We start from the raw sequence: 72,089 nt of genomic DNA, 5'->3' as shown, positions 1-72,089 counted from the left end.
GTATGGAGGCAGATGGTAGAAAACAAAGGAGAGGTGATGTACTGGTTCTACTCTAAGGTCCAATTAATTTTATATGGAACTCTTATTCAGAGAGGAGACTATAGCTGTCACACAATTACGTTTCTTCATTTCCCCGCCTCCTTCTCATGACCCCCCAATCAAAGATATGTCCTTTCCAAAGTGACGTTCTGATAACTTGAGTAACAAACGAAACTCACTACCACTGAGCCCATTTTGACCCACGGTGAGTCCATAGTGACTCAGAGTGACACAAGGCAGAACTGTCCCTCGAGTGTCCAAGGCTATAGATCTTCACAAGAGAAGAAAGCCTCGCCTTCCTCCTGCTGGACAGCTGGTAGGGTGCCTTTGAACCGCTGGCATCTCTTTCACTAAGAAGCAAATACCCATTTTCAACAAAATAAAGGACCTAGGTTTTCTACCAGACCTCCCTACAATGCTTCCTCATCTTTGAACAACCACGTGATGCCCTATTTGCCGTCACGAAAGCATTATTGGCTCTCCACGCTCCTCAGTCATGTGGTCTGTATTCACATATGGAAACTGGAGTGAAATAAGTTTGCTGTCTTTTCCTTGCTTACTTCTAGAACTTGCTTCCACCTAATGATGCATGATCGGATGTGCCATTAGAACACTTCAGGAGTGTGATCTAAGCAGCAGAGGAGAATCTCCGAAACTCACCAGAGAGCTGCTTGGGATGAAACTCTAGGAACTGATCCATGGAAGGCTACCAATGGTCCATGTGAACATAAACATAGAGCCCGGAGCTTCATCGGCAAGATATGCACTACCAGATGCCCGTGTTGGAAGGTATTTCTAGAGACCACAAAACCAGCTTTCCCATTTGCCAACTGAAGATGCTCCCCTGAAAAACATCGAGGACGCGTGAGATGCTGTAAACCCAATAGCAGAGAAGATGAGCCATGCCAGGCCTCGAGGCTCCTAGCACGCGCTCACTCTCTCCACTGCACCGCACTCCTCCTCACCGCGCATGCTCACGACTGGGTTCTTCAGCCTCCTATGCAAGCTGACTTGGCATTAATTGCCTGAATTAACCTATCCCTTTTTACTTTCCTGTTGGTAAATCCATGGCAGGCTACCTCAGGAGACTCAGAAAGTGACTTATCCTTGGCCCTAATTAGGACAGAGTAGAGACTAGATTCCAGCTCTCCTGACTCCTTGTAAAGTGTATTTTGTACTCCTGCAATGTCTCCCATTGTCCCCCAATGTCCCTACAGAGAGCTATCAAAGAGGAAATGAGGCATTTCGTTCTTTAAGTCTCAAACCGATAACTTGGATGCCAACATGTCAGATAATACACCACCCTGCATGTCTAGCATTAGCAAGGCAAGCTTCTTCAGCTGGAAGCTTCCCGATACCAACTTTTCATGCTAAAGACACTAGTCATTATTTCTAAAAGACATGATGAATCCAAAAGTGGGGGGGACATGGCACTTGGCACAATCAGTCAAAGTTTGGGTCTTCATAGGTGGAAGATGTCAGAGCAAAAAGTTAAAGCGACTTCCGTGCTACTATAAAACCTATCTCATCATTTCTAGGCCTCCACAGAAGGAGGAGCCATCTCTCTTTATATGCTGTGATGGCAAGGATATTTAAATGTCATTTTTATTTTGGTAGTATTTCAAAGAACTGCATTAATGCCACATTCTCTTTAGATGTAGTTTTATTATGCCGAAGACCAGCGGCTTTCCATCCTTCCATATTGTATCTCTTGACAGAAGTCACACTCCAAGATGGACACACGCCCAAAGTGTGTGTCTGCGTGCATGCTTGTGTGTGTGTAAATCCACGATGGTTCTCACAGAGAAAAAATTAAATTCTTACAGAAAAAATACAGGGTAGGCCTCTTAGCCAAATTACATCAACTGCACTAGTGATTTAAACTTGTTTCTGTAACTTTCAGCTCTGACACCTTCTGCCTCTGAAGATGCAATTTTTGACTAATTGTCCCAAACTCTATGTTTTTCTCACTTTTTGATCATCGTGTATTTTAGACAGAATCGCCAGTGAATGTAGACACAGGACAATGCATAGAGAGATCCTTTCATTCAAAAAGAAGAGCAAATGAAGACGTGTTCCGGGTTATCTTGCGCTCATTGAAAGGATCAATTAGCACAGCTCATTTAGAAAGCAAGATGGTGAAGCCACGTCGGTGCCATAAGGATTTTCCATCTATTTGACAGTAGCTGCTGGAAATGGTTTCTAAAAAAAGAACATAAGCAAAATGTCCACTGCCTGTTAACCAAATGGGGGGGAGGGAAGAGATTATATGCATGATAAAATGAAGGCATCCATTGCATGAGAACAACAATAGGAGACAGGCTGTGGAACAAGAACTGGGAAATAATAACCTCAATGACAGAGACATAATACAGTGAAATGTCCGGTCTTGGTGTGATTACGTATGCAACCATTAGAAACAATCATTTCAAAACCTGCATAAAACATAGAAAGCTGCCTACATGAAAGACTAGAGGATGTGAAATAGCATGTAAGTTTCCACTACAATTCAATGTTAAAAACATGCCATTCTACAGCTTAAAAGCTTCCCTGTTGCCATCTGATTTGAGCCCAGGCTCTTTGTTACGGTTCACTGGGCCCTTCTTGGCTGGGTCTTTACCTGTTCACCCCGTTTCCTGACCACTCTCCCTTACAGTGTTTAGGGACCTTAAACAGTGTCCAAAGATGTCACCCTCCAGCTATCAGTTGAAGCATCACTTCTTTGAGAGACCTTTCAAAACCTTCCCCACAAACATGACTGTCTATGTCAGCTTTGTCATAGTGCATTGCAATTTCCTGTATTCTTGTTGGTTGTCTCCAGGTGACTGTGAGCTCCTTGGAGACAGATCTTATCTACCATCCACCCGGCTGTAGAGCAGTTCTTAGCCTATAGAGGGACCCCACAGATGTACATTAGATGAATAAATATGTAACAGAATAATCAGTGATTGCTACTAGCCTTCCTGCTCTCTTGTTTGAATGAATAACTGGATGCATGTACATATGTGTGCACATGCAATAAGCAGAAATAAGAAGGGACGACAAACAGGAGAGAGAGGCATTAGGGGTACCATGGCCTTTAGGGATGTGGTGTTTCTGTAGAGTATAATAGATTTGTTGAGTTTATTGAAATATAATTCACACACAGCTATAATGTAGATGTATACATTATAGATAGATTTATACTATATATTATAGTATATATTTATACCTTTAAAATGTGAAAGTTAGTCATCCTTCATCTAGTCAAAGAATGGTGAAGCCATCATCAATATTTCCAGAAGATTTCCATCATCCTCAAAGGAATTCTCTCTACTTTCACGTCCCCTCCACCCCCTGCCACCTTTCATCACTCCTCCCCAAGAAAGCCACTCATCTGCTCTCTGTTTCTTTAGATGTATCCATTCCGGAGCTGCCATCTAAGTGCAATCATATAATCTGTGATATTTTGGGTCTGCCTTCTTTCACTTAGTTTAATAGTAGTATATATTGTAGTACACACTATGCATCTTATTTCTTTTGTGGCTGAATTATATTCCTTTTGATGGAGTCCTCTATTCTGTTTACTCATTCAGCAGTTGACAGAGAACTTGGTGATTTCAACCCATGGATAATGGTGCTGGGAACATTCGTGTGCAGGTTTCTGAGAACATACTTTTTTGTGTGCATGTCTCATGAGTATATATATATATATTCCGGTAATATATGGTGATTTTATGCTGAACCTTTGAGGAACAGCCAAGCTGTTTCGTAAGGTGGTTGTACCATTATCCATTCCCACCAGCAGCTGAGTGAGGCCTCCATTTCCTCCACAGCCTTGCCAATACTTGTGATTTTCTTGCTTCTGACATTAGTTATCCTGGTGGGTGTGAAGTAGGAGCTCATTGTGGTTTAAATTTGCATTTCCCTGGTGACTAACAATGGTGAACATCTCTTTGCGTACTTATTGGGCACTTGTAAGGTAATATGGTTTTTAAATGTTTTTCTTCAGTTTAGGAAAACTGTTTAGAACAAGAAAGTCAAAATGACCTCTTCCTAATAAATATGAAACACACAGACAGCGACTCTGAGCTGGTGGTGATAAGCACAGCAGGAGAAGAGTGGGACAAATCAGATGCCTCGAGGACCCATCAGAAAAGAAGCGACCAGCCAAACTGGGTGAGCACTTCAGTCTCAGGGTCAACATTTGGGCCAATGTCTTTGACTGCTGCGTCCCTATCAGTAACAGGAAATACTGTCGCTGTTTGGTGCAACTGAGTCAGTTCTGACTCAGCTACCAGATGTGACCAAGTAAAACTGCTCCAAATGAAATACTGGCAATGCTTATATTGCAAGAGTGATGTGTTAAATGAAACACCTTGCTAAAGCCTCGGCCCGATCACACAGTAGACACTTAAGCATTGTCTGCTGCTGCTCGGGAAAGGAGACCAGGGAGGTCAAGGTAGTCCATTTGGTTTTCTTTTTCACTCTAGAACTATGTTCTGCAAATGTGTATTATGACGCTCAAGAAAAAGAGAATTTCTTTCCTAAATCTAATTGATCATGGACTCATAGTTCATTGGGCGGGGCAAAGAAGCAAAGAACATGCTTTCAGAAATAAGAACCTAGCCCTTTTCTGTGTTACCGACAGGAAAACTGGGCCTTGAAAGGAATTGTTGCAGGACATTCAGCTGCCTGATGACAAATCCAAAGAGAGAACCCAAGTTTCCACGGAGTCCCTCCCATTATTTAATGGGGTTCTTTCCATGAACCTACCACCTTCAGACAGAGGAAGGAGAGAGAAGCCCTGTGATGTGCCCACGGTCTCAGATGTGGTTACATCCCCCTTGGCACACTGGCTACATGGATGGGCTCCAGCGTAAGAACAATTGTGAGGATGGCACAGGACCAGGCAGTGTTTTGTTCTGTTGTCCACAAGGTTGCTATGAGTCAGAACTGAGTCAATGGCACTGAACAAGCAGAACAGTCAGTCAAGCAAACTCAGTCCCTACCATTCAGGCCCATCCTGATATTTTCATGCTGAAGCAAGAATATAAATGAGGGTCCACATACCATATGTCCAAGTCCATTTCTAATTCCTAAACTCACAGCCACTAGAGGAAGCTCTGAATTTGTTGCCCTGAGATCAGCTTTAAATCTTGAACCAACTGCCCCATAAAGTCATTTTTAAACCAAGCAACAGCTTAGCTCCATTAGTGAAAGATGTGTACCATGAACAGTGTGCTCTTTTCGAGAATCATCTACGTGAGATCGAACTGGCAGCAGTAGCGCTGAAGCACAGCTAGGTTATGGGGCAGTGAGTCTAACTTGATGGGGTTGATTGAGCTAGGGAGCCAGAGGGATGGCACTCAGGAAGAATGTAACCAATGTCACTGAATTGTCCATGTAGAACTGGTGAAATACATGTGTGTTTGGCTGTGTATAGATTTCAACGGGAGAAAAATTTATACATTTTCTATTTACTTATTTATATCTTCTATTTTCCTGTCTTGACAAGAAAGCCTTCACAAGGACCTGGAAGATAGGCTTGAATTTCAGAACCCTTAGGATTTCTTAGGGGGTACATGATGGTCTGAGGAAGCAGGTCCCTAGCTTTCAGTCCGCATTCCATCTCTTCCTACCCCTGGTTCTATCCCTCACCTGTAGGGATTGTGCTCATGTCTATGTGGACCCCTGACCAACATACAAGCTTCTTCCAAAATCCCCAGCAACAATTGCTTCTGCGCCCCCTCCCTCAGGACTCGGAAGTATGAGGACTGAAAACAGGGTCAACTCTCAAGGGAATCGGGCCCAGGAAGGTAGGCTCAAGGTGGTGTGGGCATGGAATTGGGGGTCCAGGCACCCAGGGCAGGAACTCTGAATGGGTACAGTGCCTCTGCTCTGGAAACTCTTGCCCCTGTAAGGAGGCCAAAGCAAGGCTTGCTTTCTAAAGAGTAAGACTCGGGTTTACAGTCCCTGAGCGGTCCCAGTGGCTATAAAGGTTAAGCTCTCTACTGCTTGCCATAGGTTGACATACAAATGACATACAAGGTGACATAATGGCACCTTGGGAAACAGGCCTGGCAAGCTGCTTTCCCAAAATTCTTTGGAACAATTCCACTCCTCCATACATGAGCTTACTTACCATGAGTCAGAAGCAACTCAAGAACCCTAACCATAGCAACTCCCTCGCAGTGATTGGGGATTCAAACTCACCCAGCAGGGTCAACAGAAAGCACTGCTGGCACCTGTCTCTGTAGGAGCTACAGTCAAGAAGTTGAGCCCTGGTGGTACAGTGGTTGTGCGTTGGGCTGTGATCCGCATGGTCTGCAGTTCGAAGCCACCAGCAGCTCCATGGGAGAAAGGCTGGGCTTTCTACTCCCTTGAACCACGACAGTCTCGGAAACCCACAGCATGGTCCCTGTGAGTGCGCATGGACTCTGGGGCACGGAGGTTGGTTTATATTATAGACAGTCAAGAACGCCCGGCGCAGTCACGTAGGTTTGACGAGATGGCCATGGGATTCGGTGGTCAGTTTGTTTGGCACGCTCTGCCCCTTCTGAATGCCACAAGGATGGTTTCAGGGGAGTTTCTGGAGAAGAATCATCATCACCAGGTGAGAAAAGTAGATTCCATCCCCCACCCCACCGCTCCCATCCGCTCCGGGGAAGGTTATCCTGAGATTCACCACTCGCAGCAGCAGGGAAGACCCCGCGGGGCTCGTGGAAGCGTCCGATGGACACAGCAAGGTGATCGGTGAAGCCGTTTCTCTGCCGTCCCTCCATTCCGTAAATTAAGAAAGATCGCTGAGAATGGAAGGAGACTCAAGGCTCACATTATTGCTGGTTGGCTTGTTATATGTAAATAATACGAACTTTATGGTCGCAAACAGATTGTACATTATCATTAGGATGATTCCAGCCTGCTTTATGGTTCCTCGGCTAGTTGAAACCATATTTTTAGTTCTCATCTCAAACCCCGTCAGAATTTGTTTTACTAAAGCTAACAGAATGATACAGGTCAGATCAATTATTATGAAAAATTCAATTAAGAATGCACCATATGTGGCACTATAAAAAAGACGGCAGCAGCACATATGGCGGGGAAGAAATGGCAGTACTGTGTCCCCTGCACGTGCCCGACACCATCCCGCCCTTCTGTCCTTCAGTCCTTGTCATGGGAGCCACGTTGGAATAATAAATCCCTTCCCCTGTCGCCAGCCCAGCCTTAGACACCCTTCTGGGCCCCTAATCCTCCATTCTCTGTTCCCTCCCCTCTGGGAAATCTGACAGCCTTTGTCATTGTGTTCAACAGCAGGGGACTTGATGAAAAGCACATTGGTTTTCTTCCAAAGTTGATATTTTTAAATAGGGGACCAGAAAGAAAAAAAAAACCACCCAATTTCGTTGGACAGTTGAAAACAGTGTGGCCAGGTTTGGCTTGGAGCCCTTTTTTCAGGCCTGCAGGGATGTCGTCAGTGCTTCAAGAACCCCAGCTCGAGGGTCAGGTCAGGTGGGATAAGTGCCTCCCCCGCCAAGTCTGGGTTTTCTCATCTGTAAAATGGGGATGATAGCTTTCACTCCCTCATGTGCCTGCCTGGGGTGTAGTGGTTACACGTTGGCCTTCCATCTTCAAGGTCAGCAGTTCTAAACTTCTGTCTGTTCCCAGAGATAGAATGGGGCTTCCTACGCTCAGGAAGAGCTACAGGCTCAGAAACTCGCAAGGGCAGCTGTACCTTGTCCTGCCTGTCGGGGCGCTATGAATCTGCCTCAACTCGATGACAAGGAGTCTGGTTTTTTGGTTTGGTGCCTGCAAGGAGAACTTAATGACGTAATCCTCACTAAAGTATTTCGAGTAATGTCTGTGGAAGAATCCAAGGTTGGTCCATTTTGGGGGTGATTTTATGTTGACACCCTTTACAGGCTATAAAGTTTGGTGGGAAAGCAGAGCGTGTAAATCAAGAGCTTACCGTTTACCTCTGCACCCCGGTTTCCTCACCAAAAAATGACGGATGCTCAGGCGCGTCTGGCAGAGTGGCTTCGAGGCTCCTGTGTGCTGCATCAGAAAGTGCTCACAGAGGATTGTGTGAGGTGCAAGTATGATTTAATGTAATAATCCTCTCCAAGCAAAGGCTGGGCAGATGCCATCACAGTGGGTGCGTTCACAGGATGGATCGTCCAGGCAGCTGCGTATTGCCTAAAAGCATGCTAAGCGTCTAATGCTGCAAAGCAAAACGGAGTCATCCAGAAGTAGAAACCTGAACTCCAAAGGGTCTCAGATGTACAGAAGAGCACTTCAGAGAGGAATTGTCTTGCTAATTGTACTTAATAGCTCAGCATCTTGCAAATGGGTTGATTGTGTTTTTAAAAATAAGAATAATAAGCCCCAGAATCGATCAGCAAGAGCATCGCTTCCTTTCTGGCCTGAAGTTTCTAATGGTTTTTGTGTCTTGGAATCATAAGCAAGAGATGAGCCAGTGTGCGTGCCTGAGACCCACTACAATGGCAGCTAGGTTGGGCTGAGCCCACCTGGCCCTGACCACCACTGGGGTAAGATAAGAGAATTCTTCAGCCTTCTGGTCCCCAGCTCTGGGCTCACAAATGAACTCTCCAAGGACCTTTCCAGCCGGGTCATTCTCCTAGTTAAAATGAATGAGTTCTTTTTATACAACTCTTCTTCCTTGGCCTCCAAGAATTGGAAGAACTAGGAGACGGGAAGCATATTCCTCTTCCACATCTTCCAAGCCTTTGGGGGCGTATTAAAATGGTAAAGTGGATAGGGAGAGAGCGTCTCGAAGGAAAAAGTGAAAATGAAAACATGGAGGGGAAACGAATGTTCTCGGTTGACCCTGCTTTGCCTCTTCAGGTGAAGGAAGAGGAAGGGAGGCGGCACCGTTGCACCAGAGCAGTTCTGAGGAGGAAGCAGTTTGGGGAAGTGGCTGTTTGCAAAGCTCAGGGGAGCAGCCAACTGCTGGAGGAGGTGGCCCCGTTGTCACACGAGGCTCCTCTCCCCTGGCCACAGGGAGCGCCCCCCGCAGGGCTCTGGGCTGTGGTGCCAGTGCAGGAGGAGCTCCCAGATCCCGGAAACAGAAACCCAGTGGAGGCTGGGCTGGGATTAGAGACCTGGTCTTTGTCTCCATGCTCCTGTTTTACCCGGTGCCTCTTACCTGCTGGTTGAAGAGAAGAAAATCAGGATTCCAATAAAGCCTTTTGAACGTGGCCTTGGAACGTTTTTATTCTTTTAGGGGTTGCTATGGGTCAGGGGGCCTCTTCCTGCCCCCCAATTGCCCCCTCCCTCCTGTGCTCCTTCACGCTCCTCTCCTGCATGGGTGCCTTCCTTTCTCCTTTCCTTCCTCTTCCCACGCCCCCCACCATCCCCACACATACACTCACAGTCCTTTGTTCCAAACCTTCCTGATGGCCACTCCATCCTCCCCTTCTCTGCTGTCTCTTCTCCTCTGACCAGCTCCCCATGCTGTAGCCCTCCTCCCTCTTCTCTCCCTCGCCCTGCGCCTCTCTGGGTCTCTCACCCTTTCTCTTTCCGGCTTTTCTAATCACTGTCCCTGACACCGCCTTCTGATTTCCCTCTTTGATCTCCCAGGACTTTCATGTTTGCCGTCTGCCCTCTGGTCATTTCCAGTGCAGAAGCACCCCATATAGCACAGTAGAACTTCACGATGGGCTTTTATAACCTCTTATCTTTAAGGGACTCAATCACCAGGTCTTTCTCCCACAGAGAAAGAACCATTAGGTGGGTTCCCACCACAGAGCTTCTGGTGAGTAAACTCAAAGCAAACCCACTGCCATCGAGTCAAGGCCAACACATGGCAGGGCCCAAATAGGGCAAGGCAGGACTGTCCCTGTGAGTTTCCAAGACTGTGACTCTTCAGGGAGGAGAGAGCCTCAGAGCGGCTGGTGGGGTAGGATCACTGATTGGCTCCTGTCTAGGATTTTAAAGGTAGTATAAAGTCTGACAAGAAGCTATCAAAAGGCCCTGACTTTGGTAGAGAGAGAGAGGATTGAGGAATAGTGGTTCAAGTCTGAAAAAGGAAAATAAGTATAGTGATAAAACAGTCTTTTGAGAATACTTTGTTCTATTCAACTGGCATTCCATGATGCTCACCTTCCCAACACAATCGCTGAAGACAAAGCGGGTGCATAAGCAAATGTGGTGAAGAAAGCTGATGGTGCCTGGCTACCAAAAGCTATAGCATCTGGGGTCTTAAGGGCTTGAAGGTAAACAAGTGGCCATCTAGCTCAGAAGCAACAAAGCCTACATGGAAGAAGCACACCAGCCTGTGTGATCCCAAGGTGTCGAAGGGATTAGGTATCAGGCATCAAAGGAAAAATAAAATTGTATCATTGAGAATGAGGGGCAGTGTGGAGTATGGACCCAAAGCCCATCTGTAGACTACTAGACATCCACTTACAGAAAGGTCACAGGGAGGAGACAAGCCAGTCAGTGTACAGTACAGCACTGATGAAACATACAACTTTCCTCTAGTTCTTAAATGCCTCCTCCCCTGATTATCATGATCCCAATTCTACCTTAAAAATCTGGCTAGACCAGAGGCTGTACACTGTTAAAGATAGGAACTGGGAATACAGGGAATCCAGGACAGATAAACGCTTCAGGACACTGGTGAGAGTGGAGATACCCGGAGGGTGGAGCGAAGGTAGGGTAGAAAGGCGGAACTGATTACAGGAATCTACATATAACTCCCTCCCTGGGGAGTGGACAACAGAAAAGTGGGTGAAGGGAGATGTCGGACAGTGTAAGACATGACAAAATAATAATAATTTATAAATTATCAAAAGTTCATGAGGCAGGGGGCGGGGAGGGTGGGGGAAACATGAGGAGCTGATATTAAGGGCTCAAGTAGAAAGCAAATGTTTTGAGAATGATGATAGCAACAAACGTACAAATATGTGTGACACATGGATGGATGTATGCAAAAAAAGTCTTATTGTAAATGCCACCAAACAGTAGACTTCTCACACTTCCCTGTATTCTCCAGAGAGCCTACCTTGTCCCTAAGACACTGAAAAGGCTCAGTAAGTGTGTGTTGACGATATCAGTGGGTATTGCAACGTGATGTGGTTTCATACCTTTTGAGCACAGGTAACCACAGGGCAGAGTGAGCTAGGGAACAGAGCTCTACACGTCTTGGAAGACTCTTGGAAATCTTCTATCAAAGGTGCCTTATCACCTGTCAGTAGCCCAAACATCAGTCAATGTTTGCTGTCTTCAATAGCCTAACATTCACCTTGTTTTTGTTGTGAATTTTCCTTGCAAGCCCTCTTTTATAGATAGAGGTAAAACTCCAGTCCATGCACCTGTACACAAAGCCGCTGTCTCTGCAGATGCTCTATGGTGACCCTGGAAATTCCGCTGCCCATTCTTCTGCCCTCGAATGATTCATCTGCTAGACTGATCTAATTTGCCCTTTCAGCTAATATTTGTGTTATGGTCTTGGTGCCAGTTTTTGTGCTGAGGGTGCACACTATCGCGTTTCATCCCCACAACACCCTGGGAAGGCCACTATTACTTGCCCCACTTTCAGATGAGAAAACTGGGGCAAAGTTGGTCAAGTTGGGTCACCAAACATCCAGTTTGCCAGCCACAGAGGGAGTCCCTAGAAGTGGGACCAAACCAGCTTCCTGGTTGATCTGGGCCAGGTTATGTCCCGAGACACAAGACTTGCGATTCAAAGCCTGGGGAAGCTGTAGACGAAGTGAAAGAGTGGGTCGTTCTAGCTGCGTCACTAGTCCAAGGCCACACAGCTAGTGCACAGCCTGGCTGACCCCAACACCACAGTTTTAACTGCTCTTCCCTCCCACCCAATGCCTTAGCTTGCCTTTCTGGTCGTTTCTAAGACACACCCTAATCAACTCACACTCCAAAATACCACCTCCTACAGCACAACCGCCAAAAAAACACCCCAACCCAACTTGCTAACTCCACTGAGTAGTACTGGAAGCATCCTAATAGCCCCTTCCAAATCTCTCCCAGTTTTCCATTTCTGGATCTGCCTTAATCCACACCATGAGCCCCTGAACTTCCCCACCTCAAATGTTCCTTTGCTCCTAAGTCCCATACAGCACCCTCAGATCCGTTCTCCTAGTTGGCTGGAACTGAACTCGGATTCACAGCACAGCCTCCTACTTGGCAGGTAAAACCAAGAGGATCATATGACACGTACCAGGTTGTACCCATGTCTTCCTAATCTATAGACAACATTTTTTTCCAAAGCACTTTCCCTTAACTCTCCTACCATTCCCTTGGCCAACGAGCCAGTCCAAACCACATCAAGCCCTCCTAGCTGCCCTGCAACTAACTATCTTAACAACCCTCACTGCACTGCTAGACTGGGCTAGCTCTTCAAAACTGCTGTGCCATGGGCCTCCAACACCGGGGGACAGCCGCTCACCCCCAGACACCAGAATGCTGTGTGGGCCAGTGCCACCTCCATGAGCAGTTGCAGATCTAACGATTGGGATCCACAGGGTTTTCCTTCTCTGACTTGGGGAAGTAGATCACCAGCCCTTTCTTCCTTATTCACTGGAGTCCAGAAACCTGTTCAGCTTCGAGTACTGAGCAAACCTCTACTAAGGGACCCAGAGTCACTTGCTACCCATGAGGTGCAGTTGCCAGGAATTAAGCCTGCATCTCCCACTTGGAAGGCAAAAAGCCTGCTCTTGCACCATCACTGGCCCTGACAGCACACCAATTACCATTCCTCTCCACACCTGCCCCTCTGTTCATACGAGCCCTCCCCTCCTTCAGCCACTGGAGAGATTTGTACTGAGCACTTGCTACAGGGAAAGCGCAGCCCCAGGGAACAGAGGAGGAAGATCCAGTCCTCCCAACACGGGAGTTTCACTGTAGCTCAGTTTCAACTCCTCAGGACTCGTTTTCCTCACGACCCTCCAGAAGGCATATTGTCTATCCCACAACCGTTGGCCGTAAAGCCATTCAACCCCATTCACATATAGGGGGACCTCGATCTCTTAATCAAACCCTCGGGTCTTGAATGTATTTCTGCTGGAACACCCCACAAGACATCTGACCCCATGTGAGGCAGACAGTAGACGCTGCAGAATTACTTGTTGAACTGAATTAAATTGGTCACAACAGACTCTGTCACAATCAATTCTGTGCGACAATGTCTTTCTCTCATTCCAGTTTACATAGCAGTCCTTCTGCCAGAGAAGAAAGGCTAGACTGCGTGCTATTTGCATTGTAGTCAGAGAGGAAAAGACTTGACTTCAAAGTGACCCATTTACATTTCTTTGTTTCACTGCTAAGGAGGAACTCTCCCCTTCCAGTGCTCCTCATCCTCCTCCCCCAGACATCTCAAATAACCTAATAACCATCTTCAGAATCCTCCCTGTCACCACCCACCCCCTCACCAAGCACACATACCACCTCAAATGCTGAACCACAACTCAGATTTTAAAGTTCAAGAACAAAAAGAAGGAACAATTGACTCATTTTGTTCCCCTTGATCCAAAGAGCAAGGGGTTCTCTCGAGCAGCCCTGACACCTCTTATGTGGCCTGTTCTGAAGCTGGGGCAGACCAGTGCTCTAACCAAATTGAACAATGGCCCACACTGTGTGACCTTAAATTCTAAGCACCCGGGTTTGCAAAGAGCCCCAAATCCATTTGCATGGTCCCCACAGAGATTAGCTTCCATTGGATTCTTTCTAATCATTGACCCAGGACCTGCATCAACTCGCCTTCAGGCAGAATGCTTTGGAACGTAGATTATCTCCACCGCTCTCTAGCCAGTCCAGGGAGGAACAGTCTCTCTTAGGGGTTTGCCTGGATCTCCTTGATGGAGGTCACCATGCTGGGGACCATACAGGGAGTCACATAGTCATGAGGCATGCCCTGTCAGTCTTGCCCTGACTGCCTTGGTCAATCTTGTAAGTCCTTCTGTCTCACTTAATGTACGCATCCCACTCATGGCCCGGCTTCTGCTCCGGTAGTCCTACCTGTAACTGTCATGCACCGATCTGCCCCAATCAGGAATTTGTGACAGTTCCTTTGTTCCATGCTGAGTAAACTAGTATCCTGATGGTGATTCTGGGAAGTCTAGTTGACCCCATACGAATGGCCTTCCTCATCCAGGTGATATATCTATGTCGTTATCTCTTTTAAGACTTAATACGTGTTCTCCTTAAATCATATTTGGGTTCTCTTTTATATCCTGAAACCTGAAGTAAGTTACTTCGATCCTCTGGGCTGAGGATGCCTTGGCTCTAAAATGAAAGGCTTCTTCGTCGCTCACAAATTCTCTGACTCTGCAAGTGTCTTCTCGCCCCTGGGCTCCCTCCACAGTGCTCCAAAGGAAAAAAAACTCAACCCCCATAAACCCATCGGCTTCAATAGCCCTTCGGTTGCCACTAAGAACTGATGGATACTTTTTTTTTCTTTTTATAACATTTCATGCTGGGAAATGCCCATGATACAGTATTTTTAAATGTTTTTAAAGTCTAGTCTACCCAAAATGGGAAGCCAAGAGAAGGGCAAAAAAGTATCAGGAGCTCTGAACTGTCACATGCAGATAAAACCAGTCCAATGCAAGGCGGCCCTGCGTACATCCAAGTCGAACAATGCTCAACCCTTTTGGTAAGCCGCTGAGCACCATAAGACATCCCGGTGGCAATAGAGATCCCAACACCTTCTGCAGTTTGCTTTCAGCAGCACAGGCATGCAGCTCCCCTGGCTACTGGGAGGCCACCGTCAGCTTTGGTCTTTGGACACTCCCTCCCTCAGAGAGTACACAGGACACATTGGGTGCCCACTGGTCTTTCCTTGGAGAATTTGTCTGCAATGAGATTGGCCCTGAGAAAGATGGGGGCCCCTTTGGGGTGGCTGAGGGCGGTGATGGGCTTGGCCATGGACAATGGCTCTGAGCAAAGTGTGGGGAAGAAGGGAGGGAGATTGGATTGTTCTGCAAACAGACTAAGAACAATTAGAAGTGCGGGAAGAATTCAGGAAGACAGGAATAAGGGGAGCAAGAGAATGACCGGCGGGGCCAACTAAACACCGGCAGCTGGCCCTCTCTGTGAGGGGGAGTGGCCAGTAAATAACCCCAGGGACAGCAGGCCAGAACGTGGATGTGTATTTTCAAGATGAAGTTGTACATTGCTGCGATAAAAATCTGTCCACCCTCCTCTCAGATCCACTGTCAAGCATTCTCTACAAAATGCTGTGAGTTCCGGGTGGGGCGGTGAGGGGTGGTGGTTGTTAGTTTGTTCGTCTGTTTGTTTGTCTTGGTGCAACTCAGCGAAGAGGTTTGATTTCAGATATGAGTCAATGCAGAATAAGCCGGCAGGGAGAGATGAGCCATAAAGCAAGAAAGCAACAAGCGAGGATGATTACAGAAAATAGCTTCCAAAGAGTCTGGAGAAGCCATTAGCCTTTCGGCGCGTATTGAATTAGTGGTTCAAGCAGATCTTTCCTTGCTTTCAGTGGAAATGGAGGACTTCATGTACAAGTGCGCGCGCGCACACACACGCACTTCTGGATGAAAGAAGAAAGGAAAACACTGAAGACAAGGTTGAAGGAGAACAGTTATCTCTGCCTGGGCCTGGCTGAAATGGACCTGGACCCTGGAATCTGAGCTGCCTTCCTTAGACACACTGCACAGGTTGAGATTGACCTGCTGGGCCTCAGAAGAGAAGGCAGCTGCCAACTGGGAAGAGGAGAGGGGAGGAAGGCCCTTCTAGTGCTCACTAAACTGAGGGAAGCTGACCTGCCTGGGAGAATTTGATCAGATGAGGAATGAATTTCTCTTGATGGTTCAGTGCTTTTACATAGAATATTTGGAAATGTCTAAACACCATGGTGCATTATGATGGGAGATGGTTTCCCTGATGAATGCATCCTGTCAGAGTTATTTCATGATGGGAGAAGGACCAAGTGCCCCTGTTAGGCTATTTCAGGTTATTTGAATATTCAACAGGGAAAACTGAACCAAGAAAGAGTACGAGCATGGTTATGTGGTAGGAAAGCGCCTGCCAACCAGATAGAATCGCAGAGTCTTAAGGCTACTAGCCAGCAACGAACCCTTCTGTAGATTGCTTGCCACAGAGAAACCCAGATGAGTTCAGTCCCACCCAGCACCAGACAGAGCTATCTGATGCGAAAGCTTTTACTTTCCATGTTTTACATCTCCAGCTTCATTCATTCATTCATTCTCTATATGTTTATGGCACACCAGATACAAGACAGGCACTTTCTTTGGTGTTTGGGATACAGAGATAAAGCAATTGGGCAAGGCCTTGCTCTCTTGAATATGACAGACAGCATGCAAGTAAATAACAACAATAAAAAAGATCACTTTTAGATGGTCTTAAGTTTCCAGTAAGCTCAATTCTACCTTACAAATCAGATTAGACCAGAGCATGCGCACTGCTACAGACAAGAGCCTGCAACACAGGGACTCCAGAATAGGTGAACCCCTCAGGGCCAACAAGGACAGTAGAGATACCAGGAGGATTAGATGACGGTGGGGTAGGAAAGGGGGAATCAATAACAAGGACCAATCTAGAACCCCCTCCCAGGGGAATGAATAATGGAAAAGTGGGTGAGGGGCAAAGGAAGAGGATGTAAGATATGAAAATAATAATCTATAACTTATCAAGGGCTCGTGAGGGTGGGTTGGCAGGAGAGGGAGGGGGAAGAAATGGAGAACTGATATCAGGGACTCTAGTGGGAAGAGAATGCTTTGAAAATGATGATGGCGGCATATGTGCAAATGTGCTTGACACACTGGATGAATGTATGGATTGTGATAAGAGACATAAAAGCCGCCAATAAAAGATTTTTTTTAAGTTTCGAGTGAGAGAAGGTAAACAAAGACCTGTGATAGGAAACATGTCGGGGTAGGAACGTGCTTAGAGAGAAGGGTAGAGGAAGGCGTCTTAGAAGAAGGGCTGAGAAGCAGCAGGCATGAGAAGCTGCTGGAGGAAGGCATCCTGAGGCAAAAGGGACGAACAGAGAAAGGCCCTAGACAAGCCCTCGGCATGGGAACCGGAGAGAAGAGACATGGGAATGCTGGAGGAGAGACGAGGCAAGAAACCTGGGAGCAAATCCTTCAGGTTCCTGAAAGGCACAGCCAGTTAAAATCAGAATGGGCCACCGTCTCGTACACTGTTGGGAAGAAGAGTCCCTCTTAGTGGGGCCTGGCCCGCAGGGCGGCCGCTTCTCCAGGAAGGGAAGCAGCCAAGGAGCTCAACCCACACGCAGGCAGCTTTGCCATCGCGCTTCCACGGAAGAGCCACCAGATGGCTCCGTGAGAAGGCTGTCGGGTTCGCTTTCTCTTACCATCTCCGACGCGTTTCCTGTTCTAAGACCCAAGCACTTTCGCCGCTGACCAACAGCTTCTTTCGCCAACCTTTTCATTTAAAAGACAGCGAGACCAACCACAACGAATACACTAGGGCAGCGTCCACCTTTGCAATCCTGAGGGCTTGAAAGAAGCGATTCCTTTGAGCCAGCGAAGTTCTCCATGCTCCATTCCATTCCCAAACTCCCACTTTTGCAAAGCAAGTGGGAACCCAACGGGCTTGGTCACCCTCCTTTGCAGAGAAACAGCTCGGAGATAAAAGAGAGCTCTAGCTGAGCGCACAGGTCAAACTCCAGCCTCCCAGGACCTGACTAGCCCCGGAAGTACCACAATGACTTCAAGGCTGCCCTCGGCCTGGAAAAATCTCAGGGCGCCTGTGAAAATGTGGGGCTGGGGGTGGGGTGGGAAGAGGATAGGGTGCAGAATGAAAACGGCAGGCAGGATGTTTGCTATTTTCACACAGATCGCCTTGCCATGCTATGTGTTTTTCAATAAAGCCAAGAGTTGCTCCAGGCCTCCAGAGCCCTGGCCCTCGAAACAGATGTGTTTGGTTTGAGGGAGGATGTTTCAGCCACCAGCACGCAGCTGGCACGCTGACGCCAGGTGCCTGCAAGAATTGCCAGTGAGTTCACGGAATTCGAGGATCACAGACTGCATGGGCCTCTTGAGAAGCTCACAGGATCCAGAGAGAAAAACTTGAGGCAGCCCCTGTTTTTAAGGCCTTTGTATCTAAAGTTAGCTGTCGGGATCATGTCCCACTGGAGTTCTTGTCCTTTGGTCCCATCTGTTAGACTTAATATCTCCCTCCACAGAGCTCCCCACTCCTTGGTACATGTGACAGCAGAGTCAGGACCTGGGTCTCAGACACCAGTTAGAGGAATAGCCCGAGTCCAGGGTCCACACTTCCCCCTAGTGCCCTCCACAGAAACTGGCGCCTGGCCAGTCCTTCACAGATCCTCAAACGAACTCAACGTTGACACAGAACAGAAGTGGAGCCACAGAACCAGAGACCAGTCTGAGAATGAAGTATGACTTTGAGCCAAATCGTGAGAATTCTCCTGAGCAGTTAAGGTCTAGCATGCCACAGGCAGCCGTCAGGCAGTAATGGCTCCTCCTCTTGCTTTCCTTCCTGTGGGATGAGATTTGAGAAGCTCCTAAATAAGTTTCCCTCCGATTCATTCTCTCTCTCTCTCTCTCTCTCTCTCTCTCTCTCTCTCTCTCTCTCTCTCTCTCTCTCTCTCTCTCTCTCTCTCTGCCATTGTGGCAGCAATCCCTTAAAGACTCAAGTTAGTGTGATAGAAACGTGAAGGGCCTACCTAGAGGATAAATGGAAGAGAAGCATATTCAAGCAAGTTTTGAATACGAGGAAAAGAAGGCTCATAGACGTTCAGTAATGTGCCTAATGTCTAGCTCTAACTCCAAATTTGCCCAACTTTAACTCTATAACTATGACTGTCCTTCAGCCTCCACATGAGGCGTCTTGCCTAGTATGGTAGTTATATAATCATTTGTCAGTTTGAGGATTAAGAGTGAAGGGGTGGAGTCTAGTCTGTCAATCGGGTCATAGCCAATGAGGCCTCTGTGTGGCCATGGCCTTCCCCTGAGAATTCTGGGAACTACCTGGGAGACATTGCAGCTGACAAGACACATGGAACTACACTAGTGCCTGGAGGTGGAGAAGTCACATGGACCTACTCTGATACAACCAGATCTCTGAAGCTGAAGAAGCCATGTGGAGAACCCTGCCAGTGCTGAGATGGTTACACCACCACTAGATCCAAAGACTTTCCACCCACTGGTCTGTGATCATCCTGCATTCAGTGTCATTGCATGTGTTTCATGAGTCTGAAGAGGACTTTAGAGATTGATATAGACATATGGGCTAATATCAGAATTATGGGCTTTGACTGAACTGGGTTGGGATGCTTTCTTAATGTGCAATTACCATTTATAAAAAGCTCTCTCTTATACGCATATGAGTTTCTATGGAGTTGTTTCTCTAGTCTACCCGGACTGACACACCTGGTGATATGGAACTAAAGTGGGTAGGAACGAAAAAGTTCCTCAAGTGGATGCTTTATCAAAATCATGAGTTCTCTTCAAAATGAAGATTCCAGGCATCGGCCCAGATGGGCTAAGATCCAGATTCCAGCACATGGGGCTTGCAGCTGGATGAACTTCCCAGGTACATTCGCATACCCATGCTTGAAAATCCCTGATCTTGGAACAAGAACTTAAAATCTCTGGCTCCGGAAGTGACTAGTGAGTGACTTTGAAAAAGACCGTGGTTCAAGTGTCCAAATGACATATTTCTAGAAACTGTGTGCTCTGCCGCAAACATACCTACATTCCCTTACCCTGCGGCTGTGGAGACGAAGACTTCGGTACTTACCTACCTATTGTGCTGGCCTTTCCAGCGAGAGCAATGCTGCAGGCGAGCGATAACGCACGTAGCCCAAGGTTGCTCTTTTGGTTTTTGCCAGCATTTGTATGAGTCATGTTGAGGCTAGGCCTTCTGGACCTCCCTGTAGGAAAGGGCAATGACCAACGGATGAAGCCAGATTTTCACAGTGAAATCTGTGGGAACCAGAACTCCCCGCCTTTCTCTGGACTTTGCAAGCTTTCAGCCATTGACAGGGTGCAGTCAGATCACTTTTCTCTCCCTCTTTCATGAGTGGAGACTATTTGATATTTCTCTTGTGGGTGGGTTTCGGCTTTCACAGGCTTCGGCTCCCACAGGTTTTACGGTATCTAATGAACAACATTGCTTTAACTCTGTTTCCACCTTTCTCCAACAGTTGCCCATACCCACGTTATGGGTATGCTGTTGTTCTTGTTGGGAACTGTGGCATCAGATCTAACTCATCGCAACTCTCCGTATAACAGAACACGATGCTGCCCCATCTTCACAGTCATGGAAATCTTGGAACCCATGGTCCCAGCCACCCAATATCGATCATCTCCATCAAGATCTAGTGGTTCATTCCGACAACTTCCACTGGGGCAAATTCAAGGTGAAGAAGCAACCCTGAAACCCAAAGCTATGCGAAAAGATTTCTACTTTGCCTGACACCCCTACCAGGAAGAAAGCCAGGAAGGAAGGGCCTTTGGTTAACTGCTCAGAGGCACAAGGAGGAGAGGCCTGCTGTGCTGGTCCATCAGCCTTTCATGAAAAGTCACGAGTGTCATTTCTCCAACAGCATCTGGAGGGATAAATCTTGTGGTGGCCCTTTAAATGCAGCCAGCACACTGTCTTGTTGGAGGCACGTCCGTCTGGCCATTGCTTGGCTGGAGATGCATGGAATCCGAGCAAGAGGGGCATCTCACAAGCCACGGATGGTGAGTTTCCAAACCACCAGTGGCTCAAGCTCTCTAAGGCATTGCTCCAATCACACATCTCCCACATCAAAACCCCTTCAATGGCTGGTGATAACAAGAAGTTATGAAAACATTTTTTAAATTGTATTGATTAGAAAAATGTCGGGAAAATTCACACACACACACATACACACGCGCCACCCACCCCCACACACCATGACAATGCACTTGCTTATTCCTGGAGAGTAGCAAGGGCTTTCCTTTGAGCACGTCATTGGGAATCTTACCCCACCTCCCGGCAGCCTTATCTTGCTCTCTCAGACCAGATTATATCTCCTCCATGCATGCTCCTGTAGCCTCTGAATTCACAGTGTCTCACACGCCGAAAACTGTCACATTGAATCAGAATTAAACCTTTGTTTTAAGTCACCAACACTAGACTGCTGAATCTTGTGTGAGTAGTGACTGGGTCTCTTTGTTCAATAGTGGCCAGCACCGAGTAAGTGATCAGAAATATTGGTGATTCACTGAGCAATGGACTGACCCGACTAACTTGATGTTCAACCTGTGGTTTCAGCTTCATCTCCTGATTCTCCCATTCACCCAGGCTGTGTTCCATGCAGTGGCATACCAACCCCTGGCATCTGACTTGACTTTTCTAGTCCTATGACTTTGCTCTTGCAATTCCTTCCTCTGGGCACTGAATAATTCCACCCCACTTAAGGGCAACTGGAAGCAGAAAAGAAAGAAGAAGTTCTTAAATAATAAACAAAAATTACACACCAAAAATCTCACCAGGGATGTTTAATACATTTACAACGTTGTACAATCATTGCTACTAAGTCCGGAACATTTTCATAAAGACACTCCATAGCCGTTGGCAATCCCTTCTCTTTCTGCATTTCTCCCCATCTCCTGGCAGCTACTACTGGACACTCTGTCCTTATCTATTTGCATGCCCTAGATATTCCCTATCAGTGGAATCGTGTGCGATCTTTCGTCGGATTTTTTTTTAACTTAGTAGGGGGTGTTCACGTTTTGTCCATGCTGTACCATGCGTTGTAGTTCATGCTCTTGTGGCTGTATAATATTCCATTGTATCAGCATGCCACGTTTTATTTTATTTATTCATCAGGACATTTGGGTGTTCCCACTTTGGGCTTTTATGAATAATACTGTTATGAGCATTTCATATCCGATAATGGTCCACTGCTATCCACAAGGCGTTCAGTGGCTATTTCCTCCAACGTCGACAACCTTCCTCGTCGTCTGCTTTTAGTCTGGAGGCTGTGCTGAAACCTGTTCACTTTGGGTGGCCCTGCTGGGATTGGAGCTGGCAGTGACACAGCTTCCAGCAGCACAGCAACACACAAGCCGCCACAAACTGGCAGAGCGCTATCTTCACACCACACTGCCCGAGCTGTCTGCTGAGCAAACCTCGGAGAAGCTGGGTTATATGAAGAAGAATGCAGCACCAGGATTGGAGGAGGGCTCGGGAACAATCAGCCATCTGCAGATGACACCCCTTGCTTACTTAAAGTGAGGAGCACTTGAAACATCAAGGACGCCGCCTTCGATGTGGATTACAAGGCAATGTGAAGAAAACCAAAATCTGCATAAGGAAGCCAACAGCACTATGATGAAACACAGAAGAAACCGAGGTTGTCGAGAATGTTGTCTTGCTTGGATCCACAATCGAAGCTCATAGAAGCAGCAGTCAAGAGATCAAATGTTGCATTACATTAGACAAATCTACTGCACAGATCTCTTTAAATGTTAAAAAGCAAGGATGTTACTGTGAGAACTAAGGGGCACCTGACCCAACTAAGGGTATTTTCAGTTCCTTCCTATGTATGTGAAGGTTGGACGTTGAATCAGGAAGAACCGATGCATTTGAATTATGTTGCAAGAGCCATGGTCTGCCAAAGGAACAAGCAAACCTGTCTTGGAAGAAGAACAGCCAGAATGCTCCTTGGAGGCAAGACTCTGTGAACGTTGGACATGTTGTCAGGAGCCATCCGTCCCAGAAAAAGGAAAACGTACTTGGTGAAATAGAGTGGTAGTAAACAAAAAGGAAGACCCTCACCCAGGTGAATGGGCATAGTGGCTGCACCAGTGGGCCCAGACACAAGGACAATTGGGAGGATGGCGTAGGTACTACATTCTACTGTTGGAATGGGCTCAAAGGCAGCTAACAACAACAACATGAGCATCCGTGCCTGTACACATTTTGGGGTAAACATGTTTTCAAATACACCTAGGATTACAATTGCCAGGTCATACAGTGCCTTTATATCTAATGTTTTGAGGAATGGCCTAACTGCCTTTTCAGAGAAGTTGTATTATATTCTCACCAATAACGTACTAGGGTTTCCATTTCTTCAAACCCTCAGTAGCCCTTGCTATCATTGACTTTTTTTTTTTTTTCGTTTTAGTCTCTTTATGAGTATAAAATGAAGCTCTGTTGGTCAGTGGTTATGTGTTCAGTTTTGAACCAGGTCAAATCCACCACCTGCTTTCTGGGAGAAAGATGTGGTGATTTACTCCTGGAAAGATTTACCACCTTGGAAATCATATGAGCAATTTCATTCTGTCTTATTTGGTCCACTTTAGTCAGATTTAACTCAAAGGCAGTGGTTTTGCTGCTTTGGTTTGGGTTTGTCTTAAACGGTGTCATGCAGTGCCGTGTGCTTTTTACTTGCATTTTTTATAAGAAATGATGTTATCTTTTCATGTGTTATTGGAATTTTTTATTTCTTCTTTGAAGAAATGTCTCTTCAAATCCTTTGCCCACTTTTTATGTGAATGTTTTGTGTTAATTGTGTAAGAAGTATTTATGTAAGCATAGACAAAAATTATTGCTACAAAACCAGAGAAGATTTCAAAAAGGGGGGCTATTGTTTCTCAATGGATCTGTTAGGTTTCTCTTTCCGGCCTAAATCTCAGCCTCGGTCCTTAGCTCCACGCGAGAAAGATTTCACGCCGAAGCCGGGCTCGTGATCCAAGTGAATTTAATGAAAGTTCAAAGAAGCATCAGGTTTTACGCGGCACCCATAGGATTCCTTTGACCATGCGGCCTGGCAGAGACTGCCCCAGGTCACGCAAGGATCTCTCTCCTCCCACGAAGACCACCAGACCGCCCAAGCAAGACAAGACAAAAGACCAAGAGACCAGGCGCCCAAGAGCACCTCTCCCTTCAGGTCCCTGCCTTTTAAAGGTTCTCAGGGGAGGTGTGGTGAACGACCCCAGGTCGATCCCATTGGCTGAATTGCAATCACCCGGCCCAGGTGGGCTGCTCCAGGTGTAACGCCCATCCAAGCCCACCTGGCGGGAAAATCCAGCTTTTGTCTTTTGCTGGCTCTCCCGGGCGTGCGTAATGGACTTCCCAGTTCCCTAGGCTAAGCTACCTAACAGATCCTCCATAAAAATCTACATATTTCTGAAGGCACTGTTTCTGCCTCTCTAACTTTCCCTGAAGCATTCTGTCCTCTGCAATGTACACCAGCACATGGATGTGGCAATTTGGGCATCTTGGTGGGACTTAAATCCTATCCCCTTCAAGTGTTCTTTGAGTTTGGGGGAACATAAGAAGTTTGAAGGAGCAAGATAAGGCTGTAGAATAGGTGGGGTAATATTCCCAATGGAATGTTCGAAGGACAGCCCTTGTTACCCTCCAAGAATAAGCAAGTGCATTGTCATAGTGGGTGGGGGGTGGGTGGAGGTGGTGAGGGGTGTCAATTTTCCTGATCTTTTTCTAATTGATATAATTTTTTTAATGTTTTTTCATAACTTTTTGTTATCATCCTGTGTTCTTTGAGAAAATCTATCAAGATTTTTCCTTGGTAATCCAAAGATATAGTAGCCATAATCTTGTGAGCTACTTTTAATTTAACTGGCCCAGAAAATCCTCTTAGAAGTCATTGTTTTGAATGGACCCTACTCACTGGATTGTATTGTTATATCTATGACTCGTGGCCAGTTGTTTCATTGCACACAATCATTTTCTTTTTTTTTAATGGTTCTTACAGATCTTATCACAATCCATCCAGCCAGCCATTGTGTCAAGCACATTTGTACATATGTTGCCATCATAATTTTCAGAACATTTCAGAAGTTTCTGTCTACTTGAGCCCTTGATATCAGCTCATTTCCCAGCTTCCCCACCCTCCCACCCTCATGTACCCTTGATCATTTATTTTTTAAATTTCCTCTTATGTCTTACACCTACCACTGTCTCCCTTCACCCACTTTTCTGTTATTCATCTCCCTAGGAAGGGGTTATATGCAGATCATTGTGATCAGTTCCCCTTTTCTGCCCCTATCTTCCCCTTTCCTTCCTGTTATCTCTATTCTCATTATTGGTCCTGAGATATTTATCTGTCCTGGATTCCCTGTGTTGCAAACACTTATCCTAGCAGTGTACATGCTCTAGTCTCACCAGATTTGTAAGGTAGAATTGAGGTCATGATAGTGCGGTAGAGGAAGCATTACAGAACTAGAGAAAAGTTGTATGTCTCATCAGTGCTATACTGCACCCTGACTGGTAATCTCTTCCTTGTGACCCTTCTGGAAGGGGGTGTCTAATTGTCTACAGATGGGCTTTGAGTCTCCACTCTGTGCTCCCCCTCATTCACCTTGATATGATTTTTTGTTGTGGATCCCTGATGCCAGATACCTGATCCCATCTACACCTCATGATCACACAGGCTGGTGTGCTTCTTCCATGTGGGCTTGGTTACTTAGCTAGATGGCCGCTTGTTTATCTTCAAGCCTTTAAGACCCCAGATGTTCTATCTCTTGATAGCCGGGCACTATCAGCTTTCTTCAACACATTTGATTATGCACCTGCTTTGTCTTCAGTGATCATGTGGGGAAGGTGAGCCTCATAAAAAGCCAGATCATTAGAACAGGGTGTTCTTGCATTGAGGGAGTGCTTGAGTCAAGGCCCGACGGCCATCTACCTTAATACTTAACATATAAATATATGTACATAGATCGATTCCCCCATTATTATATATAGATATATATACATATATGTACATGCCTATATTTAGACCTCTATAAATATCCTTTGCCTCCTAATTCTTTCCTCTATTTCCTTTTACTTTCCTCTTCTCCCACTGTCATGTTCGGCCTTCATTTGGGTTTCAATAATTCCTCTCGGTTACATTGCCCTTGATTAAACCCCACCAGGTATCCTATGGCTTCTCCTCGTCGATAAAATCATTTTCATTAGCTTTGCTCTTCTTTAAAAGATTGATGTGGAAAGATGAGCTCTTTGAGTTAGCTGATCTTCAGGAAATGCTTTTAGCACCCACAAGCCAAAAGCTTGTTGAGGCCAAGATTCCCTGGGCATTGAAAATGCAGAACCAAGTGAACACCAAACTTCAGTAGCTATTGCATCCACAGAATTCTGAGCTCTTCTTCTACCTGGTTCTGGACTTCAAACACAGTCTCTTCATTCATTAGGGATGGCGCTCTTCCCTCTGTGGTTCATCTCAGAGGTCTTCTCAACCTTCCTTGAAGTGCCTGAGCCATTACAGGCTGTTCTTGTAGGTGGGGTGGCATGCCTGCAACTTGCTGCACTTCCGTCATTTGATAAAATGCCCACTTGCATTTTATGAACAATTCTGTAATGGGCCCGAGTATCTGCTTTTTTCAAGGTTCCTTAATGAGCGCATTACAGAGAGAGTCTGTCTGTAGCTCTCCACCAGTGTGAGACATCTTGGAACCAGGTCTGTGTGACGTAAACTCATAGATGTCTGAAATGAGACCCTGGTAGCAGCCCTTTTTTTTTTTGCTTACTTTCTCGTAGCCAAGATATAAATTTCTTATCAGATATATCATTTGAAAACATATTTTCCATTTCTGTGGCTTGTCGTCTCACCTCCTTGGTAGTGTTCTTTGAAGCTCAAAAGTTTTACATTTGAATCAAACCTGACCCGACGTCTCTTTTTAGCCCTTTGGCCGTGTGTTCATATCTAAGAAAACATTGTCTAACCCAATCACAAAGAGCTACACATACATTCTCTTCCAAGAATTGTAGAATTTCTGTTCTTAAATTTGCACATTGGAATTGCATCTTGTGTGTGATTTGAGGTAAGGTTTCAAAGTCATTCTTTCACATGTGGCTGTCCAGTTGTCCCAGGACGATTTGTGGAAAAGCCTATTTTTCCCCATTAAATTGCTAGGCAATAAAATATTTTAAAGACAGCCCTGATCCAAAAATTGAGCTATGTGAAAGACAACATCCACAGAACAAGGGATACGGCAATCAGGACTATGGAGATGGCCGGTTACTACTGTCTTTAAAACTCCATGGGCACCACCTCCATCCACTTCTTTCTAGAGCCCAGTCCGGCCTTCCATTTTCCATAGGGAAATAACCCAATGAAACTGTGCAGTGTCCTATACTCGTAGTAAGTGGTCTGCTTCAAACATTAAGAAGTTCACAGACAACTTCACCCAAGAGCCCATCCACAGACCCTGAAGTGAGAATCCTTGCTCTAACCACTTTCCCACAGAGGTCACCCACTGCAAGGGTCCAAGCAGCCCCCCTCCATGCTGCTGGTCTATGGAGTCCATGGCTTGTTTGTGTGGGTAGCTCCGCCCTCTGCTCTGATCTCCACCTTTCTTCTGGACATTTCCACCATTATCTCCCCTCCCTCCACCCAGCTCTTACATCAGCTTCCCTTTCCTGGTCACAGCACCTCTCCTCCCATGACCCAGGCTCAAATCTCAAAGTCATCTGCTTCTTCCTCTCCCCACCGTTCCTCCAACACCCAAACCATAGCGACATTTGTATGCTTGTTGCTTCATCCTGGCCTGCTGTCTGTACCCAGACACGACCGACTTTTATCCGTAACCTGGGCTAACGCAGTAGATATGGCCTTGCTGGTTTTCCTGCCTTGGGCTTCTTCATCTGCTGTGACATGAAGCCACCACCTAGTTTGGCTTCTGAAGGAAAACTTCTGAGCATGGGACTCCTGGCTGGAAAAATCTGTGACTTGTATGACTTCCAGAGCTGCTTTAAGCTCTTCTTTGTTTGCCCAACTGGAGGAAGACCATCCCCCGCCACCCCCAAATGATAGCCTACAGTCTGTGCACATGACAATTATGACCATGATACATGCTGAATCCCTCTAGCACCTAGCACAGTGCCTTAAACACTGCTTAGAACCATTTGTCGAATTGAAGTGATCCACCAGAAAATTCTACACCGAGACCTAGTCATTTTGAGCCAGTTTCTCCTTTTTCAACTTTGTGACTTTGGGCAAGTTCCTTGTGCTCTCTGATTTTATGCTTCCTCTTCTATTAAACGAGAACTCCGCTCACTGCCATTGAGTTGATTCTGACTGACAGCAATCCTAAAGAACAGAGGAAAATTGCCCCGTGGTTTTTGGAGACTGTAAATCCTTACGGAAGTAGAAAACCTCCCTCTTTCTCGCATGAAGCAGCTGACTTTGGTTAGCAGTTCAATTGTAATCGATCATGTTGCCGGGGCTCCTCCTCCATAAGATGAATATAACATCCCTGGCATTGCGAAGGAAGCCTGGTGGCATAGTGGTTAGCAGATTGAAACCACCAGTCACTCTCAGGTGAAAGAGGAAGTTTTCTGCCCCAGTAAAGAGTTACAGACCACAGGGGCAATTCCCCCCTGTCCTAGAGGGTTGCTGTGAATCAGAATCGACTCAATGGCAATGAACTTGGTTTTGGTTTTTTATTGATGTGAGGTAGTAGGAAGAATTAAATTCATTGGGATGTTGGCTTAATATATATGAGTTTAAATATAAATTTTCCATTACCTAATATGCACATATGGAGTTCTGTTGGCTAACCACATGGTGAATGGTTCAAATCCAGCAGCCACACTCTTTGGGAGAAAATGAGGCAATCTGTTCCCATAATTATTTACAGCCTTGGAAACCCACAAGGGCATTTCTACTCTGTCATATAGAGACATTAGGGACCTGAAACCATTCCATAACACAGAGAAATATGCACATAAAAGCTATATAGTCCATAAGGTAAAGGATGGGTGTATTTGAATCATGACCCCTCCCCATATGTAATTCCTTGGGTGATATATTATAATTCTGGACTATGCCTGTGGCTATAATCCCATTACAGGATTGGTGTGGGATGTACCTTTAAGACTACTTTACTAGAAGGTGTGACTTAAGCCATCACCCTTCATTTTCCTTGTGGGTATGCTTGGTTAAAAGACAAAAACTACATCTCTATCAAAGCCATTTCTCAGTGTAAAAGAGCTATATCAGACAGAGATAAAAGGCCCGGGGCCCATCAAAAAAGCATGATCCAGATCTTTGTCTGACATGGCAAAGGCCAAACCCATAGATGGTGGCACAGATAGTCAGAGGCACATCATTGAGACTATGGGGTGCCTTCTCATCTGCCCAAGACTATAAGATTGTGAGGCAGAGACACAAGCAGGCTAGCATCCTGCCGCATGTAGCTGAGAGGCTGAGGACTGGAGAGAGTCTTGGCTGCAGGCTGAGAGAGGTGTCACCGTGGATCAGTGACTGTCCTTACTGCTTACAGAGGCAGACTTGTGGTGACCTATCAACTCCGCTAATAAACCCCAATCAGTATAAGGATTGTTGATGAGTTCCATGGAGCCATTCCAATGACTTATTGAGCCCTGCATAGATGTAGGGTCCCATGAGAAAAGCAGTGTCAGACAGGTAGAGAAGGATGGAGGGCATGTCTGAGCCCTGCCTTGTGGGAATAGGGAAGCCAGAAGAGGTTAGATTCGGCCACTCCACGTCCTTTACTACGATATCGAAGGTAGCACAGACTGCCAGGTGCACACATTTCAACAAGAATGTCCAACAAAATTCAAACGAATGTTCAACAAGAAGGGTTAGATTTGGTCTCAAGTACTCTGGACATGTCATGAAGAGGTTTACTAGCTGCACGTTTAGTAACGTGGCGGGTCAGGAAACAGGAAGACCCTCCACGGGACGGATTGACACAGAGGCTGCAGCAAGGGCCTCAACTAGAAGAGCAGTTAGTATGTGGCAGGACCAGACACGGGCCCTTCTCTCGGACCTGCGCTGCCCATACGTTGGCATCTACTCAAGGGCAGCCGAGCAGCAACAAGAGCTGCCCCAAAGGAAATGCCCCATGGCTTACCTCTAATTATCATGCTAATGAGTTTCATGTGAAAACATGCCTCAGCTAAGGCACTTGCTACTGCCAGTCAACAATGGCAAGCTTAGTGATACACCATTCGAAATAAGTGATATGTGAAAAGAAAAAAAAAAACTCAGTCTTCAGAACGGGGCCAACATGAATATGTAGGTACTTTTTAATTTTTAACTGAAGGATTTCTAGATGCCAGGTTTTTGAAGGCAAGGGTTAAGTGCAATAGGTTACCTCCGCTTTAAGAGCTCAGAATTTTTGCTACTGAGGACCTGACAGTGGGTTATGAGTTGAGCTGCCAACTACAAGCCCAGCAATTCAAAATCACCAAGCGTTCAACCGGAGAAAGATGAGTTATAGTCTCAGAAACCCCAAAAATGCAGTTCTACCCTGTCCTACAGAGTCACTAAGAGTCAGAATTGATTCCATGGCAGTTAGTTAGTTAGTTAGTTAGTTAGTTAGTTAGTTAGTTAGTTAGTTAGTTAGTTAGTTCGTTAGTTTTAATGAGACAGGGCCGCTCTAGTCATTGGAGACTGCTTACTGGCCTGGTGGCCTGAGAGTTCGTGAGGAAGTGCCGGGGTCAGGTTCTTCAGCGTCTGGGTTTAGGGGTCAGCGGGTGCTATGGCGCGAAGCTCACCTGCAGACAGAGGGATACGGTGGCAGCTACGGGAGCTAATCTCTCCCACCCTCACCTCCCTTCGACACAAACCGAGCATGACCTAGTTAGTTCTGTGCTCTCTCCTTCCCAAACGAACTTTAGGGTAGGGGAAAAGGATGATTATGAATGATGATGAATGTAATCATTTACCGTGAGAACGCAGGCAGATAAAGCATTTCATTACAGCAGTTGTATACTACACTCGCCTTTTATAGTGTTTTTGGAGTGGCAGTGCTCTTTTTTTTTAATGATTTTACTGGGGACTCCCACAACTCGTCACGATCCACACATACACCCACTGTGTCATGCACATTTGTACATTTGTTGCCCTCATCATCTCAAACCATTTGCTTTCTACTTGAGCCCTTGGCATCAGCTCCTCATTTTTCCCTTCACTCCCCTACCCCCCCCTCATGAACCCTTGATAAGTTATAAATTATTATCATTTTGTCATATCTTACGCTGTCTCCCAGCTATCAAAAGATATAGCATCTGGGATCTTAAAGGCTTGAATGTAAACCAGTGGCCATCTAGCTGAGAAACAACAAAGCCCACATGGAAGAAGCACAGCAGCCTGTGTGATCACAAGGTGCCGAAAGGATCAGGTATCAGGCATCAAAGAACAAAAAATCATATCATTGTGAATGAGGGGGAGTGCGGAGTAAGGACCCACATCTGTAGGCAATTGGACATCCCCTTACAAAAGGGTCGCAGGGAGGAGACGAGCCAGTCAGGGTGCAATGTAGCAACGACTTTCCTCTAGTTCTTAAGTGCTTCCCTCCCCACACCACTATCATGATCCCAATTCTACCTTACAAATCTGGCTAGACCAGAGGATGAACATTGGTACAGATAGGAACTGGAAACAGGGAATCCAGACGGATGATCCCTTCAGAACCAGTGGTGAGAGTGGCGATGCCAGGAGGGTGGAGGGCAGGAGGGTTAGATATAAAGGGGGAACCAATTACAAGGATGTACATTTAACCCCCTCCCTGGGGGGCAGACAACAGAAAGTGGGTGAAGGGAGATTCAAAGAGTGTAAGACATGAGAAAATAATAATAATTTATAAATTATCAAGGGCAGTACTCTTTTATACACATCCTCTGAGGTGAGCAGTATTGCTGTCTGTTTACAGCTAAAGAAACCCAGCCTCTGAGAGTTAGTGCTGTTTACCCAGAGCTGCACCGCTAATGAGCTTTGCCAGGAAGTCAGACACAGCGGCTAGATTACAAGCAGCCACATTGTGACTGTGAATTTAGAAGCCATGCAGTAGGGTGGCCACACTGCGAGATAAAAGGAGCTTGGCCACTGATGTCGCCTTGGAACCCTGGACCAGTTCTAGACGCCAAACTGCGGCTTGCTGGCTTTCCTCCTCCTCCTTTTCCTTCTGCCTTTTAAATGCATTTAAATTTTAGTCTGTGTTTCTAGAAGCTATAAACTAATTATGCCTAGGGGCTATGCAGTATTATCTACAGTTGCCCCAAACTAGTAACACTTGCAAATAGGGACATAGTTGGACTGATGATGCCAGGTCATTGTCATTGTGCCTGGGAGTGACTCCCCATTCCTCAGAGGGACTTACACTCTCCTCTCACACCCAGACCATTACAATAGCTAGTTTAAGTATGTGTACACACACACACACACACACACACTTACAGGTTCAGGCCCGTTGTATACTGAATGACATATGCCATGTAAAAATATCTAATAAGAAAAAAGAACTAACCCCTAATGAACAAACATAAAATTACAAATTGTAAGCGGGAACAATTACAGTTTTTCATCCTATTTTCAAAATTGTCTCTAAAAATGTCATCTCCTCCTTCAAATTAAGCATTACCGAATTTTTTGTTATTTCCAAAAAACCAACCTCACTATTGACTCACAGTGAGCGCCTGTGGGGCTCCGACACTGTAACTGTTTATCGGAGTAGAAAGCCTAGTCTTTCTCCCCCGGAGCTGCTGGTGGTTTCAAACTGCCCACCATGCAGGTCACGGCCCAACACATAACCACTAAGCTAGCAGGGCTCCTCTTTTGCTATTTAGTTGCTACTGAACATTTATTTTTATTCAGGATTCATGGAATATATCGCTATTATGAGGCCTTCTCACCTTAAGATGATTAGCAGTTGAGTAATAAAACCAAAACTCACGGTTGCCCATGACCAACTCATAGTGGCCCTACAGGTCCGAGTAGAACTGCTACCTCTGGTTTCCAAGGCTGTTACTCTTTATGAAAGCAGACCGTCTTATCTTTATTGTGTACAGTGACTGGTGGGTTCAAACCATAAATCTCCCATTCAACTCACTGTGTCGTTATGATTGGTACATGGCCAATGAGCACATGTGAGATTAGTTGAAGGGCAGAGAGATAATTGGCTTGGCGAACCTCACATCTCTCTTTCTCTCTCTCCCTCCCTCCCTCCCTCTCCCCCTCTCCCCCTCTCCCCCTCTACTCTTCTCCATATCCCTCTCCCCCTCTCCCTCTCTCTCTCTCTCTCATCATCCGACCAGTGTGCGGCTGCCTTGCTTGTTCTGTGCCTCCATTTGCAGCTACACTACCTGTGGGACACCTAACCTGTGGACTGTGTCGCTGTAACTTGGGGGTCCTTCTAGACCTGCTTCACCACACTCCTGGAAAGTACATCTCTTGAGCTGAGGACTGTCTGGCCCTGTCATCTGGCTGACTGTTGGTGACCTGCTTGCTGTTTACTGCCTGTGCCCAGATAGCCAGAATTGCTCCATGGAGGACTACCCTGTGGCCCTCAAGACTTGAAGGACTGCCAGTGTACTAGCTGTCTCACGGAAGTGAGTTGCACTGAGCCATTTTTACTTCTTTATAGATTAGTTAACTGTTTATTTCTTATATTATCTATATAAATATATACAAAGTTATTAATGTCCTGGTTTTGTTTCTCTAGAGAACCCTGTCTAACACATTTGGTACCAGGAGTGCTTCTAGAGGAATAAAATCATAAATATGGGCTTCTTAAATTGGCTCTCCAGCCTGATTACTCTTAACAGCACAAATAATGCTACTTCTCCACCTAAAGGCATGGATACGTCTGCCACTCTTACTAACCCATGGTGTGAAATAGCAAAGCTGATACCTACAGTAGCATCACCGATAGAGGAGGTGCTGGTTAAAGGAGAGGCTCTGGGTGATCTTATGTTTGATATTTTCCAGCAGTTTTGTCAGGATGGCAAATACAGGGAAGCTAGTTGGCTGGTCCTCCTTACAATGGAAAGTGTGATTAAGGAGAGGCATGGTCTCAGGGCCTCAGAAGTGCACCTCAGGCACCGATTTATAGACTTAAAAGCTTCCACCTGTGCTATAAAGGAGAGCCTTCTCTCCTTTAGTCATAGAACTGACAGTGCTGAGAACCAGGCCCAGAGTCTCATTATGCAAGTGGCTGAATTCCAACGTCAGCTGAATTCCAGATCTAGAGCAGTGTCTGATACCAAAGTAAGAGCATTGACAGGAAAACGTTGGAACCCTGAAACATGGGATGGGAACATATGGGCTGATGATCCAGAAGCGGAGGATATTGAGCCCCTAGAAACAATTGAGCCACCCCAGTCAATAGAGCTGCTCCTCTCAGCTGAAGGTAGTAATCCACTATCAATAGAACAACCCACACCTGAGCAGCTTAACCAACCTGCTCAAACTGAAATGCCAGGTAGGGCTGCATCTGTAGCATTGCCTGAGGCAGAAGCCTTACAAGATATTGCTGAGATCACCCAGTAAACACCCTGACCACCCATTATTTCCTCTAGACCTGTAACTAAAATTAAGGCTCAGAAAGCTCTTAAAGGTGAGGTTGAGATGATTTCCCAAGAAGAAGCACACTATACTCACAAATATCTGCTAGAGTTTTAGAATATGTATAAGCAGAAGCCTGGGGGATATCCCTGGGAATGGTTACTAAGGGTGTGGGATACTGGTGCAAGAATTATAATATTAGACCAGTCTGATTTATGAATATGGGACCCCTAAGCACAGATTCTTCTTTCAATGTGTCGTGAGAGAGACTAAGAGAATCTAATTCCTAATTTGGTTAGTTCGCTGAAACATAGATTGTCAGATGGCCTATACTAAACCAACTTGAGATGTCTGACTTACCTTGGTACACTGTAGAAGAAGGCATCCAAAAGCTTAGGGAAATTGGGATGTTGGAATGGATCTATCAGGATATTCCCATAGACCCAAAAAGGGGGTACCCTGAGGACATACCCTTCACTACAACCATAAGGAACAAGTTTGTGAAGTGGGCCCCAGCACCTCTTAAGACTCCTGTGATAGCTACTTTATGTGCACCAGGATTAACAGTGGACACTGCCCTAAGCGAACTCCAACATTTTCCCACAATGGGGCTGATTGGTCCCCGTGGTGACAGAGGGCAGGTGTCAGCACTGAATCAACAGAGACAGGGTGGACATGTTATAATAGACAACAAGGTTTCCATAGTAATCAAAGCAACCTCTCGTGTAGAATTATGGCATTGGCTACTTAGCCACGGTGTCCCTAGGATTGAAATACATGGGAAACCTACTAAATATTTACATGATCTGTACAGGCAGAAGAATGCTAGATCAGGTGAACAGCAGAATAAACAGTCACGATCACTCAATTCCTAGACCTGAGCCAGTTTACAGACCCACAACCCCTTGAAAGAGAGGAAGGCCGGGTCCCTTTGACGGAGGATCCTGCTACATCACCGAAGGTTTATACTGTTAGTCTTTCTTCTAGCCTTCCCCAAAGAGAACTGTGGCCTTTCACAAGAGTAACTGTTCATTGGGGGAAAAGAAATAATCAAATTTTGGGGGGATTACTGGACACTGGCTTGGAACTGACACTAATTCCAGGAGACCCAAAATGTTTCCAAGACCCATCCGTCAGAGTGGGGGCTTATGGAGGTCAAGTTATCAATGGAGTTTTAGCTCAGGTACGTCTCACTGTGGATCCAGTGGGCCCTGGACCCATCCTGTGGTTATTTCCCCAGTTCCAGAATGCATCATTAGAAAATAGATACTTAGTAACTGGTAGAACCCCCATATTGGATTCCTGAAATGTGGAATAAGGGTTATCATGGTAGGAAAGGCCAAGTGGACACCATTAGAACTGCCACAGCCTAGGAAAATAGTAAACCAAAAGCAGTACCGCATTCCTGGAGGGAGTGCAGAGATCAGTGGTGATTCCTACCACATCCCCTTTAACTCACCTATTTGGCCTGTGAAGAAGACAGATAGATCCTGAAGAATGACAGTGGATTATCATAAACTTAACCTGGTGGTGACTCCAATTGCAGCTGCCATTCCAGATGTGATTTCATTGCTTGAGCAAATTAATACTTTTCCAGTACTTGGTATGCAGCCATTGATCTGACCAATGCCTTCTTCTCAATAGCAGTCTCACAGGACCACCAGAAGCAATTTGCCTTCAGCTGGCAGGGGCAACAATACACATTCACAACTCACCCCAAGGGCTACATCAACTCATCCGCCCTATCCCATAATTTAGTCCGAAGGAAACTTGATTGCCTGTTAATTCCATAAAATGTCACACTAGTCCTCTGTATCAATGACATTATGCTGATTGGACCCACTAAAGACTCTAGATTCACTGGTACAACATCTGTGTAAAGGAGGTTTGAAAATAAACCCAACAAAGGCTCAAGCACCGTCCACCTCAGTAACATTTCTTGGGGTGCAGTGGTGTGGGGCATGTCGAGACACTCCTACTAAAGTAAAGAATAAGCTATTTCATCTGCTCCTCCTCCCCCAACAACTAAACAGGAGGCACAATGCCTAGTGGGCCTCTTCAGATTTTGGAGGCAACATATCCTTCACTTGGGTTTTCTACTTTGACCTGCTATATATACTAATGTATAAGCCGAGTTTTTCAGCACAAAAAATGTGCTGAAAAACTGGGGTTTGGCTTCTACACAGGTCAGTGGTACCTGGCGAGGTGTAACATCTTGCTGCCCCCGCCCAACAAGGTAACGGGATGAGCACCCATTATCTCGCGGGTGATTGCTTTGAATGTTTGTTTACTCACATCTAACCAATCAGAGCGGTCCTATGATGTGTATATTTGAATAAGCCTTTTAAAGACTGTGTGTGAAGATGTGGTATGAATGGTTGTCATCTGGTCAAGCCTGACTAACAAAAGGAGGAAATCTCATGAAGCCTGACATAGAGTTAATAGCAAAGTGGGTTCGAGATGCATGGGAAGTTATTCCACAAGACATGGTGTAACGTGCGTTCCAGAAATGTAGTATTAGTAATGCTATGGATGGCAGTGAAGACAGCGCTTTGTATGAAAATGACAGCAGTGATGGTGATGATGGCATCTCAGTGAGGACAGCGTCTATGATGACTTCACACCAGCTGCAGCTCTGCATTGGGATACGGATGATGATGAGGAATCCAGTTTTGAAGGACTTTAACTCTTTACATTTTAGCTTGGTTGCTGATTGAGCTCAGGGAACAGTACTCTTAAGGTATCATTGCTGATACCTTATTGTTGTTGTTGAACCTATTTTCCACTTACTGTGCTGCTTTACTAATGTTAAATAACTTGTCTTTAACCTTGGCTTTTTACTTCTTTCTTTAGTGCAAGGGCTCAAGGTGGGGCTGTCAGCTAAGCATTGAACTGCTAACCACAAGGTCAGTGGTTCAAACCCATCAGCTCCTCTTCCAGAATGATAAGGCTATCCAGCTCCTATTAATATTTACACAGACTCAGAAATCCTAGATAGGATTTCCTATGAGCCAGAATTGACACAGTGGGAGTGGATTTAAGGTTTTGTTTGTTTATTTTTGTTTTTTAGTTTTTATTTAGTATAATAGCTCTTTGGAGACAATTCAGAGTTCTTTAGGCCTACTCTTTTGGTTTGGTGGTGTTTTCATCTCTGAGATTATATTTGATAATTGCTTCCTTTCTGATAGTGTTTTATGTCACACAGCATCACATGGGGCTTACACTGTTCTGATACATGGAAAGCTCAAGGCACATACAACCAGAACAGCAATAGTTCATTTCAGGAAGCACCAAGTATTCACAAGCGTATGAGGGGGAGAGAAGGAGAAATGGGGTGAGGGCTTCCCAACATGATTGCAGAAGACAAAATGGGTTCCTAAGCAAATGTGGTGAAGAGAGAGGATGATGTCTTGCTATCGAAAGATAGTGCATCTGGGGTCTTAAAGGCTTGAAGTTAAACAAGCAGCCATCCAGCAGGGAAGCAACAAAACCCACATGGAAGAAGCACACCAGCCTGTGTGATCATGAGGTACTGACAGGATCAGGTATCAAGTATCAAAAGATCCAAAGAAAACAACTATATTGATGTGAACAAGAGAGTTTGGAGTGGAGACCCAAAGTCCATCTGTAGACAATTGGACATTCCCTCCACAGAAGGGTGATGAGGAAGGGATGATTCAACCAAGGTGCAGTGTAGAACCGATGAAACACACATCATTCCTCTAGACTAAGGAACATACATTAGTACAGATAAGAGCTCTTGACACAGAATTCTGGACAGATAAACCCCTCAGGAACAGTAGTGGGAGTAACGATATCATGAAGGTAGGGGGATGGTGAGGGAGGGGGAAGGGGAACCCATCACAAGTTTGGATATATATCCCCTCCCACAGAAGGTGACAAATAACAGAACTGTGGGTGAAAGGAGACAACAGACAGTGTAAGATACAAAATAATAACAATATGTAATTGATCAAGGATGCACGAGGATTGGAGGATGGGGAAGGGAGGTGGGGAAAGGGGAGCTTATACCAAGGACTCAGGTAGAAAATGTTTGGGAAATGATAATGGCAACATATATAGTAATATGCTTGATACAATTGATATATGAATATTATAAGAGCTATAAGAACCCCCAATAAAATGATTTTTTAAGTTGGGTGAAAGAAAGTAAAACAAAGAAGATACACTTGTTTTATATATATATGGTTGGGGTTTTGAAAAAATCATTTTATTGGGACCTCATACAACTCTTATCACAATCCATACATACATATATACATACATACATACATACATTGTGTTGAGCACATTTGTACACTTATTGCCCTCATCATTCTCAAAACATGTGCTTTCTACTGGAGCCCTTGGTATCAGCTCCTCATATTTTCCCCTCCCTTCCCACTCATGGGTGGGGACCCATGAACCCTTGACAATTTGTAAATTATTGTTTTGTCATATCTTGCACAGTCCAATGTCTCCCTTCACCCAGTTTTCTGTTGTCTGTCCCCCAGGGAGGGGGTTATATGTAGATCCTTGTAATCATTTCCCCCTTTCTACTCCACCTTCCCTCCACCCTCCTGGTACCACCACTGATCCTGAAGGGTTTATCTGCCCTGGATTCCCTGTGTTTCTAGTTCCTATCTGTACCAGTGCACATCCTTTGATCTAGCTGGATTTGTAAAGTAGAATTGGGATCATGGTAGTTGGGGTTGGGGGGGGGGACATTTAAGTACTAGAGGAATGTTGTATGTTTCATTGTTGCTACACTGCACCCTGACTGGCTCGTCTCCTCCCCGTGACCCTTCTGTAAGGGGATGTCCAGTTGCCTATAAATGGGCTTTAGGTACCCAGTCTGCACTCCCCCTCCTTCACAATGATATGATTTTTTGTTCTTTGGTGCCTGATACCTGATCCCTTTGATACCTTGTGATCACACATGTTGGTGTGCTTCTTCCATGTGTGCTTGGTTGCTTCTCAACTAGATGGCAGCTTGTTTACCTTCAAGCCTTTAAGTCCCCAGATGCTATATCTTTTAAAAGCCAGGCACCACCAGCTTTCTTCACTACATTTGCTTATGCACCTGCTTTGTCTTCAGTGATTGTATTGGCAAGGTAACCATCATGACAGTAAGCCAGTTTAATAGAACAAAGTGTTCTGCGTTGAGGGGGAGTACTTCACTGGAGGCCCAATGTCCATCTGCTACCTTAATACTAAACCTATAAATGTATGTATGTAGATCAATTTCTCCATCATCATATAAATATAGTTACATATGTGTGTACCTATATTTAGACTCTATATTGGTTTTGTTTGTTTTCTTAAAAGGATTCTTGAAGTGCAGAATTGGATTTTTCAGAGGCTATAGCTGTGCGCTCAGATCAGCTCCTTCAAAGAATTATTCCAGCAATTTTTGGGGGGTGTCCAGCATTTTATCTCCAATGTACAAAGAAACAAAGTGAAACACTTGGACTTAACTAACTAGCTGAAGGCCACCGTGCTAGTTAATGATTGTGAAAACAGCCCAAATCTGCCTCCCTCTGAAGTCTCTGGTCTTTCCATTACACCTGTGAACAAAATACTAGTGAGATTTAAATATGCTGGAAACCCTAGACTAGGTTCAAATGTATTAGTAACATTCTTTACTGTGAGGAAGTTCACTGTATTTAGATAAAAAGGAGACGAAAGGGGAGAAAGCTGCTCGAGGATTGAAGGTGCACAGCTCTGGGGTTCATGGACCACTTCCAATGCTCAATGGTCTGTGTTTAAACACAGACCTGGCCACTGTATGACCTGCAGCTAATTTCTTACCATCTCTGGGCCTCAGGTCCTTCATCTGTAAAATGGGACTATCTGATTAGAAGGATCTGATAAGACTCTGTTAACAAAACAAAAGAACATGGTTAAAGCATTACCTTTGGGGAAGATTCACTCTGAGAGATTCTCTGGGAGAGAGAAGCAGCAGAAGGCACGAGGCAGATTCTGTAACAACAAAAACTGAGGACTATCGCAACCCTTTCAGTCCTGGATATTAACGATGCATAAATTAAAGCCCAAATGACAAAAACAGGCTTTCCTTTGTTTAACCTGATCTTTCTCCAGATTTATTTGAGCGTAGTATCTTGGTTCTACCTCACATTTATTGACATCTTTGGAGGAAGTGAATGTTCTGTGGGGATAGTAGGGTACCTGACCCTCAGAGGACCCTCCTTTCACCTGGACCCAGGGGAGTTACGGTGGCTGTAATGTAGATATGCCATGATCCTGCTGCATCTTTTTCTTCAATGTTTCTAAAGAACCTGGTGGATTTTCCCAATGGTAATATGCACAATTCCTCTTTTAAAGTGATGAGTACTATTTAGGAATAAATGTCTTTGCATCTCCAACTGCTCTCACAAGTATGTAATGTAGGCTAATTAACCTGTCTCCATTGTTTTACTGTCTCCCAAATGGAGAGCCATGCATAAAATCCATATTGCTACATCTCTCCAAATACCTACACGCTAATCACACTTGGCTAGAGATGGCATGCCTGCGCCCTAGCCCCTCCAAAAGGATCAGAAGACTGACTAACAAACAGGAGGATATGCATATGAGCATTTGCTCAGGGTTGGAAACTGACAGGTTGAGTACGTCATTCCACTTGCATGGATGGTTGCATGTTTTCTCATCATCTTCTGGATTTGTGGACAATCGTAGTCTAAGAAAGTCAGATAAACCACACATTCCAGATGCTCACACAGTTCTCCAATATGAAAATTAAACATGAATTGATAGTTTACCATGGAGAATGGGAAAGTGGATCTGTTTCTCAGTGGCACCGTCAGAAACTGGCCCAGAACAGGGAAGCTCAGTTCTGTCCATCCTTAGATTAGGGAAAGAATCCATCTAAACCAAGTCACATGGGTGATCGCCTTGACCCTAGAAAGATTCTGAAAGAAGTCACAAAGACTCAAGATCTATCTCCTCACAGGCAATATGTTCATTCATCCCCGTATTTCTTGTGTCTAGAAAGAGTTCGGGCACAATAAATGTTAAATAAATTAAGCCCAGAAACTGGGTCCTGCAAAAGCATTTTTCCAGTTTATTGCTTTACTGTCTTTATAAATAAACTGTGAAGAAACTTACTAACCTAATTCCTGGGAAAGGGATGAATATTATCATATATATCCAATCAGAATGTAACATGATGCAGCTGCTGTGGAAAACAGCCTCAAAAGTTTAAGCATAGAGGTTACCATATGACTTAGCAATTTCACTCCCACATACATACCCAAGAGAATCAAAATACATGTTTACACAAAACTTATACACCAATGTTCATAGCAGCATTATTCAAAATGGCCAACAATACCATTTTGCCTACCAGATGATGAATGACTGAAATGTAATATGTCCATGCAGTAGAATATTACTCAGCCATGAAAAGGGATGCTTACACATGATTTAAAATGGATGAGACCAAAGACCATTTTGGTAAGTGACAGAAGCCAGATTCAAAAGGTCACATGTTGCTGAGACTCCACATCTTTATCTTTCTCCTTGGATTGGGATGATCACCTCCTGCTGCTGTTTTGGCATCTTCCCTTCCCTTCAGCCCTTTAATGCTTTTATATCTGCAGATATTATGATCCTTTCAAAAGTCTTTGAGTCTGACCTTGGCTTTCTACATCATCTATTCTAGGGCTTTGATTGTGTTGTTTATTTGTTTTAGGGATTCTCTCTCTCTCTCTCTCTCTCTCTCTCTCTCTCTCTCTCTCTCTCTCTCTCTCTCTCTCCCTCCCCCCCTCCTTTAAGTCAGCAAGTCAGCAACATGAGTGTAGCTGTAGCTTCTCCCCTAAGCCTCTCCGCAGCTTCCAATTCTAGAGACTCTTCACCAATTACTACGATTTTGATGGCAGAAGAAAATTAGGATACATCCTTGCCAATGTCACCTGCTGAGGCACCCTACTCAGAGACTGCTGTCTCTCCTCTTCCTCCATGGACCTGCTTCTTCTGGATAGCCCCAATCCTTCCACCAAGCCCAAAGAACAACTGCCTGGTTCTAACGAGAAGAGCACAGTGAAGACAGAAAGCAAGGGCAAGGGCAAGAAACCTAAGGTCTGCAGTGTGTTCTCTCAGACCCAGCTGGGCCTATTCAAAGACCAAACTCAGAAACATGAAGACCCCAGCCTCCAGCAGATGCAAGAACTTTCTGGAGTTCTGAATCTGAGCTACAGACAAGTTAAGCTCTGGCTCCAGAACCAAGGAAGGAAAATGTAACTGGTGGCAGCAAACCACCGCCGGGCCGAGAATAATCACAGTGCCACTCAGAAGGTCTCCAAGCCTCCAGGGTACCCACACCTTTGTGCTTCCTACTCTTAAGGAAGACTCCCTTCTGGAAACCTTCCAATGTGACCGATCAGGGCTGGCACAGCCATACCTAGAACAACCAACCGTCAGACTTGGAGCAACCAGACCTGAGACAGCACCCAGATATGGAAGAGCCAGGCGTGGTGCGCCCAGGCCTGGAACGACCAGCTCCAGACGGTGGAGAGGAATTTATGCTGCCCTAGGTCCAGCAAACTTCCCACTATGATTGGAGACCAGACAAACTTTAGATTTCATTTTACATGAGTCCATAAGCATACACATATAATCTGAAATGGGTCAAGATAGGCGTTTCAATCTGGGGAGTGACTACATTACTTCCTTTTCTGTAGAACTATTGTTTTGGAACTCTCTTGCCTCAATGGCCTGGTTTTCCTTGCTCCTATTGTATGGGGGGGTTGGAGGGTGGCAGTAGAGAATGAAGATTGTGTTTGCTATCTAACCAAAGATTCAATAACAGCCTCTTGACAATTTACCTTGGTTGCTCTGGACAACCTGATAAAAGATGCCCCTGCCTATAAATAAATATATATGAGACTCTCTTGAACATCTGAGGATCTAGCCTCAATAACAGGAACTAAAGGTACAAAGATATGTGGTGAAAGATGATTTGTAATTTTTAGGATTGGGATCTTCTTACTAAACAACTTAGAGGTGAGCGAAGGTTAAACCATAAGACGCTACATTGATTTCCTCCATTCTTCTGTTCTAACTTTAAACCCTAGCTTGTTTCTTATTTGTATTTTGCTATTTTTGAATTATGCATTATGGTAGCAACAGTACCAATATGACTAGCTGACTTCCAAAGATTGGTACAACTAAAAGAATATCCATTTTACCTTTTTTTAACAAAAAGCCCACATATTGTATAATTCCACTTTTATGAAATATCCAGAATTAGCAACTTTACAGAGAAAGAAAATAGATTATCAGTTGTCTAAGAGGAAGCATAAATTTTTTTCTTTGGGGAGTAATGGAAATGTACAGCAGAGAGGGGGATTAGACAGTGATCAGGCTGCACAACCTGGTAACTACAGTAAAAACCATGGAAGAGCATCCTGTTTTTAATCACTGATTTTATGGTGTGTGAATTAAATTTATTATATCTATTATTTATTTAAATAACAATTTCAATGTAAAGGGTTGAAGGAGGTTCTTTTCCCTTTTGGTGTGTGTCATTTTTACTGAATCAGTTTTTTTTAAAAAGTTCCCAATTATGCCACCTCTGCTTTCAGGAGTCTCCTTCCACGAATGTTTCCATGTTAATTTGTACTAGTAACCTTATTTGCTTCACAATAACTGGTAGTTAATATGTACCCCATAAATATTAAATGAATAAATAGCAATAAATATTAAATGATTACATGAATAAATTAAATAAATGAATAAAAGCAGTACCCTGCATTCCATTTCCTAAGAGATAAGGTTTGGGGTTTGGATTTTTTTTAATGTATTGATTTTAGCAGGAAACTCTGTCAGACTTTGATCTCCAAATCTTAAAAAATCAATAAATCCCAGCACAGTGGCCCCACTGAAAACAGAATGAGCCCAGAATCCGTGATTATAGGGTTCTCAAGCCCCGAGAAGACTCTCAATCACCAGTTAATTAGGAGGGAAAGGGCTTTCCAAATGCTGAGATTCATTCACCTGTGTCAAGAAGAATCTCAGAATCATCTAAATGTTCTCAAGACAAAATAAATAGACTTTCCTAGAGGATTTGAATACATCTGTTCTCTACAAGACATTCAGATCCTGAGCAGGCAAACCTCACGCAGGAGGTGACACTCAAATCAGATTTAGAACAATACCAAAAGAACTTGAAGTGAGATTTGTTCAGCTGCAGTGACTGACTCCAATGGCCCAATGCATTGCTTGTCTACGGCCTCTCTCATTATGGTCTTGGAATGCCCATCAAATGGCTGAGTTGTTGCTGTTAACTGCCATTGAGTCAGCTCCGACCAACAGTGATCCTCTACCCAACAAAATGAAACACTGCACTGACCTGAGTCATCCACCATGGCTCCTCTGCCGGAGCCCATTGATGCAGCCGCTGCGTCAATCCATCTTGTCGAAGGCCTTCCTCTTCGTCGCCGCTCCACTTTAACAAAGATGATGTCCTTCTCCAGGGACTGGTCTCTCCTGATAGTATGTCCAAAGTGTGTAAGACAAAGTCTTGCCCTCCTTGTCTCTAAAAAGCACTCGGCCTTTACTTCTTCCCATACAGATGTTTGGCGTTTTAGCAGTCCATGGTACTTTCCAGGTTCTTCTCTAGCACCACAAGTCAAATACATCAGTTCTTCCACGGTCTTCCTTATTTGATGGCCAGCTTGCACATGCATATGATGCAATGTGAACCTTAATCCTCAAAGTAACATCCTAGCTCTTTAATTCTCTCAAGAGGTCTGTGCAGCAGATCGACTTAACGCAGTACATCCTGTGATCGGGACTGCTGCTTGCATGAGCATTGATTGTGGATCCAAGCAAGGCAAAACCCTTGACAACGTCAGCCTTTCTCCATTTAGCATGGTGTTACCTATGGGTCCAGTTGGGAGAATTTTGGTCTTCCTTACATCGAGCTGTAATCCCTACTGAAGGCTGCAATTCTTGATTTCATCACCAAGTGCTTCAATTCCTCCTCACTCCCAGCAAGTAAGATTGTACCATCTGCAAACCACACGTTGTTAATAAGCCGTCCTCCAATCCTGATGCCACTCTCTTCTTCACATAATTGGGTTTATCTGATGATCTGCTCAGCACATAAATTGAAAAAATATGGTGAGAAGATATAACCCTGACACATATCTTTGCTGATTTTAAACCATGTGGTATTCCTTTATTCTGTTTGCACAACTGCCTCTTAATCCATGTACAAGTTAAAATTACAAACGAGCACATTATTCTCACAGTTGATTATGGTCCACACAATTGATCGACTTTGCTTAGTCAATGAAAAGCAAGTAAACATTTTTTCTGGTATTCTCTCCTCTGAGCCAAGACCCATCTAGCATCATCGATGACATCCCTTGTTCCGCAGCCTCTGCTGAGTTTGACAATTCCCTTTCAATGCGCTGCCACACCATTATTAGATTAGCTTATACAAAAATTCACTTGTGTGCATTATCAATGCTGTCCTTCTATATCATTTGTCTGCGCTCCACCACAGTTGGATGTACCGCGGGTGCCTTGTGGGTGGCGACATGCTGGAAGGTGAGCCATTGGTATTTCTCCTGCCTGCAGGGTCACCCAAAGTGAACAGGTTTCAGCAGAACTTCCAGACGAAGAACAGACTACAGCGAGTGAAATGACTGAGTGGGCTATGCAAATAAGATGAATGGACCTTTAATGAGGAGATTGGTCAGTTTCTCCACTCTGTTGGGCTTAAAAGAAGTCATCCCCGAAGTGGAAAGGAGAGAACGAGATCCCTCACTACCACAAAGAAGAGCCAGGATTGGACAGTGTCCTTGAAACGTCGGGTGTCTGTGCCGAGAACCTCCTAGACGCAAAAAGACAGAGAGAACTGGAACACCAACAATGGCAAGCAGCAGCCACAGAGAAAGTGTGGCCGCTGAATAAGGAAACAAATATGACATGGTACAGTGGGCTCCCCAGGCCACAGAGAAAAACAGGCTTTTCAGTCCACAAAGCAAGACAGCTAGGGTGGGTCTGCCAACTGACAGGGTGAGAGGGCTGGGTGCCTTCAGTCTGCCTTCCTGAAAGAATGGCATAGCTCCAAGCACCTATCGACAGAGTTAACGAGCTTTGTTACACCTGCCTGGGCAGGGCAGATGATGAGCCGAGGAGTGGAAAGCCGAACAGAGGCCTGCATACAGGTTTGACCAAGAGGTTGTCCTAATGCTAGAAGACCTGTACCCTGAGTCATCCCTGATCCTGAATTGTAACCTGTTATCCTTAAGAAGCCTCATAATCATACATATTGTCCATGGAGGCTGTGTGAACACTGCAACAAAAACTAGAAAGTGCCCTCTACCAGAGGATGGCTGGTATCAGAACTGGTATAAAAAATTTTTAAAAAGAATGGGTTCGAGGAAGGATGTCTGGCATTAGCCTACAGTTGTTGTTGCTGGTGGAGATTCCACCCCCTCATGAATTCAGAGGAGATCAGATGCACCTCAAGTCATTTTACACTCAGTTGCTGGTATTTTTTAATGGATATACAAGCTGGGACGTGGCATCTCAGTTCTTAGTAACTCCTACACGGCTATATGACTCATCCTTAAGAAAGCTAGGAAGAGACCAAGAACCAGGCACGAGGGACTAATCCAAGACTACCTTGGTTAAGAGGACCCTGGAACGTAGACTTCTTCATTTTCCATTTTGTATTTTCCCACTGCCTCTCCATCAACTCTTGTTAGAAGGCGACACATCCCACTGTCCAGAGTCCACATAGGCTATACTGAGAAAAACTTGGGATTTTAATGCAGCTGAGGTGACCATAATGGGTTTCTTCCAGATCACAAATTTGATAAATACCATAAGTGACGCTTTGGCCCAGATTCAATAGAAAGAAAAAAGAAAAAAATGTGTTTCCTCTTTCCCCAGAGGCTCCTCACCCTGGCATTGGTATTCAGAACAATTGGAGAAGTTGCAATTCTTCCCATATATGTTGCTCTTCCCTTCACGTGGGGAAATTCGTCCTGGGACCCACCGCCTCAGTGAATACCACTCATTCTGAGTCAGTCAGAAGGGAGAGCCAGTTTCATGTCTGTGCTTTGCCAGAAACAAGTCATATCATTTACAGCAGAACTCAAGAAGGTCTAACCAGCAAACTGGCTGAGTACTTATTTTTCTGAGACAGAAGTGAGTATTCTCGAGAGGTGACACCACATGGCAAAAATACCAACTCTTTTGGAGGGAGGAGACAGGAATGTCAGGAGGGAAACCTGCACAGGCAACGCAGAGGGCGCTTGTGTGTTTCCTTTCGTCTTCCTTTGGGTAAAAGTGCCCTGGTTTCCCATCCGAAAACAGTCACTCTACTCAGCTCATAAAATGTTGGCAAGATTGACATTTGCCACCATCGTCATCCTCCAATGGAAAGGGTGGTCATGTGACTGAGGCTCGAGAAAGCAAATGAGACCACTCCATTCCTCGATGCTGGTTCAAAACCGGTGGTGCTTCGTGAAATGAATTGCATTCCCACCATTGATGTTAAAATCCTAACCTCTGGTGCCTGTGACCATGACATTGGTTGGAAATGGGATCTCTGAACATGTCTGTTTTAACACACGATGGGAAATAATCTGAAGGTTCTTCAATAGGTAAAACATAGAGTCGCCATGTGACCTAGCAATTCTCCTCCTGGAATGAGCCCTTAATCCAATCTCAGTGTTGTCCTATAAAATAGAAAAGACATTGAGAGACAGACAAAAGGTAGGGGGCCATGTAACAAGAGAGTTATGCTGCAGCTGCAAGCCAAGACAAGCCTAGAGCCACCAGAAGCTGACACAGACCAGAAAGGGTGTTTCCCCAAGAGCCTTTGGAGAAAGCATGGTCCTGCTAGCATCCTGATTTTGGATTACCCGCTTCCAGAACCAAGAGACAGTTAATAGCAGTCCTTAAGAGCCACCCAGTGGGCGGAGCTTTGTTACAGTAGCCCTAGGAAACTAGTAAACCATGTGACAAGTCTGGGCCAAGGAGACTATATTTCAGGATTTAGCTAGAAATTTGAGTAAGAAAATTCCCTTTCCACTGAAATTGCTGGTTGCCAGAGGGAGAGGGTCTAAGTGCAAATGCAGGCAACACAGGGCCCATTGGAGCCAAGAGATGGTAAGAAAGAGACAGGAGCCATACATGGAAGCCTGGATCCCACTCAACCTGAAGCAAGAAATATATCTAGGCTTCAGTGACATCAGCTTTTTTTGCATAAGCCAACCTGAGTTCAGTTTCTGTCGTAGCAATGAGATAAACAATACCATGAAGTGCTTTCACAGACTCTGAAGGCAGAGGAACTAAGTGGGAATCCTGGTGTAGCAACCTTCTAGCGGTGAGATCTTAGGCAAGTGGCATAAACTCTGCATGTCACCATTTTCTCATCTGCCAAACATGAGACAACAGTATTTGTTGCTGACAGCATGACACAAATAACCCAACTAGGGCAATTTCATTAGTTGGGCACATATCTGTAGTGTCCAACAAATGTGAGCTGGGATGTTTTAATGAACAAACTACGGTTTAAAAAAATCCATCCAGGACATGCTGCCATGCCTCACACCATTTGATTTTACCATTTCACTTTTATATGAGGGAAACTTGACCTTTAATTAGCTCATTAAATGGAGCTACAGGAATGGGCCTCAATATCATATCTAATATATTTCTGATGTTTCCAAAGAATATGAAAAAACATAGAAGAAATACTTATGGTATAATTATTTTAACCATCTCTGATGAGTCAGTTCTGACTCATACAAACCTTTAAGGCAGAATAGCTCAGCCTTGTAGGTTTTCCAAGTATGGTAGTTACATAACCTGGTGTTAAGTTGAGACTATTAAGAGTGAAGGGGTGGAGTTTATCCTGTCAATCAGATCGCAGCTTGATGACCTCATTTGGAGGCACTAAGGAGATAAATAGCTCACTGGAGGTGGGGCACACACGCTCAATCCCTGTGAGACATTCCTGTTGACAAGACACGTGGAGTGACACTAGAGCCCGAGAGCTGGAGGAGCCACGTGGAGACCCCTGTCAGCACTGACATGCCCCCACTGCCTCTGGATCCACAAGACTTTCCACCCGCTGGCCTGTAATCGCCCTGCATTTGGTGTCATTACATGTGTTGTGTGAGTCTGAAACGGAATTTATAGATGGCATCAGACATATGGGCTAATATTGCACTCATGGACTTGATCTGGACTGGGCTGGGATGTTGCTCAATATACAATTGCTCTTTTATATAAAGCTCTTTCTTCTACACACATGCGTCGCTCTGGATTTGCTTCTCTAGTCTACCCAGACTAATACCCCAGGGCTGTTGTCTTTATGGATGCAGACTGCCACATCTTTCTGCTATGGAGCGCTTTGGTTTGAAGCACCAACCTTTCAGTTAGCAGTGCGCTATTAGAGGGCCTGCCCGTGCTCTCTTTGGAAACTATGTGCAAAACAAAGCAAACTCTGTAAGCCAATGTGTGAAAAACCTTGGAAGTCACTGCAATGAAATCAGGGCATGGGGGTAGCTAAATAGCCTGATACTTTGATTCCCCTCTGTACTTTTCTCTATTGTCCCAGTGCATTTCAGTGAGCACGGGCGGATTGCATTTATTTGTGCTTTGAAAGTCTTATTATCTATACATGGCACAACCACAAATCAGACTTTTAGAATATTGGCTTAAGAACTGGAGAATCATTGACTACTAGAGAGGAAAGAGGCCAGAGAGCCAACTCTCTCATCTGACAGAAGGGGGAAACTTGTACCAGATCCAAACCCTTCATGTGATTATTGACGGCATTGGAATCATAGCCCAAGATGCTGAGTAGTTACAGAAAGGTCCTTCCGGAGACATTTTCGATTAGACCACATCACTTTGGTTAATTCTGCCAATCTTTGCAGGACCCATTTAAATATCACCTCGTCTGAAAACCTTTCCTTAGAAGAAATCCTCCAACTCTTAGTTCAGGGCACTGGGTTTTCATTGTCGGAATGATCATTCGCAGGGCTTGCTCGTGTCTTTAAGAAACCGTACATTCCTTGAAAGGAGGTTTATCTCTTATTCATGTCTGTATCCTTTGCAAGGCCCCCAGGCCTTGGGATGTCATAACCACTTGAAGCTGGACTGCATCCGGACCTATTTAATCCAATGCTCTCAGTTTAGAAACAGAACTCAATTCCATGGGTAGAGACGGACTCACCCTAGGACCCATCCTAGTCCCATTATAGTGGGAGCAGACCCTGTGACGAGCTTTGACCAAAGGGCTGTAAGCAGAAGTGGTATATCACTTCCATGCAGGGACAGGAAAACACCCTTGTGAGATCTCTGGGTATGAGATCTCATGTCCTCTGACCTCAGCATCCCAGAAGCCCCATGCTGAGAGAAAAGCACCATAAAAGGAAGAAGTCATCTCAAGAAGGGGGACTACAGTGAGCAGTCGTAGGTCTCTTATCACTGGGCTTTGTGTGAGCAAGACAGACACTTCCGTTTCGTCTGCCCCTGGGATTTGGGAGTTAATTGGTTACTGCAGTCAAATCTAGCCTCGCTAGACCAATACACAGAATCTGACAGAGAATGTTGATGGGAATCATTCTTCCTTGGTTCCTTGCTAACAAAAGTTGGGGTAATGTGCTCATCTAAAAAAGTACATCATATTATATTACATTGTATTAGGCAGCTAGTGATGATCAATAGGGCATAAACAAATATCATTCATGGGTTTTTCAGGAACTTCCTCTGTTTCCTGATGGGAATTCATCTGCAATGACAGGAGCTTCTGTAGCCATCTCAGACCATGAAATAGTCTGAACGATAAAAGAGCAAACAAACTCACCCACTGCCATTGCGGCAGTTCCTACTCACAGTGACCCCACACAAGGTTTCTGAAGCTGTACATGTTTACAGACGCGGAGAGCCTTATGTTTCTTGCACAGAGTGCCTGATGGATTTGAACCGCTGACCTTGTGGTTAGTGACTCAGTAGTTACCCTACAGTGTTACCCACGCTCCAATCCTTGACAATGAAAGTCCCAAAGGGTTGTGGAACAGATAGAGCAGAGCAAGCCTGAAGGCACTGTCACACCAAGTCTAGAGTATTCCACCTTTGTGCTTTGAGTTGAACAAACCAAGCCCTTCATGTGATTAAGCACTTAGTCCAATCTCCGTTACTAGCAAGCCGATGTGACTCCCAGCTGGGGCAGGCCTTACGCTCCACACTCCAAAAGAGTCTGCTTATTTGAGCAATGGACAATGAAACAGCAAAGGGGCACAATATAAAACCTCCTTGAGGTTGGGGGGGAAGATAGTACTCTACTCCATAACTTTGACCTTCTGAGATTCTGAACAAAGAACTGACTGCTCGCTAAATCAAATATTGTTTGTTTTTATCCACAGCAGCTAATTTTGAAAGAAATTTAGCCACGATGACATTATCCCAACATAGCCCTAAGTGTCTTAACTGTGAAAACATAGCAAGGTACAATTATCCAATGTTATCAAGGGGGAAAATTAGAGAGCGTGAATGTGGCCAGGTAAGGCTATTTCAGATGATTAAGAAAAATTGAACACATCAGACAATCTTCCGGGAGAAGCTGCACTTCAAGAGCCTGGTTAAACATTGGAGGTTTTAGAAGCATGTTCAGTGAGGCATTTTTTAATTCTTCTTGCTGCTCGTGGTTCTCTCAGAAACTCATCCACCTTTAATAATGTTCCCTTATGCATGTGTCTGCTATTATTTTAATAAAAGCTGACACCAAAATTATAACTGACTCCAAAGAAAAGACGCACTATTCAGATTCTCCCATTACTGCCTTCCTTTCTGCATGTTCTTCTGGACCAAAACGTGGGCTTGCTTCATCTCATCTACATGCCTCTCAAAACCCAGTTGCTGCACTTTTTCTTTGATTTTTGCTTGGAACAATTGAGAAATATTTACACATTAAAAAAGTTCTTTTTCCTTATAAAAGAAAACAAAAGCAAATTTTAAAAATTCAGTAGCCCCTATTTCATCATCTTTGCCTCATCAAAGAGAAGCATTAAACACACACACACACACACACACACACACACCATGGAAAGTAGACCCGGTAGGTAAATGGACGCAAATCCATCTTCTGGAGATGTGTGACGCTGTTCTTTATAAGACTAGCAGACATGCCTCACCCTGCCTGACCAATGGGAAGTCTGAAAGGGCAAATACTTCACAGCAGGCATTTCAGGCCACCTGCACTGGTGAAAATTATAGTCAGGGCCAAGAGCGCGTCCCCAGAGGAAAAGATTTCATTATTGGATGTGCACTATAAATGGCATTTCCAGTGTGATCTGCCCCAGGAAGCCTTTCACCCACCAGCTTTCCTAGAAAACATTGTAACACAGGTGCCCTTTCACACACTACCTTATCAGCTGGCTAGAGCTGGCCTGTCAGGATAACCAAGAAACAGTTATTTTTGATCTTCTTCTCTGGAAGGTGACGACACATCTGTCCCACTGGACCTGTGTCTTTTCTAAAATCTCATCTCCATACATAATGTTTCAGATGACGGAGGTTCTCAGATCCATCTCCCACCAAACACACTGTCCACGAGTCACCTCCAACTCATGGTGACCCTCCAGGTAGAGTTTCCGAGGCTGTGAATTATTACAGGAACAGATAGTCTCATCTTTCTGGTGGGATAGAACCACCAGTCTTGCAGTTAGCAGCCCAATGCCTAACCCATAGCACTATCAGGGACCCTTATAGGTTCTAGGGTCTATTTAAAAATCTGAGAAACTGATCACAATGATCAACATATAACCTCCTTCCAGTGGGACAGACAGAAAAGTGAGTGAAGGGAGACAACAGTCGGTGTAAGACATGAAAAATATAATTCATCGAGAGTTTGGGAGGAAGGGAGGGGGACAGAGGGGGGGAAAGAAATGAGCTGATACCAAGGGCTCAAGTAGAAAGAAACTGTTTTGAAAATGATCGTGGCAATATATGTACAAATGTGCTTAACATAATGGATGGATGGATGGATTGTGATAAGAGCTGTAAGAACCCCAATGAAATGATTTATTTTTTAAAATTTACATTGGAAAGTCCTGAGTGTCTTTGATATTTTTATACCCAACCTTTAAGCACCCGAGTCTCCCTGCCTACAGCCACTACCAACTGTGTGAACGTGGGCAAGCCACTTTGCCTCCTCCCGTACTCTGTTTCTTCACATGTGAAACGGAGTTTTACTTCACGTGGTCTCTGTGAAGGACAAACCCACTGATCTACATGATACTTAACCCAGTGGCCAGCACATAGCAAGCTCCCAATCAACCTTAGCTATTGCTAAAGCTCTCCTCTTTCTCCTTAACAGACAGAACTCCGGGGAAAATTGCTACAGGACAAATGCAGAAATTCTTGGAATTATTGCCAGTCACAGAAGCTAACTAATGTGACTGTGGGTTTGGGCGGTTCTGAGGAGCACCATTGGATCCAAGTGGGTAAGCCAGGCACACAGCCTGCAGATCTGGACTCTGAGATTCATCCACAGGAATTTTAAAAACAGATGGGCAATCGGATACACGTTTGATGTCTACCACGTCTTTCAGAATAGACTGCTCTAGATTAAAACCTGTTCCCCCTCCCAGACTTGCCATAAAACTGTATCGATAGGTGTATGTAAAGCAAGCACTACAAATGTGACAGTGACATTAGATGATGTCCGAAACTGTCCTGGACTAGGGCGCTCAGGAAAGCCGAGGAAACGAGACTGGATCTGTTTTGGAGGATGAATGAGAGTAAGATAGGTAGTTCATAGCAGACAAAGGATTACCTTACATAGAATGTGCAAAACACAGTGCTGTGGACATCGGGGCCAGATGAGGTAGGGAGCGTCCATGGGGACTGCTGCCCATACCACTGTGGGCATTTAGAAGCACCTCTGGCCTCTGGCTCCTACATGCCAGGAATGCCACCGCCTCATAGGATAACAGTGGAAGTGTCACCATGTAGTGCCAGATGCCCTCCAAGGAGGGGGGCCAATCATCCTCTATTGAGAATAGTGCCTGACCCTTGGGGATCCCCAGTGGAGGGTCAGCTGGCACCATCTGCTGAGCATTTGCTAAGCATAACAGTGAACACTTCACATTGCTTCGGCAGCCTTCTTAATTGTCCTCACAACGGAATGAGGTGGGCATTTTATCGCCATCTTCATCAATAAGGAAATAGGCATTCTGAGTAGTAAATAATGCACCTACAACCCATTAGGCATCAAATACACTGTGGGGAACATTCCAATCTAGGTCAGGTCACAACACTCCCACTGGTTGACTGTTGGGGAAACTGCCCTCATCACCATTTTCCCCAAGGCCCAAGAAAGGGATCCTAGTCAGCAGCCCTTCTGAGGTACTTCTGAGGGAAGAGGTTGGGCCATCTTCCTACCCAGAACCTTGAAAATCTGCCATTTGTGGGTTTCACCCTATATCGCTCCTGGGGTAAATATCAGTTCACCAGATGCCATGCTTGGTAAAGCAGAGGGACAGCAGAGCAGGGGAAGGCCCCCAAGGAGAGGGATTGACGCCAGGGCTACAACAATGGGCTCAAGAGTAGAAACAATTGTGAGGATGGTGTTTCCTTCGGCTGTGCATCGGGTCACTGGGGGTCAGAACTGACTCGATGGCACTTGATGAGTGCATTCTCTTCTGCTGTCTGTGTGAGGGCCCTTTACTGCGTGTGCATCTGCCAGGGCCCGGTCACATCAACCCGTCCTCTTTGTCTCCTGTCGGTGTCCACGCGTACATGGTGTCCTCCTACACCTCTTTCCACACCAGCACAGTGCAGGGTACGCAGAGATGGCCCATGGGTGAACTGCTGAATGAATGACTTTGCTGCCATCAGACTCTCTGAGACAGGTGTATACAGTGCTTCCCAGGCCCAGCCTCGAGCTGGTGTTCTCTGAGATCATGGAGGACACTGCGGACCTTCAGGGGTGAGTCCGATGACTTTCTACACCTGGACGAGGACCACTTGGCTCTTCCAATCCAGCTTTTCAGCTAAGATTGGTTAAGAAATTCCTCTGTGCTAAACAAACTAGGAGCAGCCAGAATGAGTTGTTTTAACTCCTACAGGCTCCCTTTTCCAGTCAACTATATTCCAAACGATGTCATCATTTATGGGTTAAGGATTAAGAGCACTGACTTTGGTACCAGGGCAACAGGGGTTCCAATCCCTTATCCACTCTTCACTAGTTACGTGATTTGGGAGCTACAGAGTTTACTTCTCTGAGCCCCGATTCCCTCATCTGTAAAAGATGGATCAAAAGAACTACATGACAGGGTCACCCTGAGGTTTAAGAAAGAGAGCTAAGAGATGAAGCACTTAGAACCGTGTCCGGCAGACAGTGAGCATCAGGAGGAGGAGGGTTTGTATGATTTGTTGTTTGTTTGTTTGATAAGAAAAAAAGTCTTTTTATTTAAACAGAATACTAAAACAGAAGTTTGGTCAAGGCATACTCCCAAGGAAAGGGCTAGATAAACTGTACCTAATAATAGCACCTGTGTTCCTAAAGTCAGCATTCACGACCTCAACCACCAGTCCATCCCTCTCAGAACAAACACGCTAGACGATGCTTCATAAAATGCAAGCAAAACCAGCAAATAGCAGGTGGACTGCACAGACGCCGGATTGAAAGACTGTAAAGGGAGGGTACTGCAGTGCCAGAGTGTACCCACAGCTCAGCAAGTAAGCAGAACAATGGGCGTCCCAACCCAACACTTCCTGCCACAGTGCTGAGAACCCATTTTCAACACGCGCCGAGAGCACACATCAGCCCGGGCGTGCCCTACTGAAGGATGCTGCCTGGGGCTGAACCAGATACAAGATGAATCTGCCCCCTTAGCACCGGTCTCCTGAAAACGCAGGTATTACATGTCATACTGAGTGCATCCTCTCGGAAGCTGTGAAATAGAAACTTTCGAAAGATAAGTTCATGTTCAACCACACACCTTGTGTCCTTTCATAATTCTGAGCTTTCATAACCTGCATTTCCTGGGTGTAGCGGCATGATGAAATTTGCTCAACCAAGGCCTCAGGAGACATGCGCAAGGCTATTGGGTGATTGAATGCATCTCTGAGAAGATACAAAGCTGAACGTGGAGGCAGGTGAAGAAGACAAGGGTTGCCTTCCATGCATTCTCTTCCTCTGCACCTCCTACAGAGGCAGTGTCTGCAGAGAAGAGCCCCCACAGCGAATGCTGAAAGTATGCCCCTGCACACATATCTGACCTCACCTTTAAAATGACTTTATGATAATATCAACTCCGAAAGACAAGGCAAGTTCTAGCTTACAGAATGACCTCTCACAGCTGACTGTGGAAACATGACGGTTAGCAGAACGTGCTCTGTGGCTCCCTCCACCCCCTTCAAATCGTGCCCAGGTTCTGTGGCAGATCTCCACTCCGTCTCTGGCCGCCTACCACTTTGCCACCTCCTCCCATCGCTCCTTCACTCACCTGGCTCGGGAGTCCTTCTCTGTTCTCTGCAGCTCAGGCCTCCTTGTAAACACTGGGCCACCTTCTCTTTCTGCTCTCTCACAAACCTTCTGTGTTAGGCAGGGTTCTCTAGAGAAACAAAACCAGAATGCTAATAAGTTTATAGATGATAGATAGATAGATAGATAGATAGATAGATAGATAGATAGATAGATAGATAGATAGATAACATAAGAAATAAACAATTAATTAAATTATAAAGCAGTACAAATGACTCAGTGCAACTCACTCTTGTGAGATAGCTGTGAGACACTGGCAGTCCTTCAAGTCTTGAGGGCCACCAGGTAGTCCTCTGTAGAGCAATTCAGGCTATCCAGGCACCGGCAACAACAGCAAGGCAGGTCACCAACAGTCAGCCAGATGATAGGGTCCAATAGTTCCCAGCTCAAGAGATGTAAATTCCAATGGTGTGGTGAAGCAGGTCTTGAAGGAACCTCAAATTATGGTGATATAGACCACGGGTTAGGTGTCCCACAGGTAGTGTAGCTTGCAAATTGAGGCAAAGAACAAACAAGGCAGCCACACACTGGTCCGATGATCAAAAAGCAAGAGAAGAATGAGTTTCACTGAACCATTTGTACTGCTTTATAATTTAATTACCTGTTTATTTCTTATGTTATTTATCTGCATATATATATATATACATATAACTATTAGCATTCTGGTTTTGTTTCTCTAGAGAACCCTGTCTAACACACCTTCAGTCAGTCTTTCCCGATGGCTGGGGGAAAGAGAGCAAGTCTCTTCTCTTCAAAAAATTAAAATTGGAAAATTGAAACCATCAAGAAAATTTTCTCAACCCTACTGTCTCCTCAAATATATTTTATTTCTCCTGGTTTTCTCCCAGGGGCAGCAAACAGGTAAACACTTGACTAACTAAGCAGAAAGCTTCAGATTCAAACCCACCCAGAGCTGCCTTGAAAGACAGGCCCGGAGATCTCGTTCCACAAGGTCACAGAGACCTGAGAACCCAACAGAGTGCAGTTCTCCTTTGACACTCCGTGAGGGCGACACTAGTCGGAATCAACGCAACGGCAACTAGGACTGGTATCATCTACAAATTCTGATCTGACCCAGCCATGGAAGCCCAATTTCCTTGGTCCAATCATGAAAGATTTTGATAAATCAGATTTTGATAATTCTGATAAAACTAAAAGAGGTCAGATGTGGGATCTAAGAATTTAGATTTTAGCATAAACACACAACCAAACATAATGAAACATATGCACTCTATAAAAGACAAAATAAAGGACCAGGGCCTTTAAAAATGACATTTGTTCACATCAAAAGACTTCACCCAAAAAATTAAAAGAGAACCCACAGACTGGGGAAAACATTTAGAAATGATACATCAGATAAAAGGTTAATCTCCAAAATCTATAGATGACTATAAGATTTTAACAAGGAAAATACAAATAACTCAATCAAAAATGGCCACGAAAGTGGAGAGCAAATGCTTTGAAAATGATTAAGGCAAAGAATGTATGGATGTGCTTTATACAATTGATGTATGTATATGTATGGATGTGATAAGAGTTGTATGAGCCCCTAATAAAATGTTTTTTAAAAAAAGAATAGAGATACCAGGAGGATAAGGGGAAGATGGGGGGAGAAAGGGAGAGTCAATAAAAGGATCAACCTATAACCCCCTCCCAAAGGGATGAACAACAGAAAAGTAGGTGAAGGGCAACAGAAGGCAATGTAAGATATGAAAATAATAATCTATAACTGAATAATCTATAACTTTATGGGCGAGGGTGGGTTGGGGAGAGAGGGGGAAAATGAGGAACCGATATCAAGGGCTCAAGTAGGAAGAAAATGTTTTGAAAATGATGGCAGCATATGTACAAATGTGCTTGACACAATGGATGAATTTATGGATTGTGAAAAGAGTTGTAAGAGTCCCCTGATAAAAGTGTTTAAAAAAAATACTTGTCAGAAAGGGGGAAAATGAGGAGCTGATGCCAGGGGCTGAAGTGGAGAGCAACTGTTTTGAGAATGATGAGGGCAATGAATGTACAAATGTGCTTTACACAATTAATGTATGGATGGATTGTTATAAGAGTTGGAAGAGCCCCTAATAAAACGATTAAAAAATTTTTAAATGGCCACGAATAGACAATTTACCAAAGACAGCATCCAGGTAGGCAGCAACCAAATGTTCATCAGCCACAGAGCAAGACAAATTAAAGCAAGAAAGGGATGCCACCTCACAGTGGCATTTTTAGCAAAATTCAAGGAAAACCGAAAATAAATGCTGAAGTGCATGTGGAGACTGGAACGTTCTTCCACTGCTGATGGAACTATAGAATTGGATAACCGCTATGGAAATCAGCAAGAAACTGCCTTAAACAAATGCAAATACAATTACCTTATAATCCAGCTAGTGCTCTACTAGGCATACACCCGACGGAAATAAAGAACAGACAAATGCACATCTATGCTTGTTGAAGCAATTTCTATAAAAGCAAAAACATGGAAACAACCCAAAACTCCGATGATAGTGAAATGGATAAAAACAAACTGGTACATGTATACTATGGAATATTATGTAAAAATAAAGACAATGACAGCTCTCTTAAATATCACACGGCCTGGACAGAATGAGAGAACACTATGCTAGCAAAGTTAGTCAGCCTTGTACAGATAAGTGTTTAATGGCATCATTGCTATAAAAACAAAGTGTTTTCTACACCAAAAGGTAAGACTTTGAAGACTCTGACACGGAGGCCACAGTTGGAGTCTGGAACAGAAAGAGGAGGGAGAGGAAGCTATAGAGGGAGGGAGAGTAGGTAGGAGGGGGGAAAGAAAGAGAACCACATTTATGGGTGATTTCATGGAATGTTATTGATTTCATTTGCTGAGTTGGGCTGTGGAAATATATAGTGCATGCTTCTTTTTAAAAAAAAACTAATTTTTTTGAGAAGGTGAAAGCCCACAGCTTTAAAATCCTTCCAGATTCCTTGTCCTTCAGACCTAAATCTTGGTCTAAGTGACAAAAAAAAAAGAGGAAAAGTAAGACTACCATGGGCTTGGAGTCTTTAGTGACAAATAACTTCATTTCAAACATATGACCGGGGGGGGGGGGGCGGGAAAGAATTTGTATTTTCAAGAATCCTTCCAGGTGATTAGAATGTTCAGCCCAGTTTAAAACCCACTGGTCGACAGTCCCTACGTTTGTGTCCTCACCACCTACTCCAAGCACCCGCTCAACTGATGGCTTTCTCAGGAGCCAGCAGTGACTTCTAACTGCCCCTCCAGTGCACTGTTCCCAGGCACCCCCTTGACCTCTCCGTGGCATTCAAAAGGGAGACAGAGCCCGCGTTCTTGCATTCTCTTCTCCTGTGACTGCTGCCAGCCCTCTGCGATCACCACACTGACCAGTACTCCGGTCCTTTGGCTGTTTCAGCTTCCTTCCTCCATGCTGGAACACACGGACCTCGGCAAGACTCGATGGGGCTGTTCTGCTGCTCTCTGTGGAGATCTCCTAGTGAGAGCTTTGTAGATCTTTGCTGCTTCTTCTTTGTAGATCTCATCCAGTCATAGTGTTTAAAGGAGCCTTAAAAGAGACTTCCAAATATGTCTCTCTAGTTCAAACCACCCTCTTGAACTAGCTAATCCCATTTGTATGTATTCTCATCCTTCTATCTGGCAAGTCCCCAAGTCAGCATGTCCTTCCAAACTAATCCTCCTTCCAGAAATCCCTACTTTGTTCAATGGCACCATTTCTCTTGGTCACTAGCCTCTCAACTTGCCTTTCCTCCCCTCCCCATGTCCCATGGTCACACTTTTTGATTCTTCCTTGGCAATCTTTACCAGTGTTATTTCTTGAGTGCACACCAACTGTGTGCCAACGTGAGCACACACACACTCACTCATTGCCGTAACCAGCTCCTCTCTGCCTGCCATTCCCTCCCTGACTCTCAGCTCCCTTCCTTGAATCCCTGTGCTTCTTTTACTGGCCAAACGAAGCTCTACTGCTTTTATGACACTTTTCTCTCAAATCCTCTCTCGCACGTGGCAACGCCTTCTTCCTCTAAGAATCGTCTGTTCTGCCCACTGAGCACTAACGATTTGCTGTCCGGTTAATGCTATTCCTCTCTGCCATTCGGCCTTGACTGCTTGATTGTAAGGGGAGCTGGGGTTATTTTTGTTGTTGCTTAAACACAAGGACTCATTAAAAGCCCATTTGAAGCACAATTTAAATGGTTAATACATTTTAATAATCATAGAGACAAAATAATAAGGTTTTCCCATCTCAATCGTTAGCCTAATTATTAGCATGAAAGGTCAAAAGCTAAAGGACAGAGTTTCATTCAGCAGTTTTAGAGTGACTCATGTACCATCACCCAACATGCATGACTGCTTCACACTTTACTCCAGGTTAGTGTGTCCAACCATCCTTGAAGAGCCCAGTAGAGTGGGGCCAGCTGTTGAAAGAACAGAGTTCCATGGTCACCTGTGGCCAGCTCCCCCACTGGCCTGGTTCTGTCTCCATGCCTTTGGAATCTCAACCCAAACCCAGCGGGGTTACCTTCCCTTCCATTTCCATTCTCTGCTCCCCTTGCGCTCCACTCGTCAGGGATTTGTGAATTGAGGTTAAAAAAAAAAAAGTCCCGGCCCTTGATCTAAAACAAGCAAGAAAACACCAGAAATATGTAACCAGAAAAGTGTTATGTGTTCCATGACTATCCTCGAGCTATTTAATATTTCCTCCCCTTACTATTATGGTCCCAGCTTTACCTCATCAATCTTGTTAGACCTGCATATATTCATTGATAAAATGAAGATCGTCCAATGCAGGAAATCCAAGATAGATAAACTCGTCAGAAATCCCCTGGGAATATGGGAAGAGGGGAGGGAAGGGGGGGAAAGGGGAACCGATAGCAAAGATAACTGTATAATCCCACTCAAGGGGAACGAATAACAGAACTGCAGGTGAACAGATACAATGGATGGTGTAAGATATGGCAAAAATATTAATACTACTATTATTATTATTTATAATATAAGAATAAGGGTCCCCGGGGGGGGGGGTAGGAGGAGAGGAAAGGGATTAAAGGGGAGCTGATATCAAAGAGTTCAAGATAAAAGGAAATGTTTTGAAAATGATGGTGGCAGTAATTGCACAATATGCTTGATCTAATTGAATGACAAAGTGTTACAATTTCTGTAAAAGCTCCCAATAAAATGTTGGGTTTTTTTTTTTTAATGCTACATGTTCTGCTTGCCTCCACCAGGGATCTGAGGAAAATGGTGAAGGCAGCTGAGACTTTAGACCACTGTCCAATGCTGGAAGCTGAAGTCCACTACCTCCTGGGTTGTAACCTTGCTTCCTCCATGAGGATGCTACAGAATTGGAAAGACACTCCTGAGTTGGTTCCCTAAAAGAATATACTTGTGCTCCCTCCTGTCTGCCCAATGACCTGGATGTTAGATACGATGGAATCAGGCAAAGTGAGTAGCAGAGACAGACAGTATGGACCAGAGCTGCAAGCATGTTCCGTCATGGCCGACACAGCACAATTGGAACAACAGGAAAGAACACTAGCCAAAAGGGAAAATGGTGGGTGGAACTCTTGGAATGAGAGATGGGGAAAAGACATTGTTAGCCCGTTGAGGAGCCTGATGCAGAAGACTGGATCCTTGCAGACGTCTTGAGAGCCACCACATTCAAAGTGATCTTTGACTGGGACCACAGGCTTTCAGACTCTACTAGTAAAGAGCTTCAGTTGCTAAGCAACACACATGGGTGCCCTTGTTCCTGAGAGAGAAAGTTTCTTGCAGGATGTCAATCAAAATTTTTTCCAGTTCCAGTTATTCTAGTTCATCCATATTTCACTTCAATGGCAACTTTTGAATTAGGAAGCATTAGTTCAAATCCCTGGTGTCACTGTGGAACTCCACTCTTCCACAGACAATGCCAATCCCAGTACTCTTGGAAATGAACTTCCTGATGATCTTCATTTTCACTTTCTCTGAATGTTCTAATTTTCCTACAATAATTATTGCTTATATGATGGCAATAAAATGATAATAAAATGAAGTGTTGCTGAGGTAGTTAGTTTATTACACCAACCTGGCTGATAAACACATGTGAGGTTAATTGAAGAGCAGAGGGATAAATGGCTGGGTGAACATCGCCTTTCTAGTCCTTGAGTCTCTTGCTCTTTGATGGTCAGACCAGGGTACAGCTGCCTTAGCCAGTTCCCTGCTTCAGCTGGCAAGGCTCACTTCCACCAAGACGTCCCCAAGGAGAAGCCTCATGGACCTACCCCGATGCAGCCCCGGGTGCTAGAGCACCAATGTGGAGACCCCTGCCAGTGCTGAAATGTTTACACATTCACTGACCCGGCTTTCCTCCTGCAGTCAGCATCGTTGCATGTGCTTTGTGAGGTGGAGGAGGACTTTGTGGATTGATGTTGGATATATGGGTTAATGGGTTAATGTTGGACTTGTGGGCTTGGGCAGCACTGGGTTGGGATGTTTTCTTGATGCTCACAAAACCTTTATATAAAACTCTCTCTTATACATGAGTTTCTGTGGATTTGTTTCTCTAATGTACCCAGACTAGCACAGTTGCCAAACTTATCAACGTTCATAGAGCGATGGAAGGCTCATTTCCCCCATTAATTAACTTCAATTCACCCTTCCTGGGGCTGCTCCTCCAGTGAGGGTTGAGGAAATCTGCTCCCCACTTCAGGCCTGATCCACCTGTCACTTCGCAGCTGTCACCCTCTTTCTCTTGCACGTCCCGTCCAAGGGAACCAGTGACACAACACGCTCAAAAGAGTTTTCCACAGACAAGGTCCTGCCGAACCACAGTGACTCAAGGCAATTGTGACACTCCCCCCACTACCTCCCCAAAGAGCAGGAAAGACCATTTGGCTGGCCAAGCTGGGCTGATTCTCTCAAACTGACAATGTCATTGGTTGGATGTTTTCTGGAAGGAGAGACTGCCTAGGGGCATGTGCGTGGGTACCTGTCTCTGATTCCCTGTTTCAGACAGTGATGGGATAGAGGCGTGAGCTGAGTCAGATGCCTTTCTAGAGTGCTTCTCTTATTGTTTACAAAACTGAGAACACTTTTTAAAATGAAGTAGATCTCCATATAGGAAAGTGGAAAGAGTTATAAGGCCTATCACACAAAAATCTATGGGAATCATACAATCTTATTTTCATAAAAGCTTCACATTATGAATTTTCATCTTTGAAAATGTATACAAAAACTTAAACAGAAGAGGGGGATAACCTCTCTCTTGGAGGTAAGGAATGGTGGGAGAGAAAATAGGGGTTTTCATTCTGTGCTATACCATTTTTTTTATAAGAAGAATACAATGATACTTAACTTTTAGTGCTTGTATAATTTGGAAAAACTATTATTCTGTTTTTTTAATATGAGCACTATTTAGTCAGGGATAAAATCAACCTGGCTCCCTAGTCCTCACGATGACGAAAATCCCTTTTGTGTAGGGAAAGGAAAAGACTTCAAATAACTCACGGAATCATCCAGTCCGTTAGCAGGTGCTGTCAGATCCTCCTCACAACACAGGAAGAATCAACCAAGTCTCATTACATCTCCTGGTCTCACCTTCCCTAAACTTCACCGTCATTCACATCATACCTGATCCCCAAAGGTTGACTGTTTATCCTGTTTCCATCCTACTGCTTATAAATTCTATTTCTCACATTGCTTGTGCTAAAAAGGGTAAAAAATTAAAACTGGCACTCCTCAGCGCAGACAATTCTAATGGCTTTTCATGTCATTCAGAATGAAACCCAAAGGGTTTGCTGTGCCCCTCAAGGCCTTGGTAGCCTCTAGTCATCTCTCCAAGTCCAAGTTCATGTCCAGCTCCAGTCACACTGGCCACTTTGCTATTCGCTAAACATTCCACGCACCCTCCTGTCTCAGGACTTCTGCTCTGTGTCCTCTGCCAAGGGTATTCTGGCCCCAGAATAGCTCGTGCTTTTTTTCTAATTTCCTTTAGAGTTTTGCTCAAATGTCACCCGGATTGAGTGAGGATTTTCCTGATTGCCTTAAGGCTTCCTATGTCATCTTCCTGTTTTATATTTTTCCATTATCTAACATTTTTACCGAGCTCTCGTGACACTGTCAGGTAAGGATTGGATGACGAGCCACAAATTCTCCGGTCAAACCCACCAGCCACTTGGAGGACAAAAAGGGAGCTATCTGCTCCTGTGAATATCTGCAACCTCAGAAACCTGATAGAGAGTCGCTATGAGTCAGAATCGACCTCTCGGGTTTGCTTTTAACAAACTATGTATTTTGTAATTTATCTTGGTCATTGTCTGTCTTCCTCTACTATAATCAAAGCTTCATTTGTAGTTTGCATGCTTGTTTGTGTTTACTCAATTTATTTTCTTGTTGTATCTCGGCACCTAGATATAATCCTGGTCCACACTCAGAAACCAAATCACCACCATAGAGTGGATTCCAACCCACAGCAACCCTGTAAGGCCAGAGAAGAACTGTCCCTGTGGGGTTCCAAGGCTTTAGCTCTTTCTGGGGACACAAAGCTTCCTCTTTCTCCCCAGCCCATACGAGGCACTCAAAGTTTCGTGCAGTAAATAGCAAAAGCCATTTGATTTGCATTCCTACCTATTGGATCAAGCTAGTTTCCTTCTGGGGGAACAGAGCGGACACTTCCCTGTCTCTGAGAAGAGTTTTAGATTAAAAAGTGCAGGTGTTTTTACATAGAAGTTTCGCGCACACGCGCATAGCAACTCCTTGTGTGTGGGGTCATTCTGTCTTGTTCTCTGTCAGTTTTGCCTATTGAGTCTTCTCCAAAAACAAACCCAATCCATGGCCATTAAGTCTATGATGATGCATAGCGATGTATAGGCCATCATGTATCTGCCCCAGTGGGTTTCCATGGCTGTGCATCTTAGGAGGAGCAAAAGGCTTCGTCTTTCTCCCAGGAAGTATCTGGTGGGCTTGAACCACTGACCTTATGGTTACCATCCTGATATATAAGCCACTACACCATCAGATTTCCTAAGCCTAGCATTTATATCTGCCTTATTTCAACACACACCATCGCAGGAGTGGGAGGACGCCATGCCCAAGTATGCACAAACATGGACTCATAGAGACCTACACTCTTCCTACATAAATATTGTTGTTATTAATTCATATGCAGTTTCAGCTGTTATTAAAAAATATTAGAGAAAGAAAGCGCAGCTTATATCAACAAATGCAGATAGAGCAATTAATGTAGGAAGCTGCACAAGGGGAAGTAAGAGGTTAAATATATACCTGTACCCCCTCGGAAGAATGCACTTCAGAGGACAGCACAGAGATGTCAGCCTGGGGAGAGGGGCATGTCTGAGTAGAGCACAGGAGAAACAAAAAGGGATGGAGAGGGAAACAAAAAGAGTAGGACATTCTGGCCCACCAAGCCCAGAGGAGGAGGATATTCCTGCTCAGAGCAGACAATGCAGAGAGGACCATAGGGCCAGCCCCACCAGGAGATACGGCATCCCTCACCAGACCATAGTGCTGTTGGGGATAATACTGGAGACACAGTGCGGGAATTATGCACAATCTGACCCCATCACGCTGGAGCGAAACACTAAGGACATGCAACAGAGCAGCAAGGGAAGCAAAGTAACAAAATCCCCGGAGAATACCAAAAATAGACTTTGGAGACAGAGTGTGGTACCCCATCAGACTCGACTGGAAAACACTCGTAAAGGCCAGCAAACAGACCTTGAACTATTTATAGGCCTTTCCACTTTTGTCAGTGGCTTTCTTTTTGTTGTTTTGTTGTTGCTGTTGTTTTGTTGCTATTGTATGTTGATCTTGACTTCCTTTGTTGTTTTATTTGGTTTTGCTGGGGTTTTGCACTCATTAAGGTATCTGCATTTCTATCTAGATAAAATAGGTGGGATAAATAATTCAGAGATGAAAAGAATGGGACCAGTGGTTCCTGGGGGATATGAGAGAAGGGGAGGTGGGAGAAAGGAAGGTGGGAAGGGAAACCAACCCAAGGACAAGGGAACAACAAGTGAACTAAAATCAATGGAGAGAAGGGCATAGGCTGCCTAGTGGGGCTTAATCAAGGGCAATGTAGCAGCGAGGAATTACTAAACCTGAATGAAGGCCAAACATGAAGGAAAGTAAAAGGAAATAGAGGAAAGAACCAGGAGGCAAAGGACATTTATTAGAGGCTTAAATACAGGCATGTACATATGTAAGTATATATATATATATAAAACAAGAGGAGAATAGAACTATGCACTCATATGTATATGTTAAGAATTAAGGTTGCAATTGGACATTGAGCCTCGACTCAAGTAATCCCTCAACCAACACAATAACACTTTGTTCTAATAATCCAGCAGTCTGTGATGCTCAGCTTCCCGACATGATTGCTGAAGGCAAAGTGAGTACATAAGTAAATGTGGTAAAGAAAGCTGATGGTGCCCAGCTATCGAAAGATACAGCATCTGAGGCCTTAAAGGCTTGAAGATAAACAAGCGGTCATTTTAGCTGAGAAGCAATCAAGCCCACATTGAATAAACACACCAACTTGTGTGATCGTGAAGTGTTGATGGGATCAGGTACCAAGCATCTAAGACCCAGAACAAAACCATACCCAAGGTGAATGGGGGGAGGGGGAGGACATGGAGTGGAGACCCAATGCCAATGTCTGTAGACAATTGGACACCCCCTTACAGAGGGGTCACAGGGAGGAAATGAGCCAGCCAGGGTGCAGCATAGCACCAATGAAACACACAACTTCACTCTAGTTCTGTGGTGCTTCCTTCCCCCCATTATCAGGACCTCATTTCTACTTTACAAATTGGATTAGACCCGAACATGCACACTGCTACAGATAAGAGCCAGCAACACAGGAAACCCAGGAGAGATAAAACCCCCAGGGCCAACAAGGAGAGTAGAGATACCAGGAGGATTAGGGGAGGGTGGGGGGAGAAAGAGGGAATTGATCACAAGGATAAACCTAGAAGCCCCCCTCAGGGGGATGAACAATGGAAAAGTTCATCCATGGGTGATGGGCAACGGAGGATGATGTAAGATATGAAAATAATAATCCTTATCAAAGGTTTGTGAGGGAGGGCAGGCAGAGGAGAGAGGTAGAAGAAATTGGGAGCTGATATCAGGCCCTCAAGTGGGAAGAGAATTCTTTGAAAATGATGATGACAGCATATGAGCAAATGTGCTTGACACACTGGGTGAATGCATGAATTGTGATGAGATATAAGAGCCCCCAATAAAAGTATTTAATAAATAAGTATAAATATGTGTGTGTTAGACAGGGTTCTCTAGAGAAACAAAACCAGAATGCTAATAAGTTAATATATATTTATACAAATAGATAGATATATAACCTAAGAAACAAACAGTTAAGTAAATTATAAAGCAGTACAAATGGCTCAGTGCAACTCACTTCGGTGAGACAGTTGTGAGACACTGGCAGTCCTTCAAGTCTTGAGGGCCGGCATGTAGTCCTCTGTAGAGCAATTCAGGCTATCCAGGCACAGGCAGCAAACAGCAAGGCAGGTCACCAACAGTCAGCCAGATGACAGGGTCCGACAGTCCCTAGCTCTAGTGATGTAAATTCCAATAGTGTGACAAAGCAGGTTTTGAAGGAACCTCAAATTACAGTGACACAGTCCACAGGTTAGGTGTCCCACCGGTAGTGTAGCTTGCAAATGGAGAAAGTGAACAAGCAAGGCACCTTCACACTGGTCCGATCATCAAAGAGCAAGAGACAAGAGAGGCGAGGCTCCCCGAGCCATTTATCTCTCCGCCCTTCAATTAATCCCACATGTGTTCATTGGCCATGTTGGCACAATAAATGTTTTATATATATATAATTTTTTATATATATAGAAATTGTTGAGACAGTGTCTTTGTGTATCTTTTTTGCCCACACAACAAAAATTAAATTCAAAAGAGAGAGGAAGATAAAAAACTAGAAGTAACAAAGTACTGCTTATTTAATTAGACGGATGTAAATTTATGATGACAAACGTGTATTTTAAGAAAGAAAATGACATTATTTTGAATGGTACTTTGTGGAAAGAGCCTATCACTCACAACTCACCAAAAACACTCCTGCTGGCCCCATGGAGCCCTGGCCACGCATCCCGCCCCTTGCCCTGGTCCTGCCCATCCACCCCCACCCCCCACCCCCGGGCCCTCCCTGCCAGCCTCACTCCAACCACTCGGGCCTCCCAGCGGCCTATTTATTGTAGAAATTGTATTTATTTGCTTTATAATGAAAATAACTTTACAGAAGTATTAAAAAAAAACTAGAAGTACGCACATGACATTTGGGAAAGATACATGACGGAAAGAACATTTTGAAGGCGAGCCAATCCAAAATCTCAGTAAATATCAAATATCCACACACGGTTCCTTAGCTTCTGTTTCAGAAGTGACACGTGTCAGTCATATTTCAGCCCATGCATCTTTTTTTTTTTTATGCTCAAGTCAGGACTCAACTGCTGGATCCATCCATACTGACAAGTTAGCTATTGGCCAGTTAACAGACTTCCCTGGAACCCCCTTTTCTGGTCTATAGCACAAGAATAGCACTTATCTTGGAACCAGGATTGTTTTTTGGCAATTGTAGTTAATATATACACAACCGGCAATGATAGACCGCCAATTAAAAAAATAACAGTTGTCATTGTTATGAGTAATGCCATTAACGATTGCAATGTGATCTGGAATACACAGCCTTTGTTTTATTGTGGTTTCGATTTTGTTTGTTATCTCATGCCTTCAGAGCAATCGATCCACTCTCGTCCCAACAATGTTTATAAACTTTTCTTTCTCAGACAGTTCTGGGACCCACTGCCGGTGAGCAGGAAAATGAATGAAGAAGGTATCTTTGGGCCTCCACCATCATTTTCAACTGAGCCTGAGGTCCAGGAGACAATCTCCAGGGAAATCTGCGGCCCTGTTCCATTAGGAAACCTAAATGTGACCAAGTCGTTCCACTTAAAATCCTTCCGTGACCTTCCAGTTGTTCTTGGCTAAGTGATTTCAATGCCCCCAAGACTCCAGATTTGATGCTTTCCCATTTCCCGTTCTTCCCCTGGCTCACCACGCCATCACCCTCAATCTTGTTTCAGTCTCTTCTGTGGAGAATGGACTTCTCTCCCTGTTCTTCACTCTCTAATTCTTTCAGATTTCAATGGCAATACCAGCTTCTTTACAAAGACTGACAGAACCCCGAGACTACACGGGGTCTCCTAATTATGTCGCCTCACAGGGTCCTACGTTTTTCTTCATCAACATCCTGCTGTTAGTAAGTTGGCACTTGGGTGGTTTGGTTTAATGTCTGGAAACATCTAGGCAGTTTTTCACAACGCCAGTGACACTGTGATCTTTTCTCACGGCAGAGGCACTGTCCCCAGAGCTCAGCAGGGTGGGGCGTAGAAATGGCTTCATAAATATTTGTTGAATGGATGCATGCGTGGAGTAATGGGTGGCTGGATGCTGTTTTAGTCTAATGGCGCCGTGTTGGGGCTCTGCAAGGGCCCTCTGGGGATGTGGGTCATTCTAAGGGACAGGGGGCCCATAAATAGCTACAGCCTGAGGAGTAAAGGAAAAAGTATGTGACTTGATGGAGTGAGAGCCTTCTTACCACATTCATGAGGTTTGTCAGCTCTCAGGCAACTCCGTCAGCAAAGAGCACCAAGACAGGAATGGAAGCAGGACTTCTGCAATCTTGTGTCACGGCAGGCCTCTCCTGAGAGTTGAGCCCTGCACTGTCCCGAAGGGCAGAGCCAAGAGCCAGCCATGTGTGACTACTGAACCCCTGAAACGTGCATCCAAGAAAAATGATACTCACATTGTATTTTATTTCAGATGTATATGGTATTCTGTTTTAGATTTTAAAACAGACCATCCTTTCCATTCTAGGCAGGAGGGCGGGGGGGGGGGGTGGAATGTATGTGTGTTTGCAACAACTTGGACATATGATCTACTTTTTCAACTGTAACTTTCAGGAAGGTTAAATGAAGATCATCATGTGATGAAATATGTGCTGTAAATACAATACAATTTTCAAAGGTTTTGTAGCCTGAAAATGCAAACTATCTTCGTGCTAATTTTTATATTAGTCAGACATTGTAAAGATATTGGGGTTAAACTACTCAACTGCTCATAGTTCAAATCCACCAGTAACTCTCTCAGAGACAGGTGTGGCAGTCAGCTTTCATACAGATCACAACCTTGAAAACCCAATGGGGATGTTCTATCCTGTCCTATAAGGTCACCAGCAACAGAGTGTGGGAAGCAACTCCTGGAAACCGTATGTAGAGCAGAGCAAAATGCTGCCTGGCCCTGTGCCCCCTTCACCTTGGTGGGCATGTTCAAGTTTATGGTGCAGCCACTTTGAATTTTAAGTACCTTCCAACCTACGAAGATCATCATCCAGCACTATATCAGACAATATTCTATTGGGATCCATTGAGTTTCCACTGACTGATTTTTAGAAGTGGACTGTTGACCTTTATGCTTAGCCTGCTTTCATGTGGAAGTTCTGCTTCAGCCATTGTCGGTGAACTGGTGGGTGTTGGGAATCCTGGTGTCATAGTTGCTGACGTCATAAGAACACAAAAACCACCATAGTACTACAAACACAGAGTGGCGATACTCGGAAATATGAAGGTAAATATGATACATATCTAAAATACATTGGTTTACCTTTTTTTTTATTGGTTCTACTAGAAATTTTTCCATCGCATAGTTCTAATGAGCCCTGGTGGTGCTCTCAGATAAGCGTTGGGCTGTTAAGGGCAAAGACGGTATTTCAAACCCACTACCCTCTCCAATGGAGAAAGATGAGGCTGGCTGTTCCCAGAAAGATTCACAGCCTCAGAAACCCTGCACGGGGCTACTGGGAGTTGGAAGTGACAAAATGACAGGCGATTTGGTTGGTCTGATGAGATGTGATCCATGGGCCATTGGTATTGGGCAGAGTGGTTCTGAATCGCTGCTATAGAAAAAGGAAAGTGAGAAAACACAATTTGTTCAAACCAGAACGTTTTCAGTAGTTGTCAGAGTGATCCATATTTAGAAGCGACAATGATGTTTCTTTCTTGACATGACAAAATATCGTCTTCAACCCTGAAACGGAAGACAGACATCTAAGGAACAGTAAGGAGTGGGGGGCTAGGGACACAATTCCTCCTCTCCCACAGATGGCTAATGCTCCTCCTTGCCCTGCCCACCACCGTGAGGGAGTTACAGAT

This window comes from Tenrec ecaudatus, chromosome 16, assembly GCF_050624435.1.
Source record: "Tenrec ecaudatus isolate mTenEca1 chromosome 16, mTenEca1.hap1, whole genome shotgun sequence".
Taxonomy (NCBI): domain Eukaryota; kingdom Metazoa; phylum Chordata; class Mammalia; order Afrosoricida; family Tenrecidae; genus Tenrec; species Tenrec ecaudatus.
The sequence above is the reverse complement of the archived record's forward strand: the minus strand, read 5'-3'. Positions refer to the sequence as shown.